The following is a 53314-nucleotide window of genomic DNA, read 5'->3' as shown; positions in this document are numbered from 1 at the left end:
TTAAGGTTAAATCACCATGTTGTCACTGTTGCTAATTATTACGTGCTGAAGCTTAATCGTCACATCCCAGTGTGTCGACTGCACATTCTTTGCAATTATCTGTAGCATTCAAACATGTGCAGGCCTCTCTGGAAATGGAGGCATGCTGAGAGATATGTTGAAAGACAAGGAAGTGGTGGCCATTTTTTTATTGGCTTCCAGAGGGCTCATGGAGAACTGATTTGGATACTTGAGCTCAATTACTATACTTAAGTGAATCCCTCTCAGTCGACACTGCCGAGGCAAAACATCTCGCCTTTGTCTGAACCTCAACCTAAGTTTTTTTTTTTTTTTTTTTTTTAAATCAACTAAACAATTCTAGGTATTTTTGTCAGGCAAATAAAATTCATGACATATAACCTGACATCACCGACAGTGGAAGTGTCATGGTTGATGTTGAGATGAAGTTTAGTAGAGATCTCTCAGAACAAATAAGCATTTCACAGTTAGATATTTTTAAGAAAACACTGACAGGCTGAGATGTGTTATATATAGAAATGTGTAGTAGTTACTGTGGTGGTGGTGTGATCTTGAGTTTCCATCCACTATTCAAAAGTCACACAGAATGTCAAAAGCATAATTAAAAGACTCTTTCTTTTCTATCTCTTGAATAAAAATAACTTGGTCACACATCACAGCAGTGAAGTTACAGGTGAGAAGAAAACGTACCTGTTACTCTCTTTTACCTGCTCTGGTGCTAATAAGCGCTGTGGCTGCACATACAGAATCCCTTGCCTTATATGGTTTAGTCAGTTCATAAATATCTGGAAGTGGACCCAGTACAAAAAAACAGACACATACACGCCCTCAGAGCACACAGACCTACATCCATAATTACAGAAAGCACACACAGCAGCACTCAGCCTCACTGGAGGGAATTCAAACTTGTTTTCACAGGAGCCACAGTGTGCATTGACAAACTCGCAGAATGTCTACAGGCGAACGGGTTGTATTTTTAGCCGTGGCCACTTTCTCACTTCATTTCATTTACAGACAACAGAAAATACATATACTCTTTACTGTGCCTGTGGTTGTGGTGAAAGCTAGCTTTGTGCAGTGTTTACCAAGTGGATGTGTGTGTGGCTGTGTGTGTGTGTGTGTGTGTGTGTGTTGACTGGAAAGGTACAGTAAAGGGGGCGTGGGGGGCTGTGATATAGGTCGTTGTTGCATTTTCTCGTGACAATTTCTGAATCGAATTACTGGTATTTAGAACAAAGTTACCCACTTCTTGATTGTCGGCCATATACTTTGTATACAGTAAATGTTTTCTTATCTATTTTTGTATTAATAATGGGGAAGAAATTATTTCAAGACAGTTCAATAGTGAGTCGCATATTAACACACTCTGTGAGCAATACTATTCTGGATTGCTATTGTTTATTCTGTTACTTTTATTTTATGTTTTAGAGGAGTTATGTCTTGTAGCTCTGGTCCTCTTTACATTCGCTTCTCTAACACCAGAAAGGGAATGTGTCGGAGACCAGCAGAGCTCGTCTCGAAACAATCTGTCAAGACTTTTTGGCTTTGATGCTTTTTAACAGTGTGAAACAGAAGCACAGCCTTTACAGCACAACAGTGAAACACCATGTAAAAGATGGCTCGGCAGTAGCTCCCTTGTACATGTAGAGATGTACATCATCAAGGTATAATCCAGTTGCAAAGTTTATTTTCTAATCAGCCTGGATCATTTGATTTGAATTTAGTAAATAAATTCTTATGTCTCGCCATTCAACAAAAAGGGGGTGATGTTGTTGATCCTTCACACTGTCAGTGGGTGTCTGATGGCAGCCATGCATGCTCCACAGTCAGACTATATCTTCAGTGAAGAAGTTGTTTTTTGTGCAGTCTGAACTTTGAAATTACAGTTGAAAGAATTAACGACTGAATAAAATGTAACACACACACTTTTCCTTAGAGCGCCACATGTCCTATTATTAGTACGACTGATGTGCCACTTATTTTTTTGAATGTTAAAACCAGGTCTCACTACCAAGCTACGAAAGCAAAAAAAGGCCAAACAGATTTGACTTTAACAAGCAATACCTAGCTGTGAATACTTAATTTGAATACCACTTATTTCACAGCTTAGAAGCAGTAACATGGTTTAAATTCCCCTCTAAAAAACAATAAACAAGCAGTGTCAGAAACTTAATTTGCAAAAACTATATACAGGCCATTTTAAGATGTAAAATTTCAAGTTGAAAAAAATCAGGTTGCTAAAAATTGGACTGGGAAATGCAGACACAAAAATTCAAGAAACAAAATAACTATAACCTGATCAGATGTATGTCTGGAAACCCCAAACATTTGAATTTTCTATTTGAATTTGTGAACCTAAAGAGAGAGAGAGAAAAAATGCTATCAATGCAATGCTATTAATTGAGTGGTATTCAAAAGTCCAGTGTGCAGGGTTTTGGGGGATATACTGGCAGAAATGGAACATAGCCTAATATAATAAGTATATTTTCCTAAGTGAATAACCACCTAAAAACTAGAAAAGCACTCGGAGAGCACAGACCTCCACCAAGCAGCTCGGATTTCCCGCCATTTTATTATTTTATACACTTCGCTTCAACCGATCACCACCAAAATTTTATCATCTGTTCCTTGTCCCATTATCAACCTTTCCTGAAAATTTCATCAAAATCTGTTCAGAACTTTTTCAGTTATTTTGCAAACAAACAGACAAACAGTCCAATGCCGGCTCAAACATAACCTCCTTGGCGGAGGTAATAATAATAATAATAATTGTTTGTTTTTGTTACCTTAGAATGAGTCATTTATACCTACATAGGGAGCGGGTCCTTGTCTCTGGAGATTGCCATGTTGCAACGCCATGTTTCAGTAACCCAGCATGGACTAATTAAACACTGGCTTTTGATAGAGCCAGTCGTGTTTTGCATTTTCACATTGGCCACTGTAGTAAGCAGCCCCATCATGGCGAACAGCATCGGTTAAACACAGATTTTATAACATGAAACTGCTTTATTCAATATTTTTACCAGTTTAAAATGACCGTTTCCATTTGTTTTGAAGAGAAAGAGATCTCTGCAGATAATTTGGCTTGTAGTAAGCATTAGGGAAACACTTAGTTGTAATGTAAAAGTGCTTTAATCAGTGTTTTTACCGGTTAAAAACAATTGGCCCGTTTGTTTGGGAGAGGAGGAGACCTCTGTGGATAATTCTGCTCATGGTAAAAACCTTCTGAACGTCTGGATCAGAAAAAAGGTGTGCGGACATGAGCAGGCACTGGCCAAACAACATAGGAGAAATACTTTGTCAGTGTTTTTACTTCCGATAATAAACCTTCTCAACAATGAACACTGAAGGAATTCTAACCAACTGGTTGCAATTAGCAATCCTCACCACTAGATGCCACCAAATCTTCCTAAATCATACACACTGGACCTTTAAATTTAAACTTCAAGCATTTGGCAGTGGTTATTTTTCACAGTGAGGTTCTCAGTTGCATTTAAATTCAGACTAATTTGGTCTTCCTTTGCTTCTCTACAAAACAAAACAAAGGCTGGACAGAACAATCTTCTATTTCTTTGTTCTGCTTTCACAAGATGTGTTCCACTAACAAGGTTTTTGAACATGTTTATGCTTTGCACTCTTTTTTCATTTTCTTTGTTTTGAAAAGTATGCTCATTCTGACTGCTGGTTTTAGTTGGTAATTTTCTTTTTCTTTTCATTTGGAAACTACCCATGCCACAGATGGCATTGGTGCCTTACTGTTTTTCACTGAGAAACTTTGTGTCACAGTGTCTTAATGTATCTGTAAATGTACTTTTCTCCTGTACTTTAGGCTGGGTTTGATTTGTAAAATGTCTTACAAATTGATTTATGATAGAGAGAATTTATATGTGATGATCTTATTGTTTAAAAAAGACCAAAAAGAAAAAAAACACACTTGTGTGCGAGCAGTTTTTTTCCCCACTATATCTCATCATTTCTGTGTGTGTGTGTGTTAACATACTGACATTTACCCTAAAGCAACTACACCAGTGTTGATATGAGCAAACATCCACTTAGTGACTATACACAGTGTTGAACACTTTCACACTTTCACACCCCTACACATCGTAAGATTTCAAGCTTTTGGTAAATTCTGAGTTGGATATGCAGCTCTGCCCGAATACAGTTATTGAAGTCTCCAAAATGTTGACATTGCCACAGAACAACCAACAGGTGGAGCAAGTATTGCATTTTACTGCTTATTTGGCAGTGTTTGGCAAATTTAACCTTCAACAATATAAACTTTTCATTTGTCTTCAGCTCATAGGGGAGTGGTTGAATCTTACGGCGGTTGCTCACTTAAAAACAATATTTTTGTCCTACAGGTTGAAGTGGCTTTGCAACTGGTGGAAGTAAAACAATATTCAAGGTCAACAGATATTTTTTAAAGAAAATGTTTTGCTGAATTGTAAGTGTCAAAGACAGCATGGCACTTTCATGTTATCAGGTGGATATTCATTCAATCCATTATAGTTTTCTTATTTAAGTCCGAACTAGGTTTTGTTGATTGTTTTCTTGAAACAAGAAAATCTAAATCAAAAGGGAGCACTTACGAGAAGTGTTTCCTCTTGGCTGATCATTTTGTGAGCTACATTTGATCACACAGACAGATAATAGCTTTCATGCCAAAGGTTTTTGTTCCACTCTGCAGAGACTTTGCAGAAAATAACTAAATTGACGCCCCTGCTTGCTTTTTTTTTGTGATCTTGGCACAAACCTGAATGTTTCAGTGGAGAGAAAACAAGATCAGAGCTGTAGGTTTTTACAATTAACTGTGTTCTCCAGCACATTCTACAGCTGAACACAGAACAAAGCGCTCAGGGGGGAGAAATGCTGGAAAATAAGATTCAGTGGCTGCTGCTGAATCAAAGGGGAAATGCATGACAGATGAGAGGGGCTTGCTCCCTCCCCTCTCTTTGTCGGTCACATCCCTGCAGAGCAGATCTCCAGCACACAACCCATCTAAAAAAGTGTTAGATTGCCTTCAAGTGCTGTCGGAAATAGGACAACTACGAATTCAGTGTACAGACCCAAACAAATCGGTATAAATGTAATATTTAGGATACTAAAGGAAAAATAACCACAAAATTAAATACAAATGTCGAGAAGCAAGTGCATGGTAGAGATGGTGACACATGCTAGCTGAGAAATTTTAAGTGGGCCGGCAAACATACAAAAAAAAACATCAGTTGTGGGCAGCAACTATTTTGATAATCGATTTATGTTTGATAAATTTTTCAAGCTTAAATCCAAACATTTGATGGTTCTAGGGTGTTAAATATGAGTATTTTCTGCTTTTCCTGGTCTTAGTCTTCTTAAAGTGTATTTTGGGTTTCATACTGAAGGTTGGACAAAAGGTTGGTGGGGCCTTTTGTATGTCTGTGTCTAGGGGCCTATTCTGTCATCCATCAATGGTTGAAGCCCTTGAGTTTGACTGATTCTGATGGTGATCAATTTAACTTGTTTCGGACATTTTTTCAATCCAAAATGGCAAAAATGATTCAAGTTTGTGAAAATTTACTGCTTATCCTGGTAGTAAATTCATAGTAAATGAAATAAAATAATCATTAGTTGCATCCCAAACCAAAATCACCTGGAGGAGCATCAGTTCAAAAGCTGCTAAAATAAGGTGAATACTGGTAAAGTGGGACGATGGGTAAAGTGGGACAGTTAAGCTTAATCATTTTTATCTTTATATGTATGTACCTCCATTACCCATTACTAAAATTCAATACTGAGCTCATCATAAGCAAGTATGTCTTAAAAAATATAGGCTCTATGGCTATGACATCACTTCAGGGGGCGTGGCACACCATATTCAACAACCTTGCAGTGAACCACGATGGAAAGTAAAATGAGATGGCATTCTGAGGTGAATAAGGTTAAGTTTATAAAAACAATTATTATGAATAGTTTGTATGTGTTATATATTTTATTATGGGATGTAATAGTGAATCAGAATTTTAAAAAATGAGCCGCCATTTTAGACCTGCGCATGTGCAAGTTTCAGAGCCACCATTTTAGACATGTGCATGCGTGAGCTTGTGAGGGCAGGGGATCTGTCAATCACTATTTTGATGTGGCCCGTTCAATAAAAATGAGTGAACAGGCCTTTAAATCTTTAAGTCTTTAAATCAGCCAATCACTTCACAGTAGTGGAAGTATAGTCAACATTTCAACTTGCTAGCTATGCTAGCACTAGCTAAAATGGTAACAGTTGCTATATTCTGTAAAGATTCACGATAAAGGAGTTGCCGACAGTGTTAGCTAGCAAGCTAGTGTGCTAGGCAGTAGAAAAGCTATTGGGAATGCAAAGCTAATGTTATTTTTACAACAGCACTCTAAAATATATATTTACCAATCTCTGTCCATAGAACAGAGAAGGATCTGGTACTCGCGCATTCGCAAGTCTAAAACGTTGACTCTCCGGCTCTGCAGGGGGATGTTTCTCAGGTAAATGGCCTAAATAAAGACAGGGAGGCACTGACTTGCACTGGCTATATTGACCTGTAGACAGACTAGCTACAAAAAGCAGACATTAAATTTAGCCTGCGTCAATTAATAATAAGAGATGTCCAAAAAGGATCCTCTTTTTTATAATGAAATTTATATGAAAGAAAGAAAAACAAAATTTTGTAGGCATGCGAAGGAGGGAGAGAGGGATGGAACGTGAATCTACTGTACCTGCACTCCTCCTTTTTTAAAAAGTGGTTTATTGTTGTTGATTTGATTAAGGTTGTGTTTTTCATTCATTAGATCTACACTTAACAGTAGAAATGTGTATCCCTCTATAGCTCCTGCAAAAATATGGTTTGGGGTCAGTGTGTGTTTGAGGAACATCCATCCTGTCTTAAATGTTTCTTTGTTTTTTCTTCTGTTTAGTATAGTAGAGCACTTAAGCTTGTAAGAATAGTATCATATGAAGGGCTACGACATATCGATTATAATCACAAATTAAGCAGAAGGTACATTTTTCTAAAAGTGTCCGACCGTATCAGTATTGACCTACAATAAGTCACTGTTCACTTACAACTGGAGAAGCAAGAGAGTGGGGAAAATTCCGAGCGGTACCTGAACTCTTCGGCAGTAGTTGACTGGAGAGGATGGAGCTGCGGCGCTGGTGTTGTTTTCTCCGCCACACATTCATCTGAACTGTCGACCCAGCCGGAGCGACGTGAGCTGCTCGGAGCCTTCTGCCCGGGAAACCACCCTGAATGGACTACCACAGCACCGAGACAACAGCAGCCCGCCGCTTTATTTCACTGAGGACAACACTCAACAACAGCTGTCTACATTTGCCAGTGAGGAAAGCGCGTGGGGATGCTTCGCGCGGGTATAGTGAGAGAAACGCGCGCGCTTAATGATAAGTATTTAGACAAGTAGCTAATTAGCTTGTAATTACATAAGTGGTGTTTAAACCGCCAGTGTGGTTCGCGTGTCTGCTCCTAGGCTAAATTTAGAACAACGCGCTGCCAGCGGAGGACACGGTAGTATTTATTCAGTAGGACTTTTTCATTTTTTCATTAACGCACCTTGGATTTCAGTCGTTGTCACAAAGCAAGTGTGGAGCCGAGGACGAGGTCAAAACAATTCAAGACAGGTAAGCCAACACTGTTCTAAGTAGATGTGTCCAGATGTTTAGTGTCAGGTTCAGTGGCTTCATGGAAAGTAAAAGTATCATTTTTGAAACCATAACTTAAAACGCTCTCATGTTTAGGTTATGTTTATGCCTTAATTTGTTTTTGTCTCCATATTTGAATAATTAATAAAAACCACTCAGCATTTTTTTTGGACAAAACTTATTTTAATTTTGGCCAGTGCACATAGCTACCTTGTTGACGCCCATACTTGATGTACCATTCATAGAATTTAGGAAAGGTTACAGGAGAGGTAAACATCAACTTATTGTTAAGGGACTGTTCTTTACTATCAGTGGAGGAGGGCGGCTGGGGTGTGACTTTGTCTTCTTCTTCTTTTTTTAAAAAAATTTGTGACCCTCCTTGACGCTACAAATATTTTTTCCTGGTGCCTCCCCAGTGACTGAATGAAAATACATAACCCTAATCATTGGATTGTTAAAGCTTAACCCTTTGCTGTTTGAAAATTAAAAGGTGAAGATGAAATCCTGGACTGCAGGAAAGCAAACAGTTAATTTTTGGCCATATTTTACATAAACAGAATGAAGTGATTTTTATGAAACATCACTATATTATGCTCAGATTTTTTTCCTGATTGAAGTTTGTTGCACATGATGTGTCCAAGGACTGTCAGAAAAGTGAAAATCCAACAATAATTTCTGTTTTCAAAGTTTCTGGCTATGATGAATTGGTGATTAAAGCAAAAAAAAAAACATGCCCTCCAAACCACCAGTATTGTTGCTTCGTCGGCATGTTTTTGTCATTGGTAACATAAATACAAAATACAGCCATTTAAATTTTTATGCCCCTCCCTCCCCTAAGCCAAAAAAAAAAAAAGTCCCTCCCCAGTGCCTAGAAAAAATGATTTGACATGTCTTCCCCCTTTTGGCACCACCCCCTCTCTCCTCATAAATAACAAACAGTCCCTAAGGTTACTTTGAAAAATGAATTGCAAATAAAATCATTTCCAGAGTAGTTCTATTAAATTTAAAATTTCAATCAAGGAAAGTGGACAATGACAAGTATAGAACAAAAGGTGACAAAAATCAAACGTTTGTTCAAAGTAATTCTGTTGATTTAGCATAATGGCTCCAGTCAGTGCAATGTGGTTAAATTACTGAGCTGAGTACATTCTTTGATAAATCTGTAGTGGAATGATTGGATGTGATACTGCGGGATTAATGAGAATCAGGGCAGTCAATAGCTCACTAGTATGACATGACAGAGACCCCGGTCTAACACATTATGCAGGCTGACATAACCAGCCACCCTCCTGGCATCCATCCAGCCTCACTTCATTATTTTGTGGGGACTGCTCTTGGCTGCAAATCCTGAAGTGGCGGTTGCCTGCATTACTGCTGCCGTCTGAAAGGAAGGGGGTTTAGACGATTGAGCTGAATTCTGTGCTTCTCTTGTAATTCTCTCCTTGATGTCATTTCTGTGCTGTCTTAGACTTAGTGTCATAAGCATCGCCTCACTCAGACTGGACCATTAACACCCTGTTAGCCACAGAGAGGATTAAAAAAATCAAACATAGCAAGTCTGAAGGAGTAAGGGCAATAAATATACCCCATCTCCTCTCTGTCTCTGACTTTCTTTATTTGCCGTTTTTGGTGAAAGAAAGGCTTCGAGTGCAGTGGGTTGGTAACAGGGTTGGATGCGCTTCACCTCCACTCACTGCCAACAACATCCGGAGTCACTTGCCAGGAATTCCACCTTTGCTATTTGTTTCCCTTGGAGGGAAAAGTGTGTTACGTGGAATATAGTGAGGCACGCAACAGGGAGGAACATCCAGCTCAGATTAAACTAACAGACCACAGAAAAGAGGCTGTAACAAGAGGAAGCGCTCTGGCTTTGCAGCACGGTGGACGGGTTCCTGGCATCTAGCTCGGGCAAGTCCGATGCCAGATTCCTTCTCTTTGCCACCTGCCAAAGCCCTCCACCACGTCGTCTTTATCAAAAGCCCTCGCTGCGATTCCCCTCATCCAGTTCTGTCGCGGCGCTATCAATCATATCTTGCTCTCAGCAGACTCTTCTGCTCATTAAGGATGTGAACCTGTAGGTAGCCTGCAGCCCCCCTAGCCATTCATCTCTCTCAGCGGGGAGCACAGACTCACATCTGGAGCAGCATTTCAAAACATGGCTCTTAGCAGACATGTAGTATACGCTGAAGGAGATGAAATACATTTTTAAAGGCTACCTTTCAGCAGACGTGGTGCCAAGCATAAAATTAACAGCACTTGAAGTGTGTTGTTCAGACACAAACCTGTAATGATTTGTAATTTGGCAAAAAGAAAAAGCTGGTGTAGTGGATAATATATATTACAGTATAAAGGAAAGTTGAGATCACTGAAAGACAAAAATGCTAATGGCATGGCATTGTTGATGATAGTTGGCAATGGCTTTACATCTCCTTGCCTTTGTCCCTCCCTTTTTCTGCCGCTTTGTATAAAAGATCTCAGCCAAGACAAGTTGAGCTTTAGTGTGTGTGTGTGTGTGTGTGTGTGTGTGTGTGTGTGTGTGTGAGGACCGCAGGGTGTAGCTCCAGACTTCTTTTTTCCCCTCAGGCACCGCTTCCCCATCATGAATACGCCTTTGTGCTCCAGAAAGACACACGGCTAAGGTGGACAACTCGAGAGGAAAGGAGAACACACATTTGTTTCTGCACAAGTGCAAAAATAGAGGAAGGTGTGACATGACAAGTATTTATAGCTGAGACCTTATGACTTCACCTTCACCGGAAAAACTGCCTTTACAACCTGAGATCCTAAACTCCTTAAAATCCTGCCCAAAGACATGTTTTTCTCAAAGATTCCTTTCAGTGCTTTACTCTGTAGGTCTGTGATGAATTTAGACCTGCGTAAGAACATGAATTTATTTAGATGAGACAGAATTAATGCAACATGCACAAACGCTGGTTCAAACGCCTCACATTCCAGAAAGTAAAAGTTTATTACCTGTCGGAAGTGGTAACATATTTGTGGTGGTTTTCAGACCCCTTTCATTAGCTTTGAAAAACAACCTTCAGTTTCATACTCTAATATAAAAAACACCCCTCTAACTGTGTCTGTTAAGGAGTGTAAAATGGATTTACATTACACTGTCATGACACAAACAAGGGTTTTTTTAATAAACACATAACGATGCCCTTGTCTGTCTTTAATGTGCTGCATCCACCCCTGGCAGTGACGTACCCACAGACCCCTGGCCTGTTAACCCTCAGAGCCACAACAAGCTGTCCCCAGATAGTCCATAATGCAGCCCCGTACTGCTGCCCTGCCACAACACATGTGTCACCACTCAGCAAGAAGAGCGCTGGGCGAAAACCCCGGGGGCCCTGAGCCCAGCTTAGTCACGCCATCGTGGCCAAGACGGCCTTCCACCAACTGCAAGCTGCTCTGATGACTCCTGACAGGCTGCAAGCTGGCACAAACACAATCTAAGATGCAACCAAAAGAAAATACCGACAGAACACAGCATAGGAGTGGAAGGGTAGGGGAGGATGTCTCTTGCTTGGTTATTTTTGTCCAACATCAGGGTACCTTTGAAAAACCTTCATGTAGATAATGAAACCGTAAAGCCATTATTTTTCATCATTTCATTATAAATTGAGATTCAAATACAGTATGCCTGAACTAAGTGGAGATGTCAGGTGTGGACAGATTGTTCTGTAATAATAAGGAAGAGTCAGTGTCATTAAAGACTCAATATGCTTCTAATAGGGCTGGGTATCAGTACCTTTAAGGTACCGAAACATTTCCAGTCAAACGATACCTGAAGTTAATCCTTTTGGCACCAGGGGTCTGATGTGAGACCAACCCAACACCCCACCAAACCAGCACACTTCCTTTTGTTGCTGTCTCCGGAGCTGCTGTCCTCCTAGCGAACAGTGATGGTCAGTTTAATTTCTTTTTTTTAAGATATTTTTTGGGGCTTTTTTTAGCCTTTAATGGATAGGACAGACAAGTGTGAAAGGGGGAGAGAGAGAGAGGGAGTGACATGCAGCAAAGGGCCACAGGCTGGAGTTGAACCAGGGCCGCTGCAGCAACAGCCTTGTACATGGGGCGCCTGCTCTACCACTAAGCCACCAGCGCCCCGTCAGTTTAATTTCTACTGGATTAGCACGAGCTAGCACAGCAACAACAGCTAACATCCAACACAGAGTCATTAAACAGTCCCACCAAACTCACATCAACATCGAAATGGCAGACTTGCACTCTTTATACTACTGCCTTCTTTACTCCCGTTAGCATATTGATCACGTGATCGTATCCTTCCCGATTACATGAGTTATTTACGAAATCTGGTGCAATACTTTTTGCAGGTTTATGTACCAACAATTCACGAGAACAGTCTGAACTTTAAGGATATTGGTAATGGTAGTGCAGTTATAATTTTGTAGATGATAGCCAGCTCTACTGGGTGATATGATGATGCATTAAATCACTATTTCTGTTGAGCATTAAAATGTCTTACTAGTAGATTCAGACCATTAAAAAACTGAAAGGACTGTGTGAGCTGCAAACAGAAAAGCAAATAACTTGTATGCTTCACTTATCTGATGCGTACTGTATAATTGGCCTAGCCCCATTTGGGACTGACTCATCCACTTCCTGTCCAAACAGGGCAGTAAGTAGCCAAAGTGTTGCAACACCACCTACGTCTCATTACAGTCTAGTTGCATTTTTGAGTTTGGGCTTCAATAGGAATACCTTAAATTGTGGCACAAAGTGTTGTTATTGTACATGACATCCTTAATGTTCCTGGCTCAAACCAATATACGTATTAGCAGAGGCAAAACAAATGAAAATAATGAGGCCAATTTAATAAAGGAGACCCAAGATATCACGTAGCACAGCTCTTTGTCAAGTATGAAACATGTTTTGCAAATATGCATGGCCATCATGTGCACAAGGAGGCAAGTGTCACATTTAATAAACCAGCCGGAGACTTGTAGCTTTGTTGACGTCCCATTGAAAGCTGCTTGAAGCTGCTTTGTCTCTGTTTAACATAAATCTAAATTTAGGGTTTACAAGTCTTATTTAAATATTTGCTGTGCTAAAAACAATGTATAGACTCAAACAGAGGTAATCTCTCTCAATCATCGCATATGACCCACTAGAAGTATGTGGCGGTGCCCCCTGCCTGTATTTTCTTATTTTCTGTGTTAGACATTAATGGACGTGAACCTTCACAGCTCTCAGGTGGAGTTGGGGCTTTATAAAAAGGTAGTGACCAGGTGCTAGACTGTAAGCAGTAGGCATCCAAGAGACACAGTGCTGAAAGAATGTAAATATAGCATTGGGAAATGCCAAATGAGAGTAAATACGAGAGCATTCCTTTAAGGCACAAAAAACAACTACTATATTTTTTGTCTTTCTAATCCTACACAAATTCCTAGGATCTAATGTCACATAAATATGTAAAAGAGACTTATGTGTAGCCGTTGATCCTGTTGTCGATATTAAAGAGGCTGTCAGTGCATCAGGGTTTTTGTGAAAGCTCAAAAAGCATAGATTTTTTTGTGTTTTTGCATTGATTGATTTTTCAGAAAATGCCTCTGCAAAGCATCTTTAGGCTTTTCTGTCTAATTTGCACAGCAGGGCTGTTCTCAGTGTTTCTGTGTAACTGTGGTCCACTCTACTTGTGGGGGGCTAATTGCTTGCTATTTGAGTGTCTCAATTTTGATTCATGGCGTACAGTGCCTTGTTGTTGCTACTCTGAAGGAGAACGTGATGTCATGACACCTATTATCTAGTTTCTATCTGTTGTCTCTCGCTGTGTGCTTCACCCTCTTATGCCAGCACTTGCACACTCTCCAACCCCCACGCCAACAGGCATATTGATGGGATGTAGCTTCCCCATATTGAGAAGAAGTGGGCTGTATCTTGGCTTAGAGTTCTTAATAACAGATGCTGTTCTGTCATCCTCTTTATCTGACATTAACCTTCTTTCTGATTAACATTTACAGAGTTTCACGCTATAGCTGCACTGTGTCCAGATTAATGTGCTTAGTGGGGATGCATGATATTGGAATATTTGCCGATATCCGATATGCCGATATATAACAATTCATTTGGCCAATGACCTGTACTAATATCTATATATCCACATTTTAAGCACAACTACTTAATCAGGAATGATCCACAACAGTTGGTATGAGAAACTGACCCGTTTATTGTTAACAGGGTTAAATAAATAAACTTTTAAACTTGAACATTAACATTAAATAAAAAATGTAGCTGGTTTGCTTTGGCTGCTTTGGCCCCTTAATAAATAGAAAATAAATCAACACAAGAAATCTTTAAAATGTCTAACATTGAAATTGAAATAGCAGCAAGACTCCACACACTTGTGCTTTGGCCCCCTAATAAATAAAAAAAAAAGCTTAACACCACAAGACATTGTTGACATTTAACAAACAGTGCAGCCTTTCCTTTTTAGTTATTTTAGTAGTGTCAGTGCCAGCCTGGTGCTGCTGTTTCCTGGGACCAACAGAGGGGACAAAAAACCACACACAATATTGTACAACTGTTTAAACAAGCAATAGTCCATCCATGGCTCCAATTTCACTAATTGTGCCCAAAGCAATGCCATCAGTGCTCTTTACTTAAACAGTAAGAGTGTAAACCAAATAAAAATATCACTCTCAAAAAACCAGAGCAGAAAACAAATAGTCAGTTACCCCTACCCTTCATGTGTGTCTGCCATCTGCATGCTGGCCTGGTGGATTGATAGTAAGTACTGGAGCAGATCACTGGAATGGACTGCTTGAATCGTGGAGCGCTGGGCTGGCCGGAAAACCTGGATCGGTATTTTTCCATGCAGTCTGATGCGATGCCGATGCACGTTTTTTGCTAATATCGGCGGCCGATACATCCCTAATTATATTAGGTATGCATACCCTTATTGTGATGGCCCACCAGCAGATGGAGACATGAAATACGATGCTTTTCAATGTATGTAATGTTCTTTCATTGTGCAAAGTAAGAAAAAGCATATCGGGCAATTCTCATAGTTCATACGGATTGGAGGTAAGAAATAATTGCCCTTTATATTTTTTTTACTTAAACAACCTTGGTATTGGTAGTTTGCCTTGGGTGAGCCTTTTGAACCATGATAACATACAGTATTCTCAGTAGTATTTGCATAAGGACATACTGTATGTGTAACCTATATGTTGGTATGTTGGGTGCCATAATCCTTGGGTGCTGTAAAAGGAATGTCATAACTGTCTCTGATGCGCTGTCTCTCTGAGCTAGATCAAGTAAATGATTGATTTGTGATATGTTATTTGAAGCCCAATTTTTATACAAGTAATATTCACACTGGTTTAAATAAATAATTTGATTGTATTTCCCCAAGTTTCCTGAGCAACAGTTTTATGTGAAATGAATTAGAGGCCTGTCCCAAATATAGGGCTGTTGAGTTCAGTGATTTATGCCAATAATAGCCCGGACTATTAATTGAAGTTGTAAGGTATGCTACAAAAAACTAAGGAGCAGTATAAATTAGAGTTGTACTGATACCAGTATTGGAAATGCCTCCGACACTGCCTAAAATGCGGCATCGGGCATTGGCGAGTACAGCCTATGACCAATCCGATACCACGTAATGCCTCGTGTCATTAAGCATACACATGCTTCAGGCAAACGGGATGGAAATAGAGCGGATTTTAAAAAGCATTCCTAGGGCTGCAAGATATATCGTTTGAACATCGCGGTGTGCACATGTGCGATAGTAGGAGTTGAGACATACAGCAATTCATATCCCATCCATTTTTATTTTACGCGCTGGTATCGGATCGGTACTCGGTATCGGCAGATACCTGAGGTTCAGGGATTGGAATCGGTATCGGGAAAGAAAAAGTGGTATCGATACATCTCTAGTATAAATGGACACAGTATGTGACTGTTTTGTGACACCACACAGAGGGGTCACGGGATTTGTAGTTTTGTGCTTGATACAATTGACATTCAGCCAGTGGCTGCTCTCTTTTGATTAAACACATACAATGTGTTTAAATATAAAACAAACATTTATGACAAGGATCCCGTAAATTTAGTTCTTTAGGAATTGTGACCATGCTATGTACTGAACGGGATAGTTGAAAAATAAACTTGTCAGTGCTCTGTAAAAACACTAAACTACATGTTTCTAAAGTGAATCACTAACTATCTGACAGTTAATCGTCAAAGTATTTTTTTCCTATCAAAATTGCCAAAGAAAATAATTATATTGTGTTATTATATTGTATTATATAATATATTGTTTTTGTGTCATATTTTATTGGAATGCGATGTTTTGGCACTTTCCAAGTAGAATGTAGTCCCTGGTGATAGATGTAATGGAAGAAAGACAGGAGGATTTAAAAGGCTAAGCATCACAGTGATGCAGGTGACCAGGTAGCACTATAAACAGCAACAGGTATCCCACATGTGACACATTTCAGTAGCCCTGTCCCTGTCAAATCACATCACCGTTCAGTCTCTGTGTGAGCAGAGGCAGGAGACGTCAAGCTAAAAAAGAAATGCAAGGAAGCAGGGAAGGCACTGCCGGTACTCAAGTTTTCTCTCTTCCAGTGAGATTCAAAGTGTCTGCCGTGAGATCACAGAGCACCGAGGAAGCTTCCTGTTGAAGCTCCTGTCAAGGCAACCACAGGCAGCTCTTTCAGGGCTACGCCCACCTCTCTTCTCACTGTGGAGATGTATTGCTTGGATTTGGTCCACCACACACAAACTCACTGTACATACAAACTCACTGTACACACACACACACACACACACACACACACACACACACCTGTCTGTGTCTGTACAAGGATAAGTACTGACTTACACAAAGGCTGACACTTTCAAGAGCTGACATTGTCAAGAGTGACTTAGAAAAAGGATTTGTCTCACATTGTACAAAAGCACATGGTTACTGTCAACGACCTCCCCAGCGCTTTACACATATAGAATGGGTTTCAGTTGAAAAAATTGTTTTACTGTTCACCTTTTTTTTACCGTCTGCACAAATATCTTGCAAATCCCGATTTGTTAATAGTCTTAATAAGTGAAACGAAGTAAGCCAAGGCAAGAAGGTAGTTCCAGTTTTTTCATTTATTGTATGCCATTTTGCATAGAGACAATTAATTGATTTGATATTTAAATATCGATTGGGCTAATACAATGTGCCACAATGTACTATACTTGGTATGTTTATGGGTACCTACTAGGGATGTTCCTGGCGACTAATTTCCCTGTTGACTAAACCAAAATTTTAAAGACTAGTTGACTAGTCTAATAAAGGAAAGTTATCATTTTTCGGCATGGTGTATTCAGGCTCAACATATTCCATAAACTTTCTGAAGCCTTTACTGTCAACAAAGTTAAGTGGAAGCATATCTTACGAGGTCATTGTCGTGATGAGCTGCGTTATCTTCTCAGACTGAGCAGATCACAGCACCTCCGGATGAACTATGTCATATTGGTCTGAGTGTAGCTAGCACCACTAGCAACTACCACCCAACTGCGCTGGTTTTGCGAGATGACATCTCTCCAATTTCCCACCGTGCTGTTTAAAATCTTCAGTCTACTCGAGCATTATTGCAGGGAGGGGGACTGCTGTCTGACAGCTCTGTAGAACCCACAAGTGGTGGGCAGCTATATGACAGTTAAGCAGCCTTGTACATGAATAAAACACTAATTGGTTTAACGGCTAATATTTCTGGTGCTGACTAGCGAGAGGACAGATGTTTAATCGTTTAGATGACTTATCGCATGCATCCCTAGTACCTACCATATTATGTCGATACTTTGGAGTACCGATTCACATTAAATTCACCTGTGCCAATTTAGGTACCTGAGTGCCTATCTGGGTGAGAGTGCTAGGTTTAGATAAGAGTACCATGAAGCCTGGAAGCTAGCCATGGAGCTCTGAGGAGCTGCAGGGTTCAACTTCAGACTGGAAGTGGAAGCACCTCGAAGCTGGGAATCTAACCGCTCCATTGGCTTCCCAGCGAGCCAAAACAGCGCTGATCTGCTGCGATCGTTTGGTGTCCGGTCTATTATTTTATCAAAAGCCTTGTGTCACTGCTCGTTGATGCACAGAAGATTAGTTCTGTGTGACTAGAAAAGAACAGAAGAGCAGAACTGCGTTTTGGTCAGACATGTCCTCCCTGCAGCTTGTCCAAAAATGAGATTTTTGTTATTACAGAAAAAGATAAGTACCACGAAAAGGAACCATCGGGTACCGCTACCAAATTCCAGGTGCTGGAACCCAATGATGCAGGTATTGGTTCAAACGTGAACAGTATCCAGCAATATCACAACAATATCAGCATTTAGCACCACATTTGGATTTTCCCTTTCACTATTTGAAATGGGTAAAATCCTATTTCGTTTCAGAGCTGCATGCAGCACCTTGATCCACTTATCCCCTCGCTCTGTTTATCAGGCCACAGATGGGGCAAGAATTAGCAAGCTAGCTAATTCAATTCAGCAAGCGTGGTGCTGTGGCTGTCAAGGGCCACCCCCCAACACACACTGGCAGCGGCGCGCAGCGGCACCGTCAACATGTATTTCCCACCCCAGCCCTCTAGGTGGCTGTACCTACACTAGTGGGTGGAGGGTTGCCAACTGCTAGTAACAGAAGAAGAAGAGGAAAAACTTTGAGGCAACAACAACTTGAATTTCACGGGTGAGTTTCTTATCAAAGTTGTCTTATTAAAAATTTGAAACAACCGGAGTTGATCCTACGAGACGAGACATACATAAAAGGCTTCTCTCACAGCACTGCCATGAGCGCTGGCCGCGCTGGAAATAGAGCAGTGGGTTGAAGCAGAGAGGCGCGGTGCATTGGTCGGCGCCAGTGTGGGTTGGTTCATAGAATATAATGGAGGCGGGCGTTTTGACACGCGCCGTACGGCGGCGGTGTGTGTTGCATTTAACCTGTGTTACCACAGCAACAGAAAGTTTGCTGATCTGACAGGAAGCCAGAGCAGTCCTCAGACCCTCTGGCGCTGAGGTTTCTGTTTCTGAAAAAAGAATATATATAATTTCATTTTAATTGAAATAAAGTTTATTTGGTAAAATGTGTTAGAGACTAGAAGGGGAAGAAACTGTGTATGAAAATAAATATTTCACTTTAACCTCTTGCACTCCACCCCCATTTTGTAGCGAAAACACCTAAAATGACATACCCAAATTAAAATGACTGTAGCCTCTGAAACACTTTGACTACATGCATGAGGTCTTGCCAGGAAGCAAACTCTCTGAAGTTTCTTGTGAAAGTGTCAGAAACACTCTAGGTGATACAGAGACAGAGTAATGGGCCTCTGAAGTCAGTAAAAAGTTGAAGATTTTGCCTAAAATAAAATAAAAAAATGTTTTTCAGGATGATTAACTGTCTGTGGCTTCATCTGAGCAGGTAAATGACACTGTGGGGCTGTAGGCACACTATCAGTGAACACTTGTTTCAAGTTTGAAGAAGATTGCTCAAAGTATGACCATTCTACAGTGTTTTTTCCATGAAAAGATTCAGGCGGAGCTCCACATGACAAGAGCGCTCTCTACGCTTCAAAACAGTACTATCAGTGATCAGACAACACTCAGCCAGCTTCAAACATCGTACCTTATTGAAATCAGGAGTGATTATGATAGCTGATATTGTTTTTGACACAGAAACACCATAAAATATCACCAAATAAAGCCATATGAAACGTGAAAGTTGTGATCCCACTTTCTAGGCAGTATATCTCAGCTAAAAATAGTGGTAGGAGTGAGACCCTTACCTTTTATAAACCAGCTACGTGTCCACTCACGGCTCCGCCAGAGATATTGGATGAGAGATACCCCATTCACGCTCTCTTCCTGATTCAGTGACGTCAGCGCCACGGCTCCGTAGGAGACTTGTGGCAGCTCTGAATGTATTGTCGTCAATGAGGAAAATGAACGTGATCACAATTTATGGTCAGTTCTTTCGCCTTATAGTTACTAAAGTAAATATTGGGTTTGTTTTCCACAAGCCACACATCTTAACAACATTCTGACACTAAAGCTGCATTTGAGCCCCCCAACCCTTTTCTTAACATTGGATAAGCCTACGGTGGGGTATCTCGCTTCATCCAATATCTCTGGCTCCGCATGAAATCGCGAGTAATCCTTTAACTTTTCCCCTCGAAAAACGGCATGACATGGCTTGTCACCACTCATCGCGATTTTGGACTGTTTAGGCTGCTCTTGTTTAGTGGTGGATGACTCAAACTTTTCTCCACAGAGATTTAGAGCTTTATAATTATAACCATATAGAAAAAAAATCTGCACGTTATTTTTACTTCTGCGGTGATGTGTCTGTGCCACTCTGCAGTTACACCTCCAAAACACTAGTCGGTGGTGGAGGACTCTGTTAAGTGCTGTAAAGTTTAGTTTATTCAAAACTCACATTAAACATGGCTTAATAGAGACCCTCTCAAAGACAAGTACGCAAATTGGCTTCACTATAAATTGCAGAACTGACAGACAAACACTTGTCTTTATCTGGACACATTTCCCTCACCAATACAACATGCTAACGTTATTAGCACAAGTCTGTGGCATTTTACATTGTGTAAATTAGCCTAGCTACTAGCGATCTTTCCCTCTTCTCATATAAAACCAGGGACAACAGCAACATTTAACAAAGGTAAGGACACTCAATTTGGGCTCCATTACAACTCACAAGATTCACCAACAAAACAACTGTCACACTAAACACATTTTCCTTGTTTAAAGGAGCAATAAGCGAAATTCATCATTTCTAGATTGAAGGAATTAAAAAATTGCTATTTGAAGAACTAGAGATGTAATTTCATCTGGAGTATAGCATGACCTCACACACCCTCTCTCTGTGTTGATCTCCAGCCCCTTGTTTACAAGCCAGTCCGGCTGCGCGTTCATGTACGTTCATGTCAACCCCACCCCTCCCCTCCTCCTCTTCCTCGGAGCCCTTGGCCCTCCCTCCCTATAAAAGGCTACAGCTGGTAGAAGCACTCCATAGCTGCAAGCTACTCCAATAGCCGTAGTAGCTCTAGTGCTAACTCTGGGAGCTAATGCTAACATTCCTCTCTTCTCCGTGAGCCCGCCAGGCTCCACGCTAGAGCTCGCCGGAGCCGAGAAGCAGGCTCCTGGAACGTTAGCAAGGCAGCTGACTGGTGCTAACGCTAACGTCCCCACGCTTCTCTGCTCCGACTCACTGAGCCTGGCAGAGAAGCGTGGGGACGTTAGCACTAATGGACTGCCATGCTAACGTTCCAACTCTTCTCCGTGAGACCGGCTCAGTTGGAGTTGGAGCGTTAGCGTGGTAGCCGAGTAGTGCTAACGCTAACAGGAAAGCAGGGAAATAGCTAAACACAGCAGAGACCGAGAGTGAGTGAAAGACATTGCTAACTGCTAAACTAAGTTGGCTGTTAGGTTTTATTTCCTCACCCCTGTGGCGAGTGAATCTGCCTGCAGTGAAAGCGGGGGCTAACCAGTGCTTCCTCCTCATGCTCCACTTCACTCAGCTGCCTGACAGACCCGCTGCTTCTTCCCAATTTAACCTGAATAACAAACAGGAGCTAGCTGGGAGCGGCTAGCGGAGCGTTAGCCGCAGCATGACCGGAGGGAAGCACAACCAGTTAGCCTCCGCTAGCTTCCCAGCTAGCGGCTCTCCGTTTGGATCCAACTGGAGCACCGAGCCCTGGTTTGTTATTCAGGTTAATGTGGGAAGAAGCAGCGGGTCTGTCAGGCAGCTGAGTGAAGCTGAGTGAAGCGGAGCCTGCGGAAGAAACACCGGGACCGCCTGGATGTAATAGTCCGTGCTGCGGTACTCGTCTCGCCGGCACAGACGAGGCGAATGGGGGGGGGGCGTTGGAGAGCAGAGATAGAGGGAGGAGTGGCTCATGACACACTTAATTTTGGTCTACAGGCAGGGCACAACAGCGAACTTAGCGGTGAAACGATTTCGCTTATTGCCCCTTTAAATTAGTGTTTTGAAAACACCCCCATTTTCACAGGTAACTTAGCCTGTCCCTCCCGCCGCAGGAAATAATGGATAATCCTGGAAAGCTGTTGATGTAGCACTTTTCTCCTTATGAAAGTAACACGGCGATTAACGTTACTCAACCAATGAGAATTTGGTCGGACGAGAGCAAAGCAACCAAATAATTGACCAGTTGACTAGGAGACTACAGCCCTAAGATTTTCAAATCAATAAACATCAAGGAAAGATGGAGAATAATGAGCACCGGCTGATTTAGCATCCTGCTAGCTATTGTACAAGTGTTAGATAATAATAACTGGATGACCTCCATGCTCAGTTTCCAACAGGATATCAAGAACTGTCAAATCCTCTGATTTAGCGAAACTTGGTTAAATCATGGGACAGCTAGGTGACTCTCTTTCTATATGTGGATCAGACAGACCAGAGGATTCTAGCAAGCGAAAGAGAGGGAGCATGTGCTTTATGGGGAATAAGGATTGGTGTGACAGTGGGATTGTGAGGTGCTGTCCTGGTCCTGCTGTGGATCACTGTCGTCTGTGTTCAGGAGGAGCAACCGTACAGCCGTCTTTTTGAGGTTGGGATGTGTGGACAGTTAAATCATTCTACAATCAGAACCATCCAGAAACATGACCAATTATAAAGCAGCAGCCAACAATGTAGGAAGACACAAAAAAGTACTAAATTACAGTGTACGAGTTAAAGGAGCTGGTGGGATCAGATTTCACTGGAGTTTTATGTTGTATAATTCCATGTGACAAATAAATTATTAACTCATTGATTAAAATGGCCACCTGTGGGTCCCAAGGACTCACTACATAGAAAACCCATCAAAATCACTGATTTTATATTAACTGTCTCACCAATGAAATGAGCTGTAAGGCACAACATGGCACAGTTATACATAAGAACCCTTTAACCCTTTGTCTTCACATTATCAGCAAGTCAGAGTAAATGCACAGTCTCCCATAGGATTAGACTCTTCAGAAGTTCAATTGAGCTGAGCTTTGATTCTCCACAAACATGGTTTATGTTGATATTGTGGGTTGCTTTGTTTTGTGAGTTTCATGCCAAAATGCAGCTGTTATTATTTTAATTTTTTATTTGGTTTATTAGAAACAAATGTTTTAACAGGACTTGACAGTTAATCACATATAATTTCAAATAATCCCGCTGCATTGCTGCTATTGGTATTTTACTGTATGTCTCCCATTTATCCTGTAATTTCTTAATTGGACGTTTGTCAAGTGTTCAACCACTTTCTTTACACACATTCAGTAACAATCAACGAGCGTCAACTCAACCAGGATAAATGTTAAGAAGCAGAATCAGGCAGAGAATTGTTACATTGTCCATCTTTGGGAAAATGAGCAAAGTGGAAAAGAATGGATTGGCTCAACATTAGTGAGGAAACTGCAGTCCAGTCATTTGAAAAGGATCTGGTTTAAGCCAGATGACGAGTACATATTCTTACAAGCTGCTGCTAATTTTACTGAAACATAGGAGACTAAAAGTCATAATCATTTTGCCCAGAGACACAACTGTGTTTCATTACGGTGATCACAGTTCAGCCTTACAGATTTTGTAATATTTGTGCAGTCTTATGTTGTTTTAACAGCAGTATTTTGTGGAAATTCTAGCGCAGACATAAATGCATATTCAATGTGGCTATGCACCTTGTAAGTATTAATTTAATCAGTGTTCTTGATGCACTGGGTGTGTACTCATGTCATTTGTTGTAATGGAATATGGCAGCACAAACTCTTACCAACACGCTCATGTCCTCTTCAGAATTCCCTGTTCCACAATTTATGTGCCTGATTCTGTGCAATTGTCAAGTCGTGACACATTGCATGCCTGTGAAGTCCCTCTCAGGCGGCCTGGGATCTGTTTTGATGTGAAAACCACAGACATGAACTCTTTTCACCGCTATCTTTTCCCCTAAGGCTCGGAAACACTTAGTAAAAACCTGGCCAAAAGAACAGGGAGTAAACACGTAACACACACACACACACACACACACACACACACACACACACACACACACAGTGATACAGCATACACTCTGTCAAACACATGCTGGATCGATTAGCATTTTTGAGGCTGCAGAAAAAAAGAGAGAGCACAAAGTTTATTAGGGGCATGTTTCATACTTCCCCAGAATCATTGAACAAACGAAATTTTCCCTCACTTTTGTCTCAAATAAATCTTTTACTTTGAATGTTTTTTATTAAACATGGGGAGAGGGCAAGTAATTGAAACCTCTAAACACTCCTTAAAAGCCACAACTGACGGAATGAAGATAATGAGCCAATAAACTCAAAGCTCCTCTATATGTCTGTTACCGTTTACTGTCAGGCTGTTTATTTTTCAGATAGGTTTTTAACACAGGTGGTGGTTTGCAGAGAGGAGGGTCATATTTTACCCATTCTGACACTGTAACTTAAACCTGCTGTGGATATTGTGGAGCAATTTGGGATACAAAAATTGAAAACAAGTAAGTGGTGGTGAGAATACAGTGTTCATGTAAGACATGCTGCAGGGGGATATGTGGATAAAATGAAATGTCTTTTCTTAGTATTCACCAGGATTCAATATTCACCAGGTAGCCCTGGTGAGTAAGCAGCTTCTTTTTGAGTCGCAAAACCCCTTAAGCATCATTGTTAACTATGACAGCAACACTAGCCATGCTGACACAGGTAATGGTGTTCACAGAGCTAACAGCGATGCTAAAGGGGATATGAGGCTAAAGATTGAGCCACTTACTCATTAGGGTGACCAGAGGGTGGGCACAATGTCTCTAGAGCAACACTGTTGGGTCAGGGTGGTGTTAGTAGCGGTAATCGCTAGCTAGCTCCCACCAAACCTGGCTGGTGCGCAGTGGAAACTGGAGGGTGGATAGTGGGCACATGATAGCACAGCTAGCCTGCTGTCTGTCTCCCAGCAGATCTGGGTGGTGTGCAGTGCAGTAAACTGAAGGGTAGAAAAACTAACCCATAGAGCAACATGTACAGTGGTGGAAAAAAGTTTTCGGACACCCTTAAAATTTTACACAATCTCAAATATTATCATGAAATATTTGTGGAAAAATCTTTTTTGTGTTTCCAAAGGTGTGGCTGCATTAGACAGATACAAACAAATACAAATTATATTTTTTTGTTTATTGTTTACAAGAAAAACTAACAAAACTAAATTCTTGACAGTTTCAATATGTCAGTTCTCAACATTGTCGGTATCAAAGTCAACAAATAACAGAGAATGTGTTCAAAACTGAACAAAAAATAAATAAACCATCACATCATCAAATTAATATTTAGTAGTCCTGCCATTGGCACGTAGTAGAGCTCTAATTCTGGCTGGCATGTTCCCCACGAGCCTTTCACACTGTTGAGGGGTAATCTTGTCCCATTCTTCTTGAATTACTGCTTTTAATTCTTCTAAATTCTTTGGTTTATGCTTTGAAACAGACATTTGATAATCCACCACAGATTTTCAATGGGGCTCATGTCCGGGGATTGAGCTGGCCACTCTAAGACCTGGATACTGTGCTCCTGCAGCCAAGTTCTCCTGGCCTTGGATGTGCGGCAAGGGGCATTATCTTGTTGAAACATCCAGTTTTTACCTCGACGGAACAGTGCACACGCAGAAGGGAGCATGTGGGTTTGGAGAATGGTACAATACTTGGTAGAGTTCAATGTGCCATCACAGACAGTGAGATGACCAACACCAGCAGCACTCATGCATCCCCAAACCATGATACTGCCTCCACCATGCTTGACAGTAGGTACTGTACATGCTGGAGATAATGCTTCGCCTGGCCTTCTGCGTACCCTCACATTAGTAGGAGGAAGATAAAGCTGGAAACTGGACTCATCTGACCACAAAATCTTCTTCCAATTCCTGGCTGTCCACTTCTTGTGTGCCTGGGGCCAACGACGCCGGGCTAACCTCTGTCTCTCATTGATCAGGGGCTTCTTGATAGCCTTGTAGGACCTTAAGCCATGATCTAAAAGTCGGCCATGTACAGTGCGGGTGGAACACTGGACTCCAGTTTGGTTTGACCACTGCTGCTGAAGCTCCTGTGATGTCATTCGGCGGTTTTGCCTGCACATGCGGATCAGGATGCGGTCATTTCTTGCTGAAGAAACCCTTGGACGCCCAGATCTTGGTTTGTCTTCCAAGCTGTTGGTTCGTCTGTATTTCTGCAGAGTGTATCCAACTGCTGAAGGACTGCATCTGCACTTCCTGGCTATCTGGCGGCAGCTGTACCCTTCCTGGCTGAGAATCTTGATCTTCAGGCATGTTTCCTGCGTTAGGTTCCTTGTTTTAGCCATTTTTGTGTCTGAAGAACTTTCAAATGTGCTGGCTTTATGTAGACACGAAGCTTGGCAACAAAAATTGCGTCTTTTAATAAAAAGAACGACCTTCATCACTGGTACCAAAATGACCCAATACTCAATATTTCTTATGTATTTTTATGGAACCAATCAATTTTAAGTTTTTAATGGCTTTTTTAGGATTTATTTAGTATTTTGGCTGTGACTATACTAAAAGAAATTGCACTTTTAGACCTAAGAGTGATTCTTAATGCAATATTTCACAAATGCATGGGGTGTCTAATAACTTTTTTCCACCACTGTATAAGCAGTCAAAAATATTCAAGCAGTTAACTGATGTAATCCCTAATTCTGACCTATGATTCTGACCTGTAAATGCATTGAAAGGCCTAGGATACACATACGAGTTTTTGTCCACTTTTCAAAATATGGTGCTAACACGTGTATATATATGAAAATAAGATTAATCAGATTGTATTCCCAGGAAATATAAAATGTAACCTGCATTCCTTACAAATGATGAAATCCCACTAAATTTTGAGGGATTTATTCTTTGACGTTGAGTTGCAGGGAAAAAGTGAACATTATTGTTGGACCCTGCAGTCATGTCCAAGACGCCCTCTGAGGCTAAGCCATCCAAAAAGAGGAATATGACACTAACAGCTAAATTTAGAGCAGAGTAATATAAGGAGAGGCACTGAATGTTTTGTTTTATACCCGTATTGAAGCACTGTCTTTGATTAAAATAATGCAAATAGATAGTTAAATGTTGTGTTACATCAAATGAATTGTTATTTATAAACCACATTATCCAGCACATGATGACACACCCTTTCTGCTCACACAATGTACTTTAATCGTAAAATGCAGAATTCAGAAAATAAAAATATTTTGTGATTTTTATAGGGCCCAAGGTAGGTTTTCCACAACTGTTGTCCCTGACTGGCTGTTTACAAATGAGCTGCGATCTGATTGGACTAAACCTCCAGCTGGCTTGTCTGAATTGACTGTAGTGTTTGACTGCAGTTAGAACATTTTTGCAAGGAAAGCAAGAGTCTTTCCTTCTGTAAATACATTACATTCTATTTATTCTGCTTATTCTGTTTATTTAATTCTGTTTATTGACTAGGGTTGGGATAGCAACAACAGCTATCTACAGCACCCTCAGCTGCATATCTGGTGTGGAGGCATTGCCACTGCTTTATTACTGCACCGTGCTTAACATGATTAACCTGTGCTAAAACCACAGATGAATGATTAGTCTACAACTATGCACAGTTTTGACTCGTGGCTTTGATAGTTGACTTTCCTGTGAAACCCTTAGTAGGTGGTGACCTAGATTTTGCAGTCTGAAATCACAACTGTCGTTGGCAGTTGGCATCATATCAGCTGTAGCTATCAAATGAAGCTAATATTAATCCCATAAGTTGGTTGAAAACACTGTCTAGGGCTGACTTTTTCATGTTTCCAGCTGACTTATTTTAAAGCAATCATCTTGCAAATTTGCACCCGCCAAAAGCAGGTAGAGTGTTGGCAGAGTGGGTAAAATCGTCAAGCCTTCTGCCACTTTGGCGGACAGGGTAAATGCACTACAGAGAAACATGTTTCATAAGATTAGCAAATGATTGCACAGCGCTACACACCCACTTGTTACTGTATCAACGTCATAAGCTAGCTCATGCGTCAGTTTAGGAACAGCTCAGTGCGTAGCGAGTGTGTGGTTGAATGAAAATATGCAAGTGACTACTAGATAAGCTTCACTCACCTGCCAATGGTAATCTGTTGAGTGGCTGGTAGATTTTGGAATCCACCAACCAGACTAGCAGGTGGACAAAAAGGTTAATTTCCAGCTCTGGTGATGGTGAATGTGTTTTATTATTTCCCAACAAGAGGATCGATTAAAAAACATTGCAATGGTCAGTAATGGTTTTGCTTCCCAAGCTTAATGTTTCCTGTGTGAACTGAATTATTTTGATATCATTTTTTGTACATAAGTGGGTACATTTTTTTTATGCTTGTCCTTATGTACAGTATCCTCGCACACCCAAAAATAGGGCTCCCCTGGAAGCTACAGGGCAAGACTAACACTGGAATTAACCATGCATGTAATGTTACGTGTGTAAATATATCAAACATTGAATGATAACATTCTTATCATTAAATTATGTCTAAATTATCTCCTTGTAAATGTTATTCCGTCATAGATTTTAAAAATGGTGGATGAAAATGTAATGTGACAGATAAAAAGAAATGCTTGCCTGCCACAGCGACAGGCAGTGAAAGAAGCTAATTTAAGACCCTGAGAAGGCTTCGTCAGTATGCACTCGACGACGTGCTAACAGAAGAAGGCTAAAGCTAACATGCTGACAGATTTGATTTTCATAATGTGTGGGAATACAAGATTTATGCATGTACCACTGTCAGTGAAGTTGAGGAAAACTAAAATAGAGTTCCTTATGATCCTTTTAAGTTTGCATCCATTGTTGTTGCTCAGACCATGTTGCTGTACTACGCTTTTCATCAGATCTTATCAGAGATCAGTTTTCAAGCAGACGGTCCCTCATTGTGCACCTGTTTCTCTAGATTTCCTTTTGAAGACAGATGGAGTTGGTGCATGTGGGTGATGCTCTTACGGCAAGTAGAAAGTAAAATGGACATTTTTGTATGTGCAGATGTCGTCACTTAAACAGCACAGAGTTTAATAGAAAATCTCCAATTTAAATCTTCAGAGTTGTCAGAGACACCAGTTCATATTAGACTGTGAATGTCATAAATAGCCTTGTGTGAGGAGGATCAATGAACACCTACTGTGTATGTGTGAAAATCCACATTCTGACAGTAGTAATGTGGTGCTGGAGCACTTCAGTCGACTGTTGTAGCCTTAGTTGACTTTCCGACCAAAATATTTCAGGACACTACAAGCTGTGCGTGTCTGAGTGTGTGTGTGCGTGCGTCTATCTCAGCGCTGGAGGGAGTGAGTCAATCACAGCAGCAGAAATCATCCCTGCGGGCGATCTGTCTCCACTCATGACAAGGCTCCTAAGGCACTTATCTTTTCTTCCTTGACTCATTCCATCCATCCATCCATCCATCCATCCCTCTGCCCTCCCTCCATCTCCACCTCTCCCCATTCTTTCGTCCTATTCTCTATCACTCTCTGTCTCCCTCCCACTGTTTGTCTCGTACCCTGGCACTGCAATTAACTTCTCATCATCAAAGGGTGTAATGAAAAAGAAGGCGAGATAGAGAGTCAGACAGAGGTAGGGAAGCTGTGAGAGAGGGAGGATGAGAGGCATGAAGCCGGAGGAGAGTGAACAGAGGTGAGGCAGTGTCTCTTTCACACACACACACACACACACACACACACACACACACACACACACACACACACACTTACATGTGCACAGGTTCTTTTTTCCCCTCAAATACACACTCAGTTAAACACAATCACACACACGCAGCCTACACTCGCTCTCAATCACTCTCACATTCCTGCGAGATGCAGACAGAAACAGAGAGAGGGAGAAAGAGGGGTATGATATCCCCACAGGAGATTTTTCTCTCCTCGTTCTTGTTTTTATTTCTCAACCCTCCATTTCTCCCTTTCCTCTTTCACAGACGCACACACACTTGTTCACTCTGTCTCCCCTCCTCCTCCTTGTCTTTGAAGAACAAGAAGTATTCCTGTACATGTAGGGAAGCTGCTCTGTCGGTATTCTCATTGTTTTGTTTTTTTTTTCACCCCCCTGGTTCAGAGAGCTGTCGACTGTGACCGCTGTTGAAAGGATGTCAGTGAGAAAGAGAGGGAGAGAGAGATGGAGACTGGGGGATGAAAGAGGCGGTAAAGGAGGGAGGGAGGGATGTTGAGATGGAGGTCCCTAAAGAGGGCAGAGGGAGTGATGGCATGCTTGTTTCTTTGTGCCCAAGCAAACGTAGCAACAGCAGCAGTGAGGGGAGGTGATGGAGAGGAAAATAGCTAAGGGTAAAAAAGCAGCTCAGGGGGGAAATGAGAAGGGCTAAAGCTGCTAATTAACCATGGCACTAGCGCTCAATAACAGTGACATAATTGGCCCTAGTTGGTGGTCCTTGGTGGGGGAGGCCTCGGCAGTGGAATCTAGCTCACACAAGTACACTCTGACTCTGACAACATGTTATAAAAAGTGAGTAATCCATAATGTAACATGATGGACTAAGACCAAAACTGGAATAGCTGAGTTGCAGGCTCCAACGGTCAGAGAAAAAAACCTAATGTCTTTCAGCTGGATTCTCCCTCCAGCTCTTCCAAATGCTCTGACATCAGAGTACGTTGGTGAATTTTTGAAGCAACTGTAGAATTTTGTGCTACAGTTCTTTTCTCTGTTGACACACACTGTTTGCCTGAGGCAAATGTAGACAATCGTGTCTCCTCAGATACACATGGAGGCAGCTGCTCTTCTCACCAATCATAGGTTGATGCATATCCTTCCCAGATCCGCACCACTCTGCACAGGCCCTCACTAACCAGTAGCAGTCGCTGTTGCAGCAATAAGAATGTGATCCCTCTCCAGGTTCCCACCTGCAAACACTCAATAGGCCCGTTTCCACTGCAGGAACTTCGGGGTAATTTTACGGGGCCGGGGCTGTTGGTGCGTGTCTCCACTGCAGGAACCACCCCCGAAGAACAGAGTTCCGGAACTTTATTGGGGGCTAAACAAGTCCCTGCCTCAGGGTAGGTACTCAGAACGACCCCGAAAGACTCCTGGCTGGGGCTTGGGGATTACTTGGTGCTGATTGGATATACTCAAGGAGGGATGTGATGTCAACAGAAAGCGACAAAATAGCCGACATTTTTAAAACTCAGCAGACGAGGATTAGCTCATTCATATAGCTTCCTCCGCCATGCAAAAAAAACCTCACTAAATGGCCCGTGAAAAAAATATTCTTTCCAGTGGATATCTTAGTTACAACATGATTGAGCTAGCAAAGCAGTTTTGTGTTGCTATGTGTGGTATTTATTCAGTTTTGGGAAATCACGATGTCTAGAAAGCATCAGTGGCTCCCGCTGACAGGGACAGCTAACAGCAGCAGCAAAGCTAACATCAGGACATCATCTGTTAAAAGCCTCCCGTTGTCGGATACGACATGAAACTACTCCACATAGCTCAATCATGTTGTAACTAAGACATCCGCTGGATTTTTTTTTTTTTTCACAGGCCATTTAGTGAGTTATTACAGACACCGCTAAGGGCTATCAGCTAACGGTGTCCCTACGTCACCCCTGTAAATGGTCGCGCAACGATTACGTCACATCCAGAGCCCGTAACTTTACAGGAACCTTCCTCCTACTCCTCTACTCCTCTACTCCTCCACTCTCAGTGGAGACACAGCGGTTGAGAGGGCCGAGCGAGAGGACGTTCCTGTAGTAGTTCCTGCCCCCCAAATAGTACTAGGAACTTCTTCAGTGGAAACGGGCCTAATTGTGTGTGTTAATTTTTTGTCATCAAGACTTGGCAAGAAAAAAAAAAAAAAAAAAAAAAATCCTAAAACGAATACGAGAAAAAAATAATTAAAATATTTTAATATTTGGGATCACGGTCTATGACGGAACATATAAAAAAAATTGTTGACAAATAATGTGAAACTACAATAGCTAACTACAGTTGTGTATGAGATGAACAAGTTAACATGATGAGCAAAAAAAAAACTAATAACATTCTCATAAACATGATAATATCGGCATGTCATCGGCATATTTCAGTATATTTTCAACATGTTTTAAAATGAAGTATTGGAATCGGCCAACATGCTTTTTCTTATTTCACACAATGAATGAATATTACATACATTTTAAAGCATGTTATTTCATGCCTCCATCTGCTGGTGGGCCATCATGATAACAGCATCCATGCATAATATGTTAATTCCACTACAGAAGAGACTTGACTAAAATTAGGTGGGGAAAAATGTGGATATATCGATATCGGTATCATTTATTGGTTATCAGTTGTTATATATCTGCAAAAAATCAAATGTACCTAATTGTGATTATGGGAAACATTAGCTGGCAAATATCAGCATGTTAGCATTGTAATTATAAGCACATTAGATTTATGGTGTTAGTATTTAGCTCAAAGCTAAACTGTGCCTCACAGAGCCACTAACACAGCTGTAGACTCTTAAACAATCTATAGTGCAGTGTCTAAAGTGTACGGTGCAAGTGAATTTAGGGCATGTCCAACCACTTTTGGTTATTAACCAGCACATAATAAACTAAGTTGCACGGGGCAAAGGAGTTGTAATTAGTCCCTTTATCAATTATTGTGTGTGGGTCCAGCATAACATGAATTTAACCAATCAGAGTGTCATCTATTCCTGCTAAGTGACTAAGCAGGCCAGTGCGCCTGCACCTGGTGCACTGCTATTACATGTTGGACTTGGCAAATTGGAGATGGGAGTGGTCTCCTGTCACTGTAGCAAATATTGTGAAACATTTAAGCAGCAAAACTAAAAACTGTGGTTATAAACTTTACAGAAGAAACAGAACTAAATGTTTAGCTTCTGAAATAACAAAGTTACACTTCTTCTCGTGTGTAAATGCCCACAGTGTCTCTCTTATAGGGGAGTCTGACAGCAGCTCTGCTCTGATCTCTGCTATGTTCACATTTTGGATAATGGAATATTTTCCTCATTAAATGATTTATTAGTTCACCCTCTTGTAACCCCCATCCCTGTGTGTGTAGCAGAGTGAATGCGTGTAGTGAACCTGCCTATGTAGGCGTGTCTTACTGTCTGAATAATGTGCTTTTCAAATAGCAGGAAATATACTGCGCCACTCTGACTTTAGACCAGGTTTTTGTTGGTCAGTGGCACAACTGCTTTCTGCTACCTCAATATAGCAATATGCCAACAATACGCCTGACTACACGCCATTTAAAGCCCATGGGCACAAGTACATTTGCTACATGCACAGCGTGGGTGCTGGCCGTGAAAATGGCAACTGCGTCAGTCTGAAACTAGCAGTGATTGCTGTGCTGTGCTGTATGCTGGGTGTAGGATAGGGTGCATAGTCTTGTTTAATTTTAAGCCCTCCAAAGACCTGCACACATCTGTGTAACAGTGTATCTACTGCTATGTAGCATGACATACACAAGAGCAGCACATATTCCATTTTACTCTACTGACTCTTGAGCCACTCTCTGTCTGTCCCTTGGGCAGTTAGTCTTGTAAGACCCTATTGCACCCAATGCTGCAGCTCCGACAGTCACAAGTGTATGCCAAACCCTCCACCATGATAAAGTGGCAATTCACAGGAGGTCTTGTTCATATAAGGTGGAGCATAACATTCACAGATGGATTGGTGCAGCATTTGCAGTGATACAGGCATTGTACTGCACTGTTGGAGTTGATATTAAAGCATGCTCGCTGAACCCTTAAAAATATAAAATGTAGTGCTGTTGCTTGTAATCCATTACTCCCTGGGGCTGGCTAGATAGGTTTGGTAGGAGCAGCACCGCCTGAGGTGATGTTTCAGTGGCTTTAGGTGTGTCTGATTAGTCAGTTAAAAGCAAACAGTAGAAAAGCAGCACACAGAAATAAAACTGTTCATCCAAGCAAAGCAGGGAGCTTATTGAGGCGGACATTTTAATCAGCTACCCAACAGGGGTGAGGCTGAGATGGTGTCGCCTCAGTTTGGTCTGTCAAGCTGGGTTGTGGGCGATGATATCTGTTCATGGGCAGGTAGAGGAGGGGCAGGAGAAGCTTTGAGAAGGAAAGGCGGTGACAAGGAGGTCCGGCAGCCGATGCCTCAAACAGCTGGCTTTGCATTCTGCATGAAGGGGAGGAATCAACAACGAACCAAATGACAGCCATTCACTGTGATCAAAAGAACGATGGAGCTTCTCTTCTCAGATTCAAAGCCTCACAGACAGACTTTAGCTTTCAGGCCCCTTAGTGTCTTCACAGTAGGGCTCTGTTTTCAGATTGAAAAAAAACATAGTTGGCGGGCTAGTACTGCTCGCTGCCAAGCAATATGCCCTCCTCATGTTTCTTCTTATCTGCATCACATTCATTTAAAACATAAGGTGATATGGCTTCATATTCTTGTCTGTATTATTTGGAAACTGACAAAAATCAACATGGGTTAAAATCAAAAACACACCGTGTCTGTTTGATACCTTTTGTCAAGTTGTTTGCAGTGTGCACTGGACCTACTGGCACCGTGCACACCTCCTTTGCTTTACAGATTACCATGTTGTTGACACAGCTTCCCAGCACGATTTGATGTGTGGGATCCATTTCACCAAACAAGCTTGTGTCAAACATCTCACTAACTCTCCTACCAACTAATCAATAGGGAATTCATGGTGTGAGTGGGTGTCATCTCTCCATCTGTGTCCCACTTGTAACAGTACCACGCATATCAGAGTTGCCAGCCATCTGCCAATTTTTTAGTGCTTCACCATTATTGTCGTTCAGATTTGTCATGCAGCTTGCACAGAAGCTGGTTACTCCTCCACGCAACACCAACGTATTTGCCAGTATCATAGACAAACATCTTGTTAATATTTACCACATCATTAGGAGAGCATATGCAGAATGCTTGTTAGATTTATGCAGATAACGTGTGTTAATGTGGTTAAATAGTTTGCAAACTTGTACAGAGAGAACTGATAGTGTTTGAATTATTTTATGGGATAGTGAGAGATGTAAGTAATGACATAAAGGCATTTGAGTTCATCCATGTATGTCATGTATGATTGCTTCTTACAGTGTTTATTATGGTCAGAATTATAACGTACTGGGGGTTTGAGTAGCTCCGTTGTTTCTTAATTGTCCTGATTTTCGTTCTGCTTTTTCCAGACCTGATTCAAAGAGAGAGATGACCCTAGTTTTGTCCATGAATCCTTTCCTGGACCCAGAGGGAGACCCTCCGCTCTCCACATATCAGCCCATATGGGAATCAGAGCGTTGCACTAAGAGTTGCCTGTCGAGTCCTGCCCCACCATGCAGCTCTGAGGAGCAATTTACACAAGGTACAGAGACCAAACACAGATGTTTGTTGATTTATTTAGTCACTTATGTAAGATGGATTTAAAGTGGAACACTGCCATAATTATGAATTTCAATATATTATTTCCGTGAACGGGAAAAGTTCAGTCAATATTTGTGATTGTGAGCTACTCTCTCTCAAAGCCAGACACCTGAGAATTCTCAAACTTGTTATGTGGGGATGCTTCATAGACAATGGATGGGAGTCTGATTTTGTGGACCCATAGAATGTATGTTATCTTTTTTATACCTAAATGAGCTTAATTCTATCGTAGTGTTCTTAGTCCTCAAAAAGAAAATGTACCCATATGCCCAGAACATTCCCCTGGTGCTGTCAGTGTGAAGAACAAACTTTACTGTTCTTTGTCTGGGGAGCAGCTCCAGACTTCACACCCTATGACATCACACATTTGAGTCTTAGCTTTCTAGTTTGTGGATTTGGTATAGAGTTCATGTTTACTAATATTTTTGGACTGTCTTAGAACATAGGAATACCAGGTATAAAATTTGAAAATTGGCGTAGTTCCTCTTTATGCACATGGTGGACCACATATTTGTTTGATAAGGTTTACAGAGGTTTTTGCACCTCATCCAGTGATCTTTCATTTTAAGACCTGGCAATTAGACCCATCTGTCCAAGCCGTCCATCAGTCTATGTCTGTCACGACCCTGCTGTCCTAGTTTTTTAATGTGTACTCCATCAGTCAAAATGTAGAACTTGAGTTTAGTTAAACATGCAGCTCTACTACACTGAGGTTGCAGCAGATGCTAATGATGTAGAGCAATCAACTAATTAACATTAGCAGTATGTGTCCTTGCTTTCATTACTCAGTCTGTGTAATTTAAAGATTAATTTAATTACTTTGCTAGTTGAACAGTCATTTCAGTCATCAAGTGAGTTACCAAAGAAAACTGCTCCTCCAGGAATTTGTTCAACTGAAGCTTAACCACGCTGACTGTTAACTGATTTTACTGAAACTAAGTGTTTTCTTCAAAATGTATCCTTAACTAAAAGGTTTGCTTGCTTTCTTTTTTTTCAATCAGTTTTTTAAGCAATTGAAACATGTTGAGGCAGTTCAGTTACATTTTAATGTTGTTTTTAAAACACTTTTCACTCATGTTGTCATTAAAGTACATGTAAATGTGTGTTCTGTCTGCAGAACCCCCCTGCAGGAGAGTTCCTGATCATGTTTCAGTATCAAGGATTGCATACTTCAAGAGGAAGTTTGTTGATGATGACGATGAGCCCCCCTTTAGCTTCAGGACGTACTGCCAGACTGTAAGTACTGAAACACTTACATTCTTACATTCACACAGTACACAGTGCATCACAATGCCGTATTTCCACTGCATGGTACAACTCGACTCAACCGAAGTGGAATTGTTCATTTTGGTTTTCCATTGGCAAAAGTTGTGGACAGCACCTAGTAGTGCCCAACCAATACTGATTTTAGAGGGGAAAAATTCACAGGTCGATGCAGTGAATTTTTCAGCTGGAATAAAAACAGATCTTTTCAGTGTGGAGTGTGCACTGATTTCACACCAATATGACCATGCAAAGGTACTCAGAAGGCTGCGTTCTTAAACAAATAACTCGTTAGCTACAAGAAGGAACGTATTAGAGCTGCTCCGTTGAGCTAACGGTGCTGTGTGTCGAACATAAGACAGTGGATATTAGTAAAGCTGTGATAAACATCATAACCCTCTTCACTAAAGTTGCAAAAACAACTAGTGCCTCCACTGGTAGCATTCTGCTGTTAGCAGTTTGAGATGAAACTTCAGTTGTATGAGTTTGAGGAGTGAAGAAAGAGTAACAGAGATGTAACTACATGATCATAGTGTATAAAAATTCAGTTCTGTGGTGATGTAGACATTTTATACATCAGACATGTAAGAAGTTATTTTGTTTCTTCGTTTTAACTTTTGAGAAAATTATTATAATTTTAATATGTTACTAAGGTTTCCATAATTTTTGTGTTTGTTTGTATCCAAATCACCCATGTTATGTTAGATAAACAATGGCATTCCTTTAAAGTTTGAAATGTAAACTATGAACGGGCATCAGCAGTATCAAATGTGTTTCGTTGGAAGTGAGACATCAAACAGAAGCAGGTAGTTCAGCACTTTGCAGCCCTGATTTAATGGTTGTTGCACAGAAAGAGTTTCCAGGTAATAATTATGCCTCTTGATGTTTGGTTTAATCTAATATTACCTGCCATCTGTACTATCTGCACTGGAAAACAAAATCAAGATAAGTACGTGGTACCAAAGAGAGTTGGGTTAAGCCACACTAAGCTGAACTGTACTATGCAGTGGAAATTTGGCCCAAGTGACCTCATTGAAATGCCATGCTCTTTATTAATTGAAGTAGACTGTACTACTGGAAATAAAGAAGGGTACCAAAAAAAACTCTTGGTCAATTGGTGATTGAGATTTTCAGCACTTAAAATAAATCTGCATCATCAATACAATAGTGCCACTCAAAATATAACAATAATATGCTGTATTGATTTTTTCATTAGTATTATTAGTAACAAAAAACAATGAAAACCCTTCACTCTTACACCCAGTGCGGCAACTAATGCTTATTTTCATTCTTGATTAATGTGTTGATTATTTTCTCATTTTATTGATAGTTGTTTGGTCTATAAAATGTCAGAAAGTGGTGAAAAATTGCAATTAGTGTTTCTCAAAGACCAAGATGATGGCCTCAAATGTCTTCTTTCACTCACAATGCAAAAATATTTAGTTTTCTGTCACAGATGAGTCAAGAAACCAGAAAATATTCACAATTAAGAAGCTGCAATGAGAGAATTTTGACTTCTTTTTTTTTTCCCTTAAAAAATTACTCAAAACGATAAATCGATGGGTTGGTTTAACAGTTGACAACAAATCGATTAATCACTGCAGCTCTACTTAAACAAGTGATTATATATTGGTTATGCAATGCAATCTCACTGAATCTGGATCTCTGGCTTTTTAAACCAACTGAGCAGCTTACACAGATCTAATGGGATCTAATGTCCTTCAGGTTGCACCCGTGTTGGAGGAGCGCGCCCATGTGCTGCGCCTCTCCCTGGAGAAGATGCGGTTCATTGACGACCCTGAAGCCTTCCTCCGACGCTCCGTTCTTGTCAACAACCTCCTCCGGCGCCTGCGAGCTGAGATTCTGCTTCAGAGTACTGACTGGTGCTTCCCACCCAGCCCTGCGTTTACCACTGGCCCCTGTGTCCCAGCACCCAGCACTAACCCTGCTCACCAGGCACTCCACGGAGCAGTACCCACCAGAATCTGCTTAGCACCCCAAGCCGGACCGCCCTTCCGTAAGCGCTTCCGAATGGTCCGTGGTGGACAGGGGGATCTGCGCCCTGACTGTGCCCAGACATGCTGTTGCATCTACGCAGCAGCGGCCGCTGCAGGACACTACCTCCACCTCCCGTTCTCCATGTACGACGCAGCACTCTCAACCTGCCCGTCCACACCACACTCCTCCTCTTTTTTTCAGCTAGCTAGCCATAGTAAGTTAGGGCTGACAGTGGCCATAGAAGAGCATGATGATGAGGATGAAGATGTTGATGAGGAGGAGGAAAATGAAGAGGAGGAAGAGGAAGAAGAAGAGGATGATAGAAGAGAAGCTGGGCCTTCCCTTGATGTTGTTAAAGACAAGTCAAGCCAGAAAAGTAGGACTAGGACCTTGCTGGGTCACGCACACACAAGGACAGAGGAGGACAGCTGCATGACAGATAGGGTAGAAGAGGAGGAGGAGGGAGAGCAGGAAGAGGAAGAGGAGGAGGAGGAGGAAGAGGGGCAGGTTGTGAGACCTTGTCATTGGGACTCTACTGCCACAGAAAGGGAGCTCCACAAGGTGAGCTTTTGGCACCGCAGAGCTCATAGACAATGATTGTGCTTTCTGAGAAGTTACTTCCATTCTACGTGTGTTAGAATGAAAACGTAATGATGACGACAACTGTCATCAGTTGAAGATTATTTCTCCTCATAGCAGATGAAGGTGTGAGCTACCTACACTATAATAATGCCAAGTCAGCTTTATTTTAATGGTATAATATACTCAAGGTTCGCACTCAGACTCCAACTCTATTGCTAATGTTATGGTCAAATGAAAAAAAAATACACAGGCAGTTCTTGGCCACTGTTGGCACTGGAAAACATTTCTCAAAGAATTATGTAGGCTAAGGTCACATATGGTGGGATCTTAAATCCCAAAAGTGAAGTGAAGGGTCTCCAAGACTATTTTCAAGCCCCACAGCACAAAACTAAAAGGTCTCAAGTGGGGCTTTGTATCGGTGCACCGGTCTCGTTTCAGGACCCTAAACAAGCCTATGAAATGAAGGGTTGTGGATTTTGGAGTGCGTGCTTCTGTGCGTGTATGTGCGTGTGTGTTTGCAAGATAAGATGTAGCATTTTAAAACTTGATTTCAAGCTGTTGTTTTTATGAAACATGGGTTACGCATTATTATGTGTGCCTGTTGATTGTGACGCTGTCTCAGGCAATGGCGAGCGACTGTGCTGCAGTGGCGGCACCACGTGTATTCTTCAAATGATTCTAAGAGACAACAATCATAAACATTGGAAATGTTAAATCACAAGTTCAAGTGCCTTAGTGTTTTTATAGATACATGTATATTGTGTGTTAATGTAATTGTTCTTGTTACTAAGTATCTTGCATTCCAAGTGACTGCGTTTGACAAAAACAGGACACAGGCATGTAGTTAAATGCAGGGATTCTTTTCAAATGTCTATGAAAGTTCAAAGCAAACTCAATTTCCACACCCAAAATATGTTCTGTTTGTTTTTACTTCAAAATGCATGTTTTCTAGCACTCCCTGTCTTGACAATGCACAAACTTAAAGCCAACTTTCAAGGACAGTTGCCTTGAAAAGTGAATTGTTTTCAAAACCTCTGTTACGCTAGTTAGAATCAACCAGAGAAGGCTTGTTACGGTTTGGCTGGTCTGTCCACTGATGAGGCTTCACCACAAAGAAAGGTGAAGTCTATCTGTAGCATCACACAATCAAAATGGTCCTTTCTCCACATTCGTCACAGATGTACATGTGTAGCACACACAGCAGGACAGGTCAGACTGATAAAAGCTATTCAGTGGGTTTTCAGTTAGCTCAATTTGGAAATAAAAGGAATAATTTGCCATTTTAGGAAATATACTTGAAAATATACGCTGTTTTCCGCGAGTAAGATGAGAAGATCGATACCAAAGTTAGCAAAATCTGTTTCCCAGCACCTCTAAAGCTCACTTATTAATATTTTATAACGTTATATATGTATAAATATATTATAAAAAATTATTAATTAACTCCCTGGTGTCACCACTGGTTGCTTAGCAACTATGGGTGTAACTATACATTGATCTGGTTTGATATATTGATTCAGTGATCATCAGTCCAATATTATCGATGCAGAGTGAAAAAAATTGTACATATCGCTATCTTTAAAATACGCCTTTATTTTGAAATTGTCACCGTTTTCATCCAAGCGCACCTTTCTTAACACTCAAACAGTGCTAGCAGCAGGCAAATCAGCGTAAACAGCCAAGAAAAACACAATGATGGTATTTACTGATATTGTCTCATATCCATCACTGAATTGAACCAAGAAATAGTCAAGGCAGGTATGACTTTATTTACCCAAAGGGTATGCACAGAAAAATGTGTCTTGCCCGGCGAATTTGAATTGCTCAACTTCAGTAATTGCATTGAAAAAATGAATCTGAAGAACAATGTTTGAAATTGTTTTTTTTTTTACTTTGTAACTGAATTCCAGTTAACTTGAAACTGTTTCTAATATTATGAAATTGAATTCAGTTGATCTAAAAACTATTTGATCCTCCTTTGAAAATTCTACTCTCTCAATACTCTCACATTCAGTCTTGCTGTCTCAGAGAAAAATTACTTTATTTGAGTTTTGCAGCTGATCTGTTATCATGGTAACATTTTGGCTTGAGTGGGCTGGAATGTGTCATTTTTACACTTCGGGTGTTGCTCAGATTAATCAACCAAGATAAAATGTGTTAATTGAGCTTTAGAGGTGCTGGAAGGCTCCTTTCTTTACCTTTAGGCTAGCTGTGTCTACCTGTTTCCACTCTTTATGCTTAGCTAAAGAAACTGGTTGTGATATTGATATCTTCTCATCTAACTCTCGACAACAAAAGGAATGTTCTCCCTATGGCAGTATGACCTGCCTTGTTGTTGGTGCCCAGAATCAAGCATAAATGACAGAGCAGAATCACAGTGATTGAAGGACATTGTCAGCCTATTAAGGTATAAATTGGTGACTATATATATATGTCATCTCAAAATAAGATAGATAAAATAGACCCATCCCACAACAGTTCATTTTCTACTTAACTCAAAGAAACTAATGGAGGACAGATACATTACAAAACCAGTTCTAATCTATGAGTACGAGCCTTTGTCATGATGGCATGATCAGCTCTTTCTTTGTTGGTGTTTCTCATTTGGTACAAGAATTGGATGGTCTCAGTCGGTCTGTTAGGTGGAATTATTCCTGCCTCGCCACTTTTGTTTTGGATGCACAAAATAACAGTTTGCATCCCTAAGACTGTTTTGGCATCAGTGAGTGACACATCTACAGTTAGACAAGTCGAGTACCAGCCTATTTCACTTCATTTCTCTGAACCCTCAACGACAAAACCCAGTGATTATCGGTGGTATTTTTTAAAGATGAAAAAATTGGACAAAGCAGTGTTTGTTTCCGAGAAGAAAACATGTAACTGCGTTGTCTGTTATTAAAAAACAAAAGAGCAGGTCTGCTCTGATTATTTTATGTGATGTTCTGTGACAAGTGTAAAGATCAGTAAAAGAAATGTTAAAAAAAAAATTTTGCTTTCTCCTTTATTCCTTTACATTACAGCACGTCACTGCAGTTCACATGACATACAGTATGTGTGTGTGAACGCCTGCTTAGTGAATTGCTTCCCCTTTCTGTCTGCTGTTCAGTGGAGTGCGGCACCACAGCTTATTGCACTCGCCAAAATGTCTCTCAGGTGTCACTTTGCCGCTCAATTCTTGTTAATCTTTTTGACATGACGCTCAGAGCAGTCACCTCCACACTCCTCCCTGCACTCCCTGTCATATCTATTGTCCCCTCAATACTCGTAGCATAAAACACACACACACTTCTGCCTGTATCTTTTACAACCTGGAGATAAGACAGAGACAATTAAAATACTCTTCCTCACTTCCTGATTATTGTGAGTGTTAAAGCTATGCTGCGAACTGGTATAATGCTGTGTGCGCATCCACTGTACTGCCATCCACTGACATTACTGTGCTTTAAGTTAAATGTGCCTTTGATCCAGTAATAGTGCTCACCACATGCACGCTAATTACTGGATTATTTCTAATACTGTGCAGGTTTTCTTTGACATTGCTCCGGATTGCTTGAAAGCAGCTAAGCTATTGTGGTGCATACTGTACAGTGTGTGTGTGTGTGTGTGTGTGAGTGTGTGTCGGTAGGATGCAACAGTGGGGAGGTTAAATCACGGGTCTGAACATCTTGACAGCTCTGTTGCGAGGTGAGGATGGCAGATCATGTTTTCACGACACTTCTGCCACAGGGGTGTGTGTATCCTGCTGCTCAGCCTGCCCCCACCTCTCCCTGTTGCTACTTCACATTCCTCACTATCACTGTCTCGCATTGCACTGCACTTGCCATCACTGGACTGACTGCTTTACAATAGAAATGCAAAAACAACATACACAATGGCAATTTTCTTCCAGTCAACTTAGGTGCTTATATAAAACCATACAGAGATGCAAATTTAAAGGACTCATTTAAATGAATATGTGAACCCACTATTAGTTTATGGTAGTATTACACTAGTGGTTTTCAGCCTTTGTTATCACGGCACCTTCAGGATGTTGCAACGTCGTGATGGTGACAATTAACATAAATTTTGCCAATCCCTGTGAATTCTTTGCAACCTTGCAAATTCGTCCAATCACCGCAACTTTTCCACACACTTGAATCCAATCATCCCAATCATCGCAGTTTCCAGTGAATTTCATCAATCATAGCAGTCCCCTGCATAACTAACTCACTTCCTTGTCTGTGATTGTGAAGATGCCGATGTCCGTCTCACATTTACCAACAAGAATTACTGCTAAACACCATGCAAGACAAATCCCTGATGTTCTGCATCTAGAGGGGGAACAAACACAAACAACATCGACTGACAAACACTTCTGGCGTGTGAACAACAGATGAGACCAATCATCATGACAGAGGCTGTTGTATCGAGATCCATTGCACATGCTGAAACAATCAAGGTGAGTTAGATCAAATATGCATGGTTAGTGGTAACGTTGGTGTAAAAATGTCGAACTCAAAACAGTGTGCTTACAGAAACAGTTATTCTCACTGGAACTAGTTGCCCAACTATTGCAATTTTCACTCACTCATGCAATTTCATAGAAAAAAAAAGCCTGAAAACATTGCAACACTTAACAAGTGTTTTTTAAGTGCCCTCTTCATCAACCACATCGCCTGTCCTGTTCCAAATGGAGGTTTGCTGAATATATAAAAGTGGATGTTGTACCAATAACTTTTTAATTAACCTACATGTAAATACCATAAAGCTTCAAAAAAGTTGTCAGCACATTGCAATTGTATCCAATTGGAGTCATGTTTGACAAAATGCTTCAACGTTAACTTGTTAATTCCGCTCCTCCACACTGAAGATGGGGGCACTCTGTCAGAAGACTCCACTCGCAAATATCCGCATGGGGCTGAGCTCGAGATGCGAATCGCTGTCAATCACAAAGGGGTTCAGCCTTTTAGACAGTTCCTCCAATCATCATGCATACACCAAGCGTCCTCTCCCGCCTACCACATTTATCCAATGACCGTCTCACTGCTGCATGAAAAAAACCTGCTCAGTGCTGTCTCATAGGAATGCTTGGAGGCTCCGCGTCCACCGAGCTGACACGAGAATGTATGACAGGGAGGTCGCGTTTGAAAACTGGTGATACACATGCAATGTAAATTCTTAGTTCAATGTAAATTCAATAGTGCATATTTGACCATTTCTTCTTTGAAATTTTAGGGGAAGTTCAGCCTCCCTTGTTGTCTCAGAGCAATCGCCCTGGTCTAGACAGCACACCGACGTATGACATAATTTGCAAAGAAGCTATTGTTACTCTTAATAAATGCCGTTAGTGCCACCGCAAACCTGCACCCCAGTGTGGAAAAAGGGAGGGGGGGGTTTAAATCACAATGTCGAGCTCAGTAACTGACAGCCATCAGTGATTGACACTGCTATCATACGTCGGCCCAACCTCATTCATTAGTGTTTGCTATCTGTTATCTGTTATCTATCTGTTACAGTTTTGACAATGGATGCATTAGGCTTCCCTGCTCACTAGTTTTCACACATTCTCAACTTGTAAGCTGACTTATGTGGATTTTTTTCTAATTAATTCATTTTCACAATGTCATTTTTTCAAATTAGTTGAGGTACTCTGTAATCTTTCCATGTCTCCCCTGACAACTGTAGAGGTACTCCTGGGGTACCAGTACACCTGGTTGGGAATAATTGCACTACACAACAGCACATAATCACCATTACCATTAACTATAATACATATTATTTAGTGAATAAAGGTATAAGGTACAATGGTACATCATTAACAGTTATAAAACTAACATGTAGTTTGGCAAATTATTCTGAATACACTGAGGGCACATTGGCCATTACAACTGTGTGTCTGTCTGTTTGAATACTGTATGCATGTCTGCATACATAATACAATGCTCTTTCTCTCTCTCTGTCCCTTCACCCCTTCTCCCCCCTGTGCCTAAGGCAAAGATGGGGACTTGCCAAATACCACACACACACACACACACACACACACACACACACACACACACACACACATCGCCGGGCGAGTGCTGAGGAAAGGGGAGCTGTCATTTGTCAACAAGGAACTTTGGCAGCTCACCGTTGCCATGGGAACTGTCTGTTGCTGAGGACTGGTTTTGCATCACAAGGTCCTCGAATTGGCTCCAAAGCCTCGGAGGTCCCACCCCTCCTCCACCCGCCTCACCTCCATCTCTCACAGCTATCAAACATATTTTTCTTAATAAACAGCATTTTCTTTTCTGTCTTGCCTCTGTGTTTTTCTCCATGATCTGCTCTTTCACCTCAGAGATAGATAGATAGATAGATAGATAGATAGATAGATAGATTTTAAATTCTCTCAGATTTTTAGTTGCTTTGGTGATGATCACAGCTTTCAAGAGCCCAAGGTGACATCTGAAAAATATTCCATTTAAAATTATATAAACCTAGAAAAGCAGCATCCCTTCACACTTGAGAAGCAGGTGCAAGAAAATGTTTGGCGTTATTAATAGTTGCCAATTAGTTTTCTGTCAATCGACTAATTGACTAATGGACCAATTGTTTCAGCTCTAAAGTTGAGCACAAGCACTGTAGTGTCCACCTGTTGTTTATTAAATAGCAATGATGTGAAGGTGATGAAGGAGACTCCGCTGACACCATCTTGCTTGTATATAGAAAAGGTTTATTACAAGAAGTACAGCATCAAATCAAGCATCTAGATTGCCTGAGAGAGTGTTTGAAGCCAATATGAACTGCTCTGAAAAACAGCTCCAAGTACTCTGTTCGGTTGTTCGGTTGTTTTTGTGAACTTTGAGACAAAATGTGACAGGTGACAGAAAGACAATCTAGATGGAATCCAACCTTTCACCTAGCTTATCTATCCTTGACCTGGGCCCCTAACTGATCATGAAAGACCCAGGCCATCACATAACATGTGGCACGTCAGATACTACATACCAAAAGTAAAATCCAGGGGCTGGATCACACCTCCAATATCAATATTGCCAATACTAATTTTTGAGATACTAGAATCAATACCAAAATAAAAAATAGCTATTTTTCTTCTATGCTGCTGTTGTGTACATGCACACAGAGATCACATCATTCATTCAGAGAACTCACACAATCAACAAGTGTTACTTACTATTAAAAACTGGAAATGCCTCATGTTTGCCAAATTGTCTGCGGTAATGAAAATGTATTTAGAGGCCTGTTAATGAGAAACCTCATAAATCATTACAAACAGTTTTGCAGTATTGCACATTAGCAGCTTTCAATGTCATAACACTGCAGTATCAATGGTCCTGGTTTTACTTGTTGTCAGATCTAAACCATACCAGTAGCATCTTCATTAATATTTGGTTCTTTTACATCCTCAGAATCTTTAGGCTGTTCTCATGCACAGTTTGTACATTTTCCCAGGAGAAGGATTGGCACCGAAATTGGTACACATCCCACGTAATCATGAACCAGTAATTCTTGCATGACACGCGTATTTAGGAAGGCTGCGATCATGAGAACAATGTGCTGAAGGGAGTAAAGAAGGAAACAGTTCTGAGCAGTCCCAGTAAGGAGGCAGGTTGGGGTTGTGGATCGGTTACAAAACACAGGACTTCCCCCTGGGATATTCTGGAGGAGATCAGTGCTCGGAACCATGTGATTTTTGATCTTTTTTTTTTTCTCAGTAACTTCATGTTAATAACATAACTTTATGTTAAGTAAAGTACTAAGTACTAACATCATTCATGGAATGCTAATTCGTAGGATACCATATGAACTGTTGTGTAAGGATACATTGTCATATGATTATGAAAAGTACTGCACCAGGATTTGTACATTTCTCATGTGATCACGTGACCAATGCACTTACAGAAGTCATATAAGGAGTGAAGGTCTGCATAGGTAGGCAAGTTGGGGTGGTAGATGGGTCAAATAAACACAGGACTTTCCCCCAGCAGACTGGTGTTTGTGTCCCATGTAAAACAAAGTAAACTTTAAGTAATTTTAAGGTATGTTGTCACATCATTTCATTGTCTTATTACATTAAGTACATAACTTAATGTCAAGTTCGTTCAGTGACAACGGCCAACCATGTTTGTTTTCCTAAACCTAACCTACAAAACTTCACTTTCCTAACTGTAACCTATGTAACTTAAGGTTTAGTTTGTAATATTACATTAAGTATGTAACTTGACAACGCCCAACTATGATTCTTTTTCTAAACCTAACCTACACACTTTCCTAAATGTAACCGATGTAACTTTTTTGTTAAAGGGATAGTGCACCCAAAAATGAAAATTCAGCCATTATCTACTCGCCCTCATGCCGATGGAGGCTCAGGTGAAGTTTTAGAGTCCTCACAACACATCCAGAGATCCAAGGGGAGAGGGGGTAGCAACACAGTTCCACCTAATGGAGGCTTACGGTGCCCCAGATTCAAATGTCCAAAAACCACAACCACAAAACCACAAAATATCTCCATACTGCTCGTCCGTAGTGATCCAAGTTTCCTGATGCCCCGACATAAAAAGTTGTTTGGAAAAACATCATTTGAACTCTGTTTTTAGCCTCATTGTAGCCTGTAGCTCTGACTGCCTCTCTGTGCACCGTGCTCATGTTGTAGCTTTACATTAAAGGGCCAGTGTGTAATATTTGGCTTTGGTTTATTGTCAGTCTGAATCTGAATCTGAATATTCTACCCATTAATATGTTTATACAAGTGTATAATCGCTATAAAATAAAATTCATTTGGTTTTCGTAGCCTTATAATTATGCTTTTATATATACACTGAACAAAAATATAAACGCACCACTTTTGTTTTTGCTCCCATTTTTCATGAGCTGAACTCAAAGATCTAAAACATTTTCTATCCACACTAAAGACCATTTCCTCACAAATATTGTTCACAAATCTGTCTAAATCTGTGTTAGTGAGCACTTCTCCTTTGCCGCAATAATCCATCCCACCTCACAGGTGTGGTATATCAAGATGCTGATTAGACAGCATGAATATTGCACAGGTGTGCCTTAGGCTGGCCACAATAAAAGGCCATTCTGAAATGTGCAGTTTTATCACACCGCACAATGCCACAGATGTCGCAAGTTTTGAGGGAGCGTGCAATTGGCATGCTGACTGCAGGAATGTCCACCAGAGCTGTTGCCTGTGAATTGAATGTTCATTTCTCTACCATAAACCATCTCCAAAGGCGTTTCAGACAGTTTGGCAGTACATCCAACCGGCCTCACAACCACAGACCACGTGTAACCACACCAGCCCAGGACCTCCACATCCAGCATGTTCACCTCCAAGATCGTCTGAGACCAGCTACCCGGACAGCTGCTGCAACAATCGGTTTGCATAACCAAAGAATTTCTGCACAAACTGTCAGAAACCATCTCAGGGAAGCTCATCTGCATGCTCGTCCTCATCGGGTCTCGACCTGACTGCAGTTCGTTGTCGTAACCAACTTGAGTGGGCAAATGCTCACATTCGATGGCGTCTGGCACGTTGGAGAGGTGTTCTCTTCATGGATGAATCCCAGTTTTCACTGTTCAGGGCAGATGGCAGACAGCATGTGAGGCGTCGTGTGGGGGGGCGGTTTGCTGATGTCAACGCTGTGGATCGAGTGGCCCATGGTGGTGGTGGGGTTATGGTATGGGCAGGCGTATGTTATGGACAACGAACACAGGTGCATTTTATTGATGGCATTTTGAATGCACAGAGATATCGTGAGATCCTGAGGCCCATTGTTGTGCCATTCATCCACGACCATCACCTCATGTTGCAGCATGATAATGCGGCCCCATGTTGCAAGGATCTGTACACAATTCCTGGAAGCTGAAAACATCCCAGTTCTTGCATGGCCAGCATACTCACCGGACATGTCACCCATTGAGCATGTTTGGGATGCTCTGGATCAGCGTATACGACAGCATGTTCCAGTTCCGGCCAATATCCAGCAACTTCGTGCAGCCATTGAAGAGGAGTGGACCAACATTCCACAGGCCACAATCAACAACCTGATCAACTCTATGCGAAGGAGATGCGTTGCACTGCGTGAGGCAAATGGTGGTCACACCAGATACTGACTGGTTTTCTGACCCCCCCAATAAAGCAAAACTGCACATTTCAGAGTGACCTTTTATTGTAGCCAGCCTAAGGCACACCTGTGCAATATTCATGCTGTCTAATCAGCATCTTGATATACCACACCTGTGAGGTGGGATGGATTATCTCGGCAAAGGAGAAGTGCTCACTAACACAGATTTAGACAGATTTGTGAACAATATTTGTGAGGAAATGGTCTTTAGTGTGGATAGAAAATGTTTTAGATCTTTGAGTTCAGCTCATGAAAAATGGGAGCAAAAACAAAAGTGGTGCGTTTATATTTTTGTTCAGTGTATATATATATATATATATATATATATATATAGCATGGGCCTTGCTTTAGAGAGGTCGCCATCTTGCGCCGCCATGTATGTACGGCAGCCCAAGCGGACAATCCAGCCAGCCAGAGAATGCGTTTCGCGTGTATAAAGGAACCAACGAAGACAGCGGAAGGAAGGAAGAAGGAGGAGGAAACAGCAGAGAGTGTTAGTAGTTCATCGATAGAGAGTAGTGAAAAGTTTTTTTAGTTATAAAGTTTGCGAATGGACCACACTTACCACGCAACAGGAGAGAATGAACCCGAACCGTCATCTGCGAGGAAAAGAAGACGCAACTTCACTCCTTGTGATGCACTCTCTGCGGCGCTTTTCCTCCTGGTGATATATCTCCCCAACGATGGCAGCACTGAATCCCATTCTGTGCATTCAGCCTCTCTTCTCGCCCGCTCAGCATCAAACACATGGAGTTCCTCATCTGTATGCTCCGGCTCAAACAGGTATGGCTCTGGGTCTGTGTCCGCTACAAGAAACTCTTCAAAATCACGTTCAAAGTCGTCCATTGCAGCGACTATAGTCCGGAGATATTGCTAGGCTAAATAAACAGCTGAGCTCTGTTTACCGGCCACGCTGTCAGTCAGTGTGCGGGCTGGAGGTTGGTGGAGCAGAGAGGGGAGGGGGTCCCCACTCGGTATGGTAAACAAGTATGTGTGTAAAGTTATGAAGTGTGTCTGTTACGCTAGAAGAGTCAGAGTTTGGGACGGAGTCTTTTATCCCCTGGAGTGTTACCGGAGTTTTTGGAGTGCTCAAATAAACTGGCCTTTTTCCCGAACACTCCTCTGGTCTCCTGCTCGTGAGTGATTCATTACAATATCGTAACATGGTTTAGATTTCTAAATAAACATTCACCTCGTCGCTAGATAGACCTACTCCTGAAAAACTCGTGCGCAAGGCTTTTTGTCCCTACGAGGCCACCGTCATTTACCCGACGGGAGGGGTGAGCGAGTGAGCCCTGCAATCTAGAATTTGACCACTGATGTCACTGTTTTCAAAGCATTTTACACACTGGCCCTTTAAGTACATTGCATGATGGCATTTTGCCATAATTTTTTTGCTTAACCTTACCTACATAATCTCACTTTCCTAAACATAACTCATGTAAATATTTCAGATTTCCAGGAACAAGCTCTTCTGTTGATGACCTCTGGGGGGTGAAGATAGGTGACAAGTACATGCCCTGTTATTGGAATTAAAAGCCAAACAACTGCAATCATTAGAAAACTGACGATCCTAGGCAATATCACAGAGATCAGATTAAAGATCAGATGGTATCAGAGAGGATTTGATACATACAACCACAATGCGGAGTAGTGTTAAACAACAAGCACTACAGTGATGATTTGCCCTCTGCAAGTGCTTACAGATTATTATGCCTGAGTTTTCATCCATGTCACTGCAGCTCAAGCCCAACAAGTCGATCCCCATAGGATCAATTTGATTCAGCTTACATAACAACCACAGCTCTCTGGCTCTTGTTGATGTTTCTGGGTCTCTCCCTCCAGCATAATGCGCCTGTATTTTCAGTGCAGAAAGAAGCTGTTGGTATTTGATAAACATTTGCAATGTGGAGGATGTCCTCAATCCTTAACTGTGAAGCACACTCCTTTTCCCCACCGGTGAATCTTTCACAGGACCAAGAAAAAGTTGTGTATGAATTGTGACTGGAGATGAAAGTGATGCATGCTATTTGCTTTGACACCTGAATTTGAAGATTTTTGGTGTCTTCAACTAAAAACTGGATTGATAAATAAGTTGTCTTACTTGTCATACTATGCATTTTGCTGTTCCATAGCACAGAATAAGCATAAGACAGAACTGTGTACAGCTCAAACCCCCGTGCTTACTGTCTTAGATTTAGATTTAATGCCTTAAAAATAAAGCACCATGTTCAACCTGATGAGCAAATATATTTCAGACACTTCTATTTTGAGGGAATAATATGTGTAATTGAATCTGATTGGCAAGAGAGATGTGCTTCAATGAAGTCTGTACTTCATTCAGTATCTTTTACCAATTTGACTTTGATTAAACCTCAAGGAGTGACAAATTGCAACTGTCTAAACGTGACAACCTTTCAGTTTTTTCATTGTTAAGAACCTGTCTTCCATTTCAAAGATTGCCTTTTGTTAAAGGCTAGAGCACGTGCAGTACTGTAGGCATACATTAACAGTAAAAAGCTGCATTAAACAATGTTTTTGCATTACAATAGATCAAAAGACCCTGTGCAATGTGGAGGGAGTTGCTGGTTGGTCTGACAAACCCGCAAGGAATTATCACAACTTTGCAGTTCCCCTCTGCGCTATGAGAAATTTTAGCTTCTTTTAGCTCATTGTTTTGGTTTCACAGTCCACAACCCTATTGTTTTGTTTCAGTCTCACTGCTCTTATCAACCCACTTCCACCCAGAGCAAACAGCACTGTTGAGGGAAAGATCTCTGATAAAACCACTGTATATTAGCTACCCAGCACCAAGACATCAGTTAGCAACTAGCTGGTGAACATAGTGGAGCATTTAGCAGGAAGAGGCAGATATTTTTCTAATGGTAAATGGTTAATGGACCAGCATTTGTACAGCTCCTTTCTAGTCATCCGACCACTCAAAGCACTTTTTACACTATGAGTCAAATTCACCCATACATTCATACACTGGTAGCCTTGAGGTGCCATTTTTTACACACTCACACACCAATGGAAGCATCATCAGGAGCAATTTGGGGTTCAGTATCTTGCTCAAGGATACTTCAACATGCAGCCTGGAGGAGCCAGGGATTGAACAGCTGATCTTCTGACTGGTGGATGACCTTCTCTCCCTCTGAGCCACAGCCGCCTAATGAGTTGGTGGAGACCAAAACAGAGAAAAAAGTAGAGCTAATATTGGATATCGGTTTTATACTTGTGCTTCAGCTCTATGCAGAGCCTACGCCGTAACCTAGGCATGTGGTCTACACAGCTGTGAGCATTTATACTTGTGCAATGATGTATCTGTGTCACTCTGCAGTTACAACTCCAAAACATTAGTTGCAGGGATGGGAAATACTTCTATTACTTGTATTTAAAATAAGTATTTCAGTTACATTTGGGTATTTTGTAATTTGTATTTGATAAGGCCAATAAAAAGCTAATGTAATTTGTAACAAAATACTTTTGAGTGGAGTAATTTTGTATTTAAAATACTCAAAATACGTTATCCATGATTCAAAAAACAAAAATAATAGACTACACATTCTTATAATAATGGATGTAACAATTTTTTTTTTTTTTTACTTTTTTTTTATGTTTTTATCTATATGTTTTTTTTTTAAACTTGGGTCATTCAGTGTGCCCTTCAATGACCTAGTGGTTTGTTTTACTGGACTGTGCATAACATAGGAAATTGTATGTTGTTGTGGTTGATGCTTGGGATGAGTATGCTACCAATGAATTGCCTCACGTGGGATCAATAAAGTTGTCTGAATCTAAATCTGGATCAATAAAAAATATTTTAGGGTCGCCTACATGTCCCTAGCTTTTTTTTTTCTCTTTTTCATTTGAAAAAAATTGAACACAGGGCTTGATATATGATTTATGTCTGGGTCTGGCTACATAGCCTATTGTATAAATACATGGTGATGATAGTTATAATATCAAGCTAGCTATGCTTATGCTAACTGTCTAGGTTAGTGCGTTACTCATGGTCTCTAGTTGCAGCATGTAAATTTTGAGTTATTCACAAAAAGATTTGAATCGGTTAGCATAGCGCCACCTATGGACAAATCGTGGACATTCTTTCTGGTATAGTTACTCATGGTCTCCAGTTGCAGTATGCAAATTTTCAGCATTTTTAGTCAAGGACTTTTTGAGTTATTCATGAAAAGCTTTGTGGACCAACCGACCGACAGTGACCTACAGTATAGAGCTGCGAGTCGCTGCTAAAAAGAA

The 53314-nt window shown here is 41.1% G+C and overlaps 1 protein-coding gene across 1 annotated transcript; it reads left to right on the top strand.

Annotated features, from left to right (window-relative positions):
- The first annotated feature begins 7123 nt into the window (after positions 1-7123).
- Positions 7124-41903, top strand: sertad4 (SERTA domain containing 4). The gene is made up of 4 exons (XM_049596312.1): positions 7124-7657; positions 34871-35043; positions 36220-36338; positions 38091-41903. The coding sequence occupies exons 2-4, from the start codon at positions 34890-34892 to the stop codon at positions 38958-38960; spliced, it is 1143 nt and encodes a 380-aa protein (XP_049452269.1). The 5' UTR covers positions 7124-7657; positions 34871-34889; the 3' UTR covers positions 38961-41903.
- Positions 41904-53314: the final 11411 nt, after the last annotated feature.

The sequence above is a fragment of the Epinephelus fuscoguttatus genome, linkage group LG14 (assembly GCF_011397635.1).
Source record: "Epinephelus fuscoguttatus linkage group LG14, E.fuscoguttatus.final_Chr_v1".
Taxonomy (NCBI): Eukaryota; Metazoa; Chordata; class Actinopteri; order Perciformes; family Serranidae; genus Epinephelus; species Epinephelus fuscoguttatus.
The sequence above is the reverse complement of the archived record's forward strand: the minus strand, read 5'-3'. Positions and strand labels throughout refer to the sequence as shown.

Coding starts and splice junctions, on each gene's coding strand:
- sertad4 (XM_049596312.1), top strand. CDS start 34,890: ATGACCCTAGTTTTGTCCATGAATCCTTTCCTGGACCCAGAGGGAGAC. Junction 35,044..36,219: donor TGAGGAGCAATTTACACAAG/GTACAGAGACCA, acceptor TTCTGTCTGCAG/AACCCCCCTGCAGGAGAGTT. Junction 36,339..38,090: donor TCAGGACGTACTGCCAGACT/GTAAGTACTGAA, acceptor AATGTCCTTCAG/GTTGCACCCGTGTTGGAGGA.